Source organism: Podarcis liolepis (genome assembly GCF_965112155.1).
Source record: "Podarcis liolepis genome assembly, chromosome: 7".
Classification (NCBI taxonomy): Eukaryota; Metazoa; Chordata; class Lepidosauria; order Squamata; family Lacertidae; genus Podarcis; species Podarcis liolepis.
Window position 1 is genome coordinate 81,385,374 of NC_139561.1, and position 64,783 is coordinate 81,450,156.

Genomic DNA, 64,783 nt, shown 5'->3' on the forward strand with positions numbered 1-64,783 from the left:
AAGGAGCAGCTTCATAGCTTGGGGTACTCCTGGTTCCTTTGCTGTCCTGGTTCCTTTGCTGTTCCTTTGCTCAGTTGGCCTCAGCGGCACGGAGTGCTTTCCATCAGCATTGGGTGGTGGCCCAGCTACACCCCTATCTGGACAAGGATAGCCTTACTACTGTCATCTACGCTCTTGTAACCTCAAGGTTAGATTGCTGCAATGCAGTATATGTAGGGCAGCCTCTGAAGACGGTTCAGAAACTTCAGCTAGTGCAGAATTCAGCAGCCAGGTTGCTCACCTGAGCAAGATGGTTTCAGCTCATTACACTGATATAAATATTAGAGACCCCCAGGTGTATATTCTTATTATTTTAATAATGTTTCAATGTTTCACTTCAATTGCATTTAACTTTTTAGAATGTATTAGGGTTGATTTTCATGTGTTCTGCATTTGTGAGTCTCTCCCTCCTACGCTGCATTCCATGTCTCCTTATCTAACCCTGAAAATGGTACAAATGGCAGGATGTTTTAGCACAAGAATATAAATCATTAATCTTTGAAGCTATCTGAGCCCCAGGAAGAGGATTTTATGTTGCTCTTCGCTCACTGGAGGCAAGGTTGCCAAGGTAACGCCAGACATCCAAGACCTAAAATGGTCAAATGGTCTGGACACATTGGGGCCACTCCAAGGTGATACCAGTATGGAGCCATAAATGTGTTATTTCTCCAGACCTGTAACCTTACCTGATGTACATGAAGATGTTTTGTAACTCTTTGTTTGTTGTGTTTGAACTACTATATAAGCTTTTGTTCTGAAGTTCCTTGGGGCAGACCTTCTCACATTGAGTTGAGTGACCTCTGTTCTGTTGCAATAGCTATAATAAATGCTGGATCCTTAAATATTGATGCTGGACTTGATAATTGTTTCCTTGGTTTTGTGGTTTATTCAAATGGTGGTGGTTCCTCACCTGGGTAACGAACAAGGTAGTGTAGGGGTGCATCATTACCACAACACTGATCCTGGCCTGACTGCACTGGCTACCAATTAGTTTCTGGGCTCAATTCAAAGTGATGGTTTTGACCTCTAAAGCTTTAAACAGCTCAGGACCGCAATACCTCAAGGATCGCCTCTTTCCATATGAACCCACCCAGATCCTGATATCATCTTCTAAGGCCCATCTTCATGTGTCTCATCCTCAAGAGGTCTGGAGCCTGGCAATACAAAGAAGGGCCTTTTCTGCAGTAATTCTCCACTTGTGGAATGCTTACAAGGGAGGTTTGCTTGCGGTCTTCATTATATGCCTTTAGGCACCAGGTAAAAACGTTCCTCTTTAACCAAGCCTTTGTTTGATTGGCATCCTATGCCCTTTTAAAATGTGTTGGGGGAGTTAGTGGGTTGTTTTTGTTTTGATTGCGTATTTTGTGGTTTTATATTCTGATTTTATTCTGTGAACCACCCTGAACCTCCGGGTATAGGGTGGTATACAAATTTTAGCGACAGCAACAACTTGGAGACTATCGGGTACCAAGCATCTAACACATCTAAATAAGAAGATGATGATGGAGGAGGAAGAGGGGCGCTATCACAATGGCACTCTCCCTGCCCCCAGATACAAATGCATTTAATGGAGGAAGTGAGGAAATCTACAAGTTAAGTCATTATTCATTTTATTATTGTATCGCAGAGGAAACTGTGGACAGACAACCTTCTCTCCTTTCATTGAATTTCATGCTGCTGATTCTCAGGGAAATCTGGCAAATTGGCCTGGGTTCCATAAACGTAATCCAATTAGTCATTAGTAATTTTATTAACTAACAATTATCCATTTGTTCCTTCTAAAGACTCTGTCCTTCACTGCCACCACTGCCAAATATTGTTAATTTGATAAATGCAGAAACACAACACAATTTTATTTGCCACACCAGTTTATTTTGATTATGAAGGAAGGAAAAATTAACCCACAAACCATATCATGAGACATAGTTCCCCACATTTCTCTATGCCCTGCATCCCATTTAGCTTCCACCAAATGCCAGATAAAAGACACAGGCGTCCCATGAATTCCAGAAACTTTGCAAATCAGAGACGCATTCTCCACCTCTACCGATGCTGCAAGTGGTGGGATCCAAAATGATGGAGACATTCTTCTCTCCTAACTACCCTTCATTGTTGAGCCGCTTTCAGTGAGGCAGAGTATCACCGCATCGTGCTTCTGTTATAGTGCCTGAAAGGTAGTCATAATACGGTGATGTCCTAGCCAACTCACAAAACGTTGGGGTGGCACAGCCATTATAAACCTTATCAGGAACCGAACTGTCATCTGGTAAAGAGAAAGAGGCATGGTCACGTGTGTATTTTTTTTGTTATTATGCAAGAGAGGCTTAATCCACATTCTGGGATGGAGAGAGAGAGAGGCTCAATTTTGCATTCTGGATCATCACTTCATAGGCTCAACTATATACTGCATAATACTGTAATATGTTCAGGGGAGAGAAACCTGCCCTTTCCCACAAAACATGAAATCTTTTTTCTGGCATGAAGCTGCAAACAGAATAAGAGAGCAACCAACCCACCCTGGCAAGCTGTGTTTCTAATCTCCCTCACATTTATTGGCAGTGATACTTACTGTGAACAAGGACAAACTCAAAGCATCGAGTCTCATCACCACGACATCTGAGATTTCTCAACTTCGGACAATCTTCTGGGTCAGAAGCATCATAGAACGGACACCTTAGCCCATTGAAACCATATGCTGGCGCTGCCAAAAGCAATCCATACAATAAACACATGGATTCAGCCCATATATCTCCATAAAAAATCCTAGGCCTCAGTTCTATAATCCTGCCAGAGGGTTGCATTAATCATGCAGACAATGCAGATCTGGTTATTACCTTGAATACCTAGACTGAGATGCCAGCAGTCAGACTGCAGGACTTCACCTGCTCTGGATGGTGTGTTTTGGAATGGGGAGAGAGAAGCCAGACAGGCTTCAGGTGGTAGGCCACCCACTTGTGAGCCAGGCTCAGCCCTAGTAGGCATATGTTCCAACATTTCTTGAGAGGATATTGGGACATCTCCCGCCCCAACCCTCCCACAAACACATGGATATGGCCGGGAAAGCCCAGACGTTTGGCAGCCCTACATTATGTTGTTTACTTTGTTACTATGTTGTAAACTATTGCTGAAGAGTGTGTGTGTGTGTATATATATATATATATATATATATATATATCTATATCTATATCTATATCTATATCTATCTATATATATATATATATATATATATCTATATCTATATATATCTATATCTATCTATCTATATATATATATCTACATATAGATATATACATTTTTAAAATAGTAAATACAGCTTGTTATTATTATTATTATTATTAATATTATTTGTATTCAATACATTTATATATGTTTTATATACCACAATACAGTCTCAAAGTGGTTTGCCAATTAAAAATGTGTGTGTGTGTGTGTGTATGAAACTGTGAAACTACAATAAAATAAAAAGCAATTTTACACATAACTACAATGCAATGCAATAAAGCAATCAAATCTCAAAAGAAATAAAAATAAGATATATTTAGATTCAGGGATCTTTTCCCTCTCTTCAGAGACCCTTTTGCCAACTCTCCCAACTCACTACACATTACACTGAATTTATGCCCTACATTTACACAAATAATAAAATACCTGCTACTCAGTCAGTATCACAGATCACATTCTGTTTCACAAATGCACACAATCTGCCCAGTCACTCCAGCATCTCTTACTCAAGTCACCATCCCCTATCGTCTGTCACTCCTTCAACACAACAAAAATGTACTTCAAAAACCAAAGAAAGAAAGAAATGGTTCACTTACTGAACCATATAAAACAATAATACAAATTGCCACCCATTAGTCACACATATATTCTTGACAACAATTTCGTTACTTCCCAGGTCACAGTCTCCCTTTCCAGACTCTAGCTGGGCTAGTAGGGAGCAAGGAAGAAATGTATTGTGTGTCCAGGCAGAGACCCCCTTCTCCCCTAGGAGACAGGCCCAGAGCAATGAATCATACATGTCAACATTTATTATGATTAAAATGGCCACAACTTTATCCACAGTTTCACATGTAGGAAACTTTGGCTTAGGCATTGGCCATGTATCCCTCTCAGCCCCCCAGCCAGGGAACTGAGGCACAGCAGAGTTACTCGGATCAGAGGGGGCATTGTAAAATGCATCTTTACATAGCCAGTCCCCACTTCTCCACACAATTTTGGGAAGTTCACCGACAACCTACCAGTGTATGGCCAGTGATCCCCTTCACACAAGTACTGAACCCTGAAAATGCCATCGCAAGGAGGGGTGAGTCACCACTTCAGTCCCCCCACCCCTAAAATGACGACTAAAGGTTTCTGTCCAAGGCCTAAAACTGCCAGTGTTGTGACAATTCCTACGGGGAAGGTGAAACCTGCGGAGCAGGGACAATTCCTTCCTGGCTCTTCAACAGCAACCATCATAAGACGGTAGCAACACCCACAAACCTGGAAGGAAAATGGTTAAACTGCCACAAAAGGAAGAGATCTAAGAGAGGATTGGGTGGGTGAAGCTCGAGAACCAACTGTGTGTCCCACGCTGGCTCCGCCCCACTTATAAAACCCCAGAGCAGACCAGAATGAAATTTTCTCACTCGCGGTCCGCTCACTTGGCCCAGCCCTTAGTGACACAACAGATTGACTGATTTAAATAGGGGTTTGGCAGGAACCCCAATGGTCCGCGAATCTTGGAAGGCAGGCCAGCTCAGGCCAACTGGCTTGTCTCTAGGGAGATCGGGAGTGCTGCACGCTGGTCTGCAAATGACACCCACTGTCAGATGTTTTAGTGGTTATTCATCTCTCTATCGCTCCCCAATTGCCCAATAAATGAAGAATCACCCAGGGGTCATTTGAAGCTCTTTGTCAATAAGTGCTTCAGGCAGGACACTGGCTTCCCCTTTGAGACACAGATGGTGATGCTGATTCTAATCATCTCCCATGTAAACTAAGAAGATGGTTATTGCACTGGAACAGTATCATATGTCTATGAGCAACCAATGGGGAAATGGGAAATCTCAATGCTATTCATGCTCAGGGATACATAGAGATATATAAATCTAAAAGAATGCAGCTACTTACAGTCAATCTGTCTTGGGATGCAAAAGTCATCTTGGCAGCAGTAGATCCTATTCTGTAATTCATCTTCTAATGTAGAGAAGCTGTAATTCGTTGAGGGACAATTTGTAGCACATCCCAATTTAAAATCGGATGGTACTGAAGACCCATCTGTGAGCAAGAATTGGAAAGACTAAATCTGCAAAAATTCAAATCACATCTCTCCTTACTGAAATCTAGATGATGTTTTTTTCAAAAAAAATTGTCAAATGGGTGACTGAAGAAAATAAAATATGTCAAGCACTGGATTTGCAAGCTAGTGATTCAAGTCATTTCATTAGTAATCAACCAATGAGTACAACATATTTTCTTATGTAAATATTCTAGGATATTTCCTTAAAAAAATGCACATAAATGGGGCAAGGCAGACTTGGTTTTGCTAAGGGCTCGTAACAGGCTAATCTACCATTCATCTCTACCTAATAATCAGTTAGTTGTTTCAGAGGCCCACTCAAGAACATGCCATATACTATATTTTTAAGAAGCAGAAGAAGAATATATTACTATGCTATGCATTTTTGTGTTTTTATACTGTAAACCTCCCTGTGATCCTCGGATGAAGGGTGGTATAGAAATTAAATAAATAAATAAATAAGATGGTAAGAAAAACTGGCAACCCTGGAAAAAGAGAAGGCTAGTATGGAGGTGGTGAATGTTCACTTCACAGTCCAAGTTTGTAGGAGAAAATAAAATACAATGAAAGAATTAAAGGCAATAAGAAAAGTACAATTAAAAATCACACAGCTTTTAGCACATCAGTTGATAACTGCTGCAACAAGCAAATGTATTGGGGGTGAGAAGTGGAGAGCTCCCAAACTCAACATCCCTACTGCCTCTTTGCTTCAATTTGCAAACTATATCAGGTTGGTTAATTCACTTAACTCATGATGCTCCAGCAACTTTACATTCCTGTTTATCATTGTGGCCTGTCACTCAGGTACAAGTCTCTATAGAGTTGAAAATCACCCACTGAAGACAACCAGAATGATTATAAAGCACTACCACCCACCCACAGCTCAGATAGCTTTTCCAGGAGGATCCAGTGGTTGATGCATGTAACCTTCTAAGAGGAAATGTTCTGTTCATGTTGGCTTTTTTTAAAAGAGAGAGATTTGTGTGAAATGTCAGAGTGTGCCTGTCAGGGTTTGAGGAAGTATGGTATTATAATATTGCAGACCTACTTGCCATGACATTGCTTGAGCCCATGGTGCCCAGCGTGTGTATCTGTGAGCACCGGAGGGCAGGGCAGACTGGGAGAGGGATGCGGAAGATGAAGGAGCCCACCACAGCACCCCAGTAGCCCCACATACTGAGGGAGAAATGAGCTCCAACAGCCATGCAAGGCACAGTGGCAGATGGAGTTCGTTCCTCCCTCGGCTGCAATATCACCACCTCTCCAACGCTTCTGCTCCCAAGGAATGGACCGGCTGCTGCTGCCACCCACACTCCAGCCCCAAAGGTGAGCCCGGTGGTGGGTTCCCTCAATGCGGGAGCTATAGTGGCAGTACATGGTGGCACCCACTTGAAAAAATGTGCCCAGGGCAATGCCCCCCCCCCCACGCTACATCACTGCCTACTTGGCAGCAGCTGCTTTGGAGACAGAGAGAAGATGACTTTGAATCTTGCTTCAAAGGGCTGGGTTCAGGTCATTTAATTCTGGTTGGTCAAGGAAACAGCAGACCCCGATAGGCTTATGTTTCTTATCAGTTGGTATTTAACTGTCAGTGAGGAATTATCATACATGGCAGTTGGGAATATCAGTTGAGGAGGGAGGCGTGAGGCAAAGGCCAGAGAATATTCACAGAAAGCATGTTAACAGTAATTGGCTGCCCTGTCTAAAGTCCATAGCTGAGATATTACACACTCTATTAAGTTACAGAGGAAGGGCCCTAACTCACTAGTAGATCATTTGAATTGGATGCCTAAGGTCCCAGATTCAATGACTAACATCTCCAGGTATGGATGGGGGAAATTACCAATAGACAGTAGACACCTCATGCCAATTGGTGTAGACAATATAAAGATGGACCAAGGGTTTGAGTCTGCAGGAGGTAGCTTCCGCTTCCTGTCTTCGTGTGAGCAGGTATTATATCACCGAAACAATGTAATGTATAAACCCTCTTTCATTTCAATGAACAACATGAATTAAATGCATTACTATTTGCATAGATTAGTGCTATCACACTCCCAGTTATGTCACTTTCTTGGCACTCTCTAAATGTTATGGAATGTGACTCAAAACAACAAAACTGCACAAAGAAAATACAGAGGTGTGTTACAGCACTATGTTATATGCAAGCAAATAATAAGGTGTCACCATGCTCTCACTCCTGCAGTCCCAGTTGGGAGAAAACTTGGAGTACACTAAAGCAATCACTTTTTCAAAGGTTTGGAGGCAGTACCACAACACTCCTCTGATTGCCCTGCATCTTTGTGGTTTGTCTCAAAGTATAGTGGCACCCCATACTCTTTCTGAGTCTCCCAGGACTCAGAAGAGTGTGCTGGTCACCTACATATCTTACCCTAAACTCACAGTAGGTTCTACGCATGTGTGGATTCTAAAACCCCGGGTGTGGCATGGACTTCCGGGGTGGCACCATCGGTAATGGCTGCTTCCCTCTAAACTGGAGGGACAGAGCTCCGCGGAAATCGGGTCTTTACCACAACGGCGCAGCGGGGACCCTTTAAAAATCACAGGCGGGAGAAGCCTGTGAACATGGGACTCGGCGGGCACCATTAGCGCGCCCCCCCAACTCGCAAAGGAATCCACAATCGGGCTCCGAAGCGACGAGGGGGAAGCGATGCGGTGCTGAGAGTCAAACTGCTCTTTCCGTGGAGCGAAGCCGCATAGCTGTTACCGGAGAGCGCTGCCTTCTTCCTGGGAAAATTCGGCATCTAAAAGCATCATTCGTGAGTACATGAAACTGGAAACAATTGGATTTTAAACAAGGACTGGCTGGTAGAGAAGAATTGGACTTAAATTTTTAACTTAATTTGATACTGAAACGGAAAGGTCCAAACAGGAAGTCAGCCTTCCGTTCCTTTGTAGACCGTACAAAGCAAAGACAGAACAAGCTAGAGTCTTGAAAATTACTACCAAAAGACTGGACTTCATCATCTAAAAGGTTAGACCCCCCCTTCTTTTGGCAGGAGAAGGGGGAGCTTTTTCTTTTTGCAACGTTTAAACCTGCCGAAGTAAGCTTAAAGTAAAGTAAGCTTCCACTGTCCTAACCCTGGAGCGGGTGTCAGGACCGACATTTAAAGCTCATTGACCAGAGACAGAAGTTTTGACAGCTAGCTAAATGAAAAGAAACATCGTGATTCCATTGTGTCCTTTCGCATCGTAAAGGAACAAATTTGGACAAAAGTAACAAAACAAAAAAGTAACTTTGTGGCTGGATCTGCAATAGAAGTTTACCCCCTAGAGGGAGAACGTGAAATTGTAGCTGTTTACAGGGAACTTCCAGCTGCTGTAGACTATCTCGTGGGAATTTGACTGGTGTCCTTGAAGCACAATGTATTCAGAAGCACTATTGTGTGTTTTATTTAAAACAAACGCCCAACTGGAAGAATTGCATGAGGAAGTGAATTTGACGACTGACTTGGTTGGGAAATTTAAGCAGACAGTGGAAAATTTGGACCAGGCAATGGGAAAAAGAATGGAGCTTATCCAGGAATCAAGTAAGGAGTCTGCCGAAATAGAACAGACGAAAGAAGAGGAGGATGTGGAATTTTGGGAGCCAGAGATGGAGTCAGAGAAGGAGGAAGTCGCGGCCCAGCAGGAACATGAGCTTTTGGATTTACCAATTGATTGCCGGAAAAATCAGACTTGGAAAGATAAAGTTTGGTTTGGTCTGGAAATGGGGGGTTGGATTGACCCCCCTCCCCCGAGCAGGAATTTATGGACTTTCCGAGTCTGGGAATGGGCCGTGAGAGGTTTGGAGATATGGGGACTCCCAATTTTGGAAAGACTGAGAAATGTGACCTTAAATCTTATATGGAGTTCAATATGGACTATGGGAAAAGGGTTGATTTGTTGAAAAGGGTCAATAACACTACCAAGTTGGAGTTCACACGAGGGAAAGGAGATCCAGAAGAAAAACTGTGGAAGGGACAGGGAAGAGACTCAAGGGCCTTGGATATAAGGTTACCAGGTTAATGTGTTAGCTCTATGAGATAAAATGGACTGACAAACCCGGAACCAGGAGGAGGGGACGCTGGATGAAGATTGGATTGTTTCATTCTCTTTATTGGACTACTAGGACTGTTTTATATATTTGATGAACGATAGAAGGATGTTTGAAAGGAAATGGTTTGGCTTTAGTATATGCTGAATAATTTTTTAAGAGACATGAAAAAAGGACTATAAATGGGTAAAAGTCTAATGGTAAGGATTTGCTGAATTAACAATTTGAACTGGAATACAAAGAAGGGAGGTATGAGGAGGTCTGAGGAAATAAGGGTATGGAAGTTATGTTATTGAAAATTAATGTGTGTTTTTATAAGTGTTTGTTATTTTGTATGTTTGTTTTTTGTCTTTATTTGTATCTTTAAAATCTTCAATAAATATCTTTTTAAAAAAACAACAACCCTGAAATTGGAAGACATGTACAATTCAGCAGTCAATTTAAGAAACCTACTAGGAATTAAGGTAACAGGGAAACATGCAAAAAGTCAAAGCAGAGTACAAAATAAACCCAAGCACTGGGCTCTAAACTAAACCAATCTTGGGGGGGGCACTAGGTGGCGCATCGGAAGATGGCTGACAATAACATCTCTCCGACCCACACGAGGTAATTTGGAGGCTATGATGGGGGTAATTAGCCTCCTTAACCCCCCCAGGATTGTGGGGGGGACGGCCCTTGCCTGCTGTGCCCTATACCACCCCCGAATTTGTGGGGGTGGGGGCACTAGGCACAAACCCCTCCTGTGGGATTCCGGCTCTCCTGGACGCCGTCCCTGATTCACGCCGCTGGTTGCATTGATCTTTAAAAGAAACAATTTGGACGAGACTAATTGCACATGCTTCAAGGAAAAAGGGGAGTAAAGACTGCTGACCGAAGAGATCTCTGATAACAAGACAAGAATAAAATATGAGAAGATACGTCAAGATACGGTAATGACAAATGGGGGAGGGGGGAGAAAACCTGCCTTCCTTTTTTTCATGTGATTTAACAAGAATCCCCTCCCCTAATGAGTCAGAAATTAAGGACTTAAGCTGTGGATTTAAGGCTGTGTGGAGATAAACTTTCGATCCAAAGCAATGTTTCAAGATGAAGCTGGAAAGCTAAGAGTTTTGGAATGACGCAGTTAAAAATGCCGTCGCCATTTTGGGAGGCATTGTTGGAGCTCTTGGGTCTGGGAGGAGAAAGAGAGAAATAGAGTTGTTTACATATCGTGGATCAACTCCTCGGTGGGGCTTAAGAGCGACAAATGCCAAAATTTACGATGGAAAGAGCGATGTTATCTACGAAGGAGATATATGGAAACCATCTGGACTTAGTGGAGGAACGGGAAATTCACACAGGATTATTATACTTGTTATCAGCTTAAGGAAACCAACAGAAGAGATCGTAAAGGAAAAAGAGAAATTATATGAATAAGATATGATGTGGAAACACCAAGATAAGACTGGATAGAATTATAAACTTTGTTTGGATTGATTGGGACTGATTGGGACATTAACGCAGTAATAAGAAGATGATCTGAATCCCCCTTTGGATCTTGAAGTATGGGTTCCCCCAACAAAATTTAAAAATTTGGCTTTGTAATTTGGAATTTATACGATGTGATTGAATTTGATGTGATTGGCCAGTTAATAAAAATTATTTTTTTAAAAAAACCTAAACCAATCTTAACCAAAACACATCACTTGTTGTTCAGGTTTACTCACAAAGAATCATCATTTTTTAGAAGATTCCATCTTGGAACCACAGTGCTGGAAAGGCAACTGGATCCCCTGCTATTGGAAGGGGAACAAACTGCAAGAAGCAGCTCAGTTTTTTAAAGACCCACTCCTCTCTTATGGGAACGGAGAAGCCTTGGCTATTTCTGATCAAGTTTCTCTGGTCCCTCAAATAGGCCCTTTAACTATCCTCTTTGCTAAGAAGAGGCTTGACTCAGAATTGATGTGCAGCTCAGGCTCTTTCTTCACAGCATGTTTCCTGGCAGAATTTCTTGGGCCCCAGAAAGAGAAATCTTCCAGATGTACTCAAATCCCTTGAAGAAAGCAAGCCCATTATATGTCAACAGACTCCACAGGGTCTTCTGGGGAGAATCACAGGCCTGGTTCACGTATACACTCACCTCAATTCATCTCCAGTTCTTTGGTTGTCCAGCACTTAATGATTCACCTGAATGCATGAAAGGTCATCCCTAGATACTCCAGGGACCAAATGGTGGACCTACACACCCAATTTTAATTAAACAGAAAAGACATACTCACTTAAAGAGCCCTTGACATAATGTTGAATGCAAAAGCCGTTGTCAATTTTGCAATAACTCATGTAACCGGTGGAACAGAATAGATTTGCCACTTCTGTGAGGAAAGATGAAGAAACATTCAGTGGCACCACAAAGTTGCTCATTCCATGAGAAACGGCATCTACATTCACGGTTAGAAATATGACCATGAGCTAAACCTTTGCTGGATATAATCCAACAAACGAAATAGGAGCAGCTTTCATCAACTCAGGATCCACTTGCAATTGTGGGTCATGTGGGATGAAAGCATCCAAAACGCTAAATAATGCTCACAAGGTCTGTACAACTCTGTAATGTCATATGTTTGAGACAGTTATGTCAGGTGGTACAGCAGCGGCCCTTATTAACCATCTTCTGTATGAGAGCAGCCTCAGTTTGTCTCTAACAGTATTTATGTTAGAAACAAATCTATATAAAATGTATTATCAACATTTTCCTGCATTGTACATATTAATCTGTACGTGCAAGCACACAAAGTAAAAGTTATTTCTTATTTAAAGTGTCTTGTTCAGCTTTTAGAGGAGGGAAAAGGGAACTCCTTAAAGGGTCAAATGACCCTTTATCATACAGCAATGTTATTGGTTTTCAGGATCCACAAGCAGTGGTGGGTTGGAAGATGCATGTATACATATACACACCTTCCCCCCATTTCTCACACCCAAAAATACCCACTCACAGTGATAGACAAAGAAATAGCTTTATGGTGATTCATGCATCCCCACACCAAAGCAATGGCATCTCCTTCCCCCATTGCAGCACATTCCACCTTACCTCTCCCTGTTGCCCAGATAATTGACTGTGTGGTTCCCCCTTCTTCCCTGCACCAGTCAGATGGGCATTAAGTTGTACAATGCAATTTCAAAAGTCCCATCACACACTGCTGCACACAGCCCACATTATTGGTGCTGGGAAGTGTGCTACCACCAGCCCAGAGCATGAGCAGAGCATGAGGGCAATGGGGAGAAAGGTGCACCAGGAAAGGCTTCCCCATCCACCTTCATCACAATCAAATGTGTGCTCATCTGCCCTGCTAAATACCTGCTTGGCCAACTGAGCGAAGCACAGTTACTGAAACAGGACAAGGGGTCAATCCGCAGGTATGTGACATAGACAACCGATTGCAGCTGACATGAGGTCCATAAGCCATGAATTGCTCACTTGTGCTGGAAGTAATGGGCAGGTGGCCCAGTCTCATGAGAAGTGTAACAAGCCCAAACAGAGCAACCACATCAGCACAGGAAGCACTAACAGGCAGTGCCATTGCTGGGAGGGAAGACTAGCCAAGTTCTTTGCCCTTGGTGAAGCCTCCAGAGGCTCCATTGCGGCTCGCAGCCTCTGTGTGCATGTGTGTGCAAATGCATGTGGGGTGTGTGTGCCAAACTGGGTGTTTGACCTGGGTGAAATAAAGCCTAGTTTCGCCCCTGCTACCAGAGATTCCTTTCTATTTTGATTCCCAGATGCTCTTGGTCTTATCCAATCTTTCAGCATATTTTCCCCCTTCAATGAACCTATCTCAGTCTCTCTAGCTTAGTCCACCCCACATCCCCTCCCAGGTAGTGAAAAGAAGAATCCAGGATTTCAGCTTCTGACTCACCTGGGAGAAACAGGGCCAGGAGAAGGCAGATACTGAGGAAAGCCTTCATAGCGCTGAAGAGATCAAAAGCTTAGGAAGACGCAGAACAAGCCAGCAGGTGACTTGTGGAGGAAGAGGCTGATGTGGGGGAATTTATAGGCCAAAGCGGGGAGGCCTGGGAGTAGAGGTGGGAAGAACTGGTCCAGTGAGGGGCGGGAAATGATGAAATTAGAAATTGCATAGAGTGTTTTCTTGGAACACAAATTTCAGTGATGAAATTAATAAAATGTGGGTTTTTTTAGAATGACATGATCTTCTGCCAACTGCCTCTTCAATTAAGAAACAACTCTTCAATTAAGAAACAATGATAGATCTCCTTTGGATGTAATATCACCAAATGACCTTCCAGTCCTTCTCCACCCCAATTTCCCCACAAAGTATGAGGAAAGTCTCTAGAGTCAGCCAACTTGGCACGTTCAGTTTTGTAATATACAATCCTTTTACAGAATGTATCCTGCAAAACAAAACAGCTGAAATTTTAAACCCCACAAATTAAAAGCTGCTTGAGAATATTCTAAACTAATTAGAAACTTGGAGCAGGGAAACAATAGCAGAACCCCCCCCCCTCCCCAGCCGCCGCAGCCAAGCCCTGCCTAAAGAGTTCATTCACATGAGTCTGGTCCCACCTCATAGGTCAGCTGGTAATGGCCTTACAAAGGGAACAGACCCTGCAGTCCTCACCACAGTCAATGGTCCAGTCCTCACTGCAGCAGGAGTCTTTATAGCTGGAGTGCAAGGGCCTGGGCCCTGCCCTGTAGGCCAGATGGTGAAGGCCTTGTGAGGGGGCAGGCCCTTCAGTCCTCACCACAGCTGATGGTAAGTGACCAGTCAAGTGACAGTCAAGTGAGATGCAGAAGGCTTTACACAGTCAACCATTTTGTTCCAGACATAGCATGAAGAGAACAACCAATATGGTTTTGTAGTAAATTCGCTCCATTTTGGTCTGGAACTGAACAGATGGTACACAGCTTGAATTGTTCCAAGAGAGGCTAGTGCTTCAGGCATGCATTCAGCGGCATCATTTGCACATCACTTGAGTGTTTGACAACCGCAAGCTGAAGCACTGTTTCTGTATTTTTGCTTGTGCGCTGCTGTATTTTCCAGCCATATTTGCCCATTATCATAGGCTTGAGTTCTATTCCTCACAGAAAGCAATAGTATCTTTCAGTGGGACTTCATTGCTGCCTCTCTGGATTGGCTGGGAGAAGTAGGCAGGAGCATATTGGCAGAAGAGGAAGCAGACGGAAGAAGAAGTGCCATGGTATTTTATGTAGTATTACACAAAAATGTAAATTCTCATCTTCACACAATATATGCAAACATTTTCCGATGTCCAGGTAAATTTCTTTGGCTCCCTGTTTCCTGTTTGACCCCAAGCACAGCTATAATGTACCACCTGCTATCCCTTCCCCTGGGCCCTTTGGAGAGGCTTGCAGGGTCTGCTTTTGGCCCCCAAGCCAAATGTCCTCCACCCTTGGTGGTCATAGTCCTCCAATCTTCTCTGGCTTTTGGCTTCCCTTTTTCAGCCAAAAGAGCAGTTTGGTAATTTTAGACCAAACTATGAAACCACATTTCTTCAACAAGTGCACTATGAATCCACTCTTATTCAGAAGGTAAATTGGCTGAGCAGCATTTTGAGAAAATATTGACTGATGTTAGATTTCCCATGAACCTCAACTGGCAGAGTTTAAATGGACCGGCTAAACCCGACCCTGTTCTCACAATGGCCAAGCAGATGCCTGTGCAAAGCCTCAAAGCAGGACTTGACATCAAACCATTCTCCCCACTTGTGATTGTTTTGTATATTGTTTAATTCTATCGATATTTAATTGTTGTTCATACTTCTCCTCCTTTTCCTTTTTTTAAAATGGTTATTATTCTTACCTGTAAACCATCTTGAGGCCCATCAGGGGAAAAGACAGAATAAAATAAATAAATTGTTATGAGTTGGGGGTTTTTTTTGGGGGGGGGGGGTTGGAGGGGGCGGACAAAAGGGGTCCTAAGGTGTATGCCAGACCCATCTATTCCCTGGATCCAGTAAGTGTTAAAAGTTAGTCAGTTGGCAGAATAGTCAAACCATGTTCCTGGTGAGCTGATGGGGGTAAGTTTTGCAGTGATGTGAGACAGATGTTAAGGCAGCAAGCTGGAAGAAGACAGAGAGATAAAGCAACTTTGGTGTCTGTCACGGTGTCCTATTGTGCCAGCAGCGTTTAGTCATGCTGGCCACATGACCTGGAAAGCTGTCTGAAGACAAATGCTGGATCCTGCGGCCTGATGAGCGCTGCACCCCACAGTCACTGTTGACTGGCCTTAACTATCCAGGGGTCCTTTCCCTCTTACCTTTTACCTGTGTCAGAGACAAAGGCATGATGGTTATGGACTACATGTTTTCCTAGGATTCCTAGGATTTTAAGGCACGAGGTTGAAATCCCTTGTTGGAACACTTGTGTCCCCCTCGCAGTCAGTTTCATACCACTGACGGTGAAATCTGGCAAAATGCTTGAGGTTCCAGAAACCTAATCCAGTTTTGCTGCTGAGCTATGAAATCTAGTGTAACCTGTGAGGCCTCATTTCCACAGGGTGGTGAAACTGAGGCTGGCACAGATTAGGAGGGACGTGTCCTTGGATTTCTTGGGAGGGGAAAGAGATTTAATTTGCTTTCAACACTGCTTTAAATTCTGGAATGGTGCTATTAGAATTCTAACAATTTGTGACACTGTTTTGAACCTGTTGTTCCCGGGTGCTGGCAAAGTGCCCCTTGTCATGGCCTATACTTTCCTCCAACTAAGCCTCTTCGTGCTTCCTTGTATGGCCCACTGCTCTTCCTGACTCTTCAGCTTTCTGAAATGATTAATACACTCCTGATCACCTGCCTCCTCTTGGTCCAGCTTCCTCCAGGAAACAACCTTGGAAGAATAGACATGTTATGTGTATCAAAGTCCATAGTATCTGGTTTTAAGAACACTGAAATACAACTGAGAACTTTATCAGATCAAAATTTGATATTTAGTATTATTAAAGGCCAACAAAATACCACTTTTAGATGGAAGCTGAATGACAGCTTGTTAGAAAGACTGGAATAATGCAAAAGGGATTTAATGTTTGACTGACTTCTTTGAGTTAAATACAGGGAAATGTACAGATTTAAATACAGTATGGCATACTGGGAAGGTGATTATTAAAGGCTCCTTCAAACAGCAAAATGCTTATCAAAAGAGGTGAAAGATCAAAAGACATATTAAAAGAAATAGCAAACTGTGAAAAGTCTTTAATTGACAAGCCTGGTGATAATAAAATGTTACAAACTATTAGACTGTCATTGTTGCGTGTTGAGGCCCCCCAAAGGAAAACACAATTGACACTTAATTTTTGTTTAAATTTTTTGGCATAATTTTGGCCACAACTTTATTCAAATACAGCAATGTGAGTGGTTGCTTAGGCATTGGTAGCACTAACTGCCCCCGCACGGGGACAGCTCTGACATTTGCACCCCCCCGTGAAGTCAGGAAGGGTAAGTCACCTGGGGAGAGAGACGGGACTGGGAACCATGCCTCACCTCTCCCCAGCATGCTCCCAGGGGCTTGCGTGGCCCTAGCCCCTTGCCAGGGGGTTTCGGACAAAAGCATGGGGGAGCCCCTGGGTTCCTTTAACGGTAAAACCCTTCAGCAGCAGCAGCAGCATTTTGGAGGGGCAGGCACAGCCGAATTCATACCCCTCCACCAGCAGCAGCATTTTGGGGGGCAGGCACAGCCGAATCTATACCCCTCCAGCAACCAATTCCAGACCAATGCCTAACCGCAAACCTTACAAGTTGTGACGATTTGCTACGCGGTAGGCGAAAACCAAGTGGCACACACTAATCAGCCAAATGGCAAAATTCCTACCGGGCCCCTGCCCCAAAGCAGACGACCCCATGACAGGCAATAGCAAGGTCAAGCAAACAGCCTAACATTAGGGAAGGGAGGGCGGCTGATCCGAAGCACGCAGCGAAAGAGGATGTCCGTTGCTGCGTGCCTTGTATTTAACAAATAGGGCTGTCAATCACTAAATGGCAACATCTAATTTTCCCCAGTAACAGCCCGCCCCTGCTTACGAGTTGGCCAAACCATCTGCCCAGAAACAGCAAGGTGTCTTGGAATCCCCAACCGCAACACGTGCTCTCCGTGATGGAGAACATGCTTTATTAAACCCATAGCTGTCAACTTTTCCCTTTTCTTGAGAGGAATCCTATTCAGAATAAGGGAATCTCCCTTTAAAAAAGGGAAAATTTGACAGCCATGGTTAAACAAACAGATGGAACAAAAGTTAAAATGTTTGAAGCAGAAGCACTTCAAATTTGACAGGTTTCCGGCGATCGCGGGAGTGAAAGCAAGCACGATTCCTCAGTGCTGAGAGAATCCAGCTTTTGAGGGGGAAAGGGAGGGTTGCAAGAGCGCTGCAACCCGCCAAACACCCTTGAAAGGATATTCAAGGGGCAGGGTCCTGGCACGGTCCAACGGCTTATCCTCCGGCTGCCAAGTAACCTCTTTTTTGGAGGCGACGAGAGCAGCGGGGTAGATAAGCGGACAGCGGGAAGCCATTTCTATCCCTCAAGAGCGAAGCTCTGAGCTTGCACACAGAAGCGATCAGTTCTCAAACATTAAGAAACTGAATTGGGACTTTTTAAAATACAAATTTATGGATTAGAGCTAATTCGAGGTGGGTAAGGTGGAAAAGGGAGGTCAGCCTTGCCTGGAATTTAAACTACACACAAGAACAATCTTCAGAGTGGAACAAAACTGTAAGTCAATGCAAACGGATTAAACTGAGAATTTATTTGACTGCCTTTTAAAGGACTTATAAGGAGCATAAGGATTATAAAGATAGAGAAAAGGGCGAGAGTCGTTTGGAAAGTAAATCAACAGTCTTATCAGTGAGTCGGTGGGAAACGTCGGGGGGGAGAAGAGTCCGAGAGCTCTTTACTTTCGTTTTTAAAAAGATCTGCGCAATTGGCAGTGACTGACTTTAAAACTACTGACTTGTCAATTATAGCCTGCGAAGAGAGACAGAAGATACTAAGAGGGAAAATACTGTTTCTTTACTTTAATTTGGAGGAAGTTTAAAAGGAGTTTGGGAGGAATTAGGTGTGCTTTTGTTCTTTGAAGCTCATAACCCCCCCTCCCTACTTCTCTGTGGAGTATTGGAACGGGATACAAAGAAGTGAACTGCACCATTTTTGTATTTCTGATGGGGGAGGCTTTTGTCCTTCCCCTTTTCTTTCTCTCTCTTTGAGATTCAACAAACAGACTTTTTTTTCTTTTTGTGGCATCTCATGGATTTTTCCTTGTGGGTAAAGAAGGAACTTAGGAAGACTCAGAACAAGCCAGCAGGTGACTTGTGGAAGATGAGGCTGATGTGGGGGAACTTATAGGCCAAAGCGGGGAGGCCTGGGAGTAGAGTTGGGGAGAACTGGTCCAGTGAGGGGTGGGCAATGATGAAATTAGAAATTGTATAGAATGTTTCATTGGAACACAAAGCTCAGTGTTGAAATTAATGAAATGTGTTTTTGGATTGACATGATCTTCTACCAACTGAATCTTCCATTCCATGTCATAAGCAGGGTTAAGAAACAACTGGTATTGTTCTCCTTTTGATATAATTTCACCAAGTGACCTTCCACGTTCATTTTTGTAATATTCAATCATTCGAAGAATGTATCCTGCAAAACATATTTGGGAGGCTAATTCAGTGAGGATGAATCATATTTTTGTTTTGTTATCCTCATGGCACTCACATATGCTTGCCATTATAAAAGATTTTTTCTACCTGGGTTTCACTATATTCAGCAAGCTCTCCATCAGCGCTGAACTGGACAAACATGTTGGCAAGGCAGCTACAACAATTGCTCACCTCTCCAACAGGATGTGGGAAAATATGATACTTATGACCAATATCAAGTTGAAGGTCTGCTATGCTCGCATGTTGAGCCCATTGCTATATGAAAGTAAGTTACGAGCAACTTACAGCTACCAGGAGACACACCTCCAGCTACCAGGTGGAGAGGCAGGGCCTCTGAGATTATTATTTTCAGGGGTACACAATTTATTTTGGGCTCTCTCCCTTCTCCAGTAGTCGTTATGTTTTTATCCACTATGGTTCTATGCCACAAACTGTCGGCTTTAAGGTAGAAAGGTTGTGAAAGATAGGAGAGGGATAGCGTGGAAGGCTCTGCTAATTTTCTGCATTTATGGATTTCTGCTCATACTATAATATATATACCCTAATAAAGATAAATAAATTTAAATAAATTGGCAACTGTCTGTCTCAGGAGACAATGAAAGAGAGTGCCTTCAGGGGTGAAGTCAAGCCACTGGAGAGTTACAGCCCTTGCTGTGGATGTAGAGACTGATAAGGGAGAGAAATGTTTTGTTGCTGCTGGGTCAGTTCAAGGTGTCTGGTTGTGGTGATGCAGGTATGCCATGGTGTTCCTTCTTTCTGTGGTCATCCCAGTGGTCATTCCTCCTCTGGTCACTGCTGTGGATACATGTCCTGACTGATCATCTCCAGGCACAGAGATCAGAGATAAGAAAGCCCATTTGATTTGAACATCTACAATACAGATAAGGAGAAAGAATTCACGCTGAAACCTCTTTTTATATTGCAGAGTTTGGATTTGATATCCCGCTTTATCACTACCCGAAAGAGTCTCAAAGCGGCTAACATTCTCCTTTCCCTTCCTCCCCCAAAACAAACACTCTGTGAGGTGAGTGGGGCTGAGAGACTTCAAAGAAGTGTGACTGGCTCAAGGTCACCCAGCAGCTGCATGTGGAGTAGTGGGGACGCGAACCCGGTTCCCCAGATTAGGAGGCTACCGCTCTTAACCACTGCATAATCATATAACAGTAGTATTAGTAAGATGATGATAGATAGATAGATAGATAGATAGATAGATAGATGATAGATAGATAAATGATAGATAGATGATAGATAGATGATAGATATAGATGATAGATAGATAGATAGATAGATAGATAGAGATAGATGATAGATGATAGATGATAGATAGATAGATAGATAGATAGATAGATAGATAGATAGAGATAGATGATAGATAGATAGATAGATAGATAGATAGATAGATAGATGATAGATAGATGATAGATAGATGATAGAGATAGATAGATAGATAGATGGATAGATAGATAGATAGATAGATAGATAGATAGATAGATAGATAGATATAGATGATAGATGATAGATGATAGATGATAGATGATAGATAGATAGATAGATAGATAGATAGATAGATAGATGATAGATAGATAGATAGATAGATGATAGATAGATGATAGATACATAGATAGATGATAGATAGATAGAGAGATAGAGAGATAGATAGATAGATAGATGATAGATAGATAGATAGATAGATAGATAGATAGATATAGATAGATAGATGATAGATGATAGATAGATGATAGATAGATAGATAGATGATAGATAGATAGATAGATAGATAGATAGATAGATAGATAGATGATAGATAGATGATAGATACATAGATAGATGATAGATAGATAGATAGATAGAGAGAGAGAGAGAGAGAGAGAGAGAGAGAGAGATAGATAGATAGATAGATAGATAGATGATAGATAGATGATAGATAGATGATAGATAGACAGATAGATATACTGTAGACATCCAATTTACTTTAGAAAAACAACATTTCTGGCCTTTTTTGTGAAAACATTTAAATCATGGCATGAAAACTAATTGTTCTGGCAATGGTGGATGAAATACCTAGCCTGGCCAAATCCACAAGATGTTTCTGAGACATTAAGACCATAAATAATTCTTAATTAGCTGAAGTTTGCTAAATGACCTGTCTACAGAAGCTAATGTTCTTGCAATGGTTATTAGTAGTCTTTATCTAACACAAATGTTTGGAAACAGGTCACAAAGTCTGCACACTGTTGCCAAGTTCAACAATTCTAATGGCTTTAGCTGAGCGCTTACAAAATTTGCTTGATGTGCAGAGGATATCTGTTTGAATCCAAGACTGTGACTAAGGGAGAAAGAAGACCCTTTTGGGGTGCTAATGCTGTGAACCTCTCTGTCGTAGGCTCAGTATAGATTGTATACTGGCCCCTGATGGAAGAACTTACATTTTTGGGTGAAATGGAAATGAGGGAGTACCTGACCTACAGCATGGGGTAATACTCCCATTGGATTGCACCTGGGAAATGCTGTGGCCCCTTGCCCCCACATGGGCGTATGCAAAGAAGCATCTCCTCTGGATCCACAGTCTCCAAGTGATTTACAAATTAAAACTATATGACTGTGTATTGTATGTGTGTAAGATATGTATTATACGTTATAGTCACAACAGAAATGAATAGACAAGGAGGTGTGCATAGTAATGGGTGAGTTGTGTAGTGTAGTACTGCGTTGTCAGTGTTTGTCACTGCTGCTTCTCCTGCATTGCTTATCATTTATTATCTTCCATTATGCATCATGTATTGCTTATTCTATGAACTATATTTATGTATATAGCGTTATGCATGTATATTATGTTATTGTTGTTTTTTACTATTTTCTAAACTATGCTTTGACCTATTGATGAAGGATATAGATAAAACAGTAAATAAAGCCTTGGGGGTCTTTTTATTTTATTTATACATAAAGCAGACTCCAAGTCTCTAAGTAGTTTATAAATGAAAACCATCTGTAGGTACAGTATATATGATGGTTGTTGCCTTTCAAATGGTATATGTGTGCCATATCTTGTGATCAATTATGTGGGGTGGAGCTTACCTGGGCCTCCTTAATATTTTATTCAAGTTGACACCCCTGTGCCTGTACACCCACCCACCCAAAAACTGAGAAACTACAATAAACTAAAAAGCAATTTTATACATATCTACAATGCATTGCAATAAATCAATAAAATGCCACACAACCAATTTTAATTAAACCTTATACTGACCTAAAAGGACATTGGTGTAACAAATAAAGCAAATGCCTTTGGCAATGCTGTAACCCATCTCAACAGGGTTTCCAGGGTCAAAAGCGCTGTGACAGAAGAGAGTTGCCACTGCTGTGAGGAGAGAGGAGGAAACAGTGCCGCTCCATTGAGCAGCTCATTCTTTGAGAAATGGCATCAACATTCACAGTAGAAATATGGCCATGATCTCAGCCTTTGTTGGATGCTATCCCCCAATCTAGACATGTCATACATGTGAGGCAGTTATATGAGGCAGTTATGGTACAGCAGTGGCACTTATTAACCGTCTTTTGTGTGAGAGCAGCTGAACTGTTTGCCTCAGAGGTAGTCAGTCTGTAACAATATTTATCTTAGATACAAAGGTATGCAAAATGTACTTGCAAATTAAGTAGCATGTAAAAGGTAAAGGGACCCCTGACCATTAGGTCCAGTCGTGGCCGACTGGGGTTGTGCCACTCATCTCACTTTATTGGCCGAGGGAGCCGGCGTACAGCTTCCGGGTCATGTGGCCAGCATGACTAAGCCGCTTCTGGTGAACCAGAGCAGCACATGGAAACGCCGTTTACCTTCCCGCTGGAGCGGTACCTATTTATCTACTTGCACTTTAACATGCTTTCGAACTGCTAGGTTGACAGGAGCAGGGACCGAGCAACGGGAGCTCATCCTGTCGCAGGGATTCGAACCACCGACCTTCTGATCGGCAAGTCATAGGCTCTGTGGTTTAACCCACAGCGCCACCTGCGTCCCTAAGTAGCATGTACCTCAATGGTATATTTTAATCTGCAAGTGCAGGCCAACTAAGTAAACATTATTTGTTATTTAACGTTTAAAAGAGAGTGCCTTGTACAGTTTTTGCAGAAGTGAAAGAGGATCTGATTAAAGGGTCAAACAACCTGGGTTCACTTCCGCATAACTCTGTAAGTTCTAATTCCCACAGGTCGGGGGCTGCACGCACACCCACACAAACCTCTCCCATCTCTCTCACACAAATAAACTCAGAAATTGACAGATACACAGCCTTATTCCTATTCATACTCACATATGCACTCTCTCACACTTCTTCCACCTCAACATACTGAGATTGGAAGTAACCTGACATCCCATCATATTTCCCCCTTCCCCACCAATCAGTTGGGCAGCGAAGTGCAGAATGGGATTTTGGAAGTCCCATCATAAAGCAGTCTTGTTGGTTTTCAAGATCCACAAACATTGATGGATTGAAAGATGCATGCAAATATATACACCTCCCTCTTCTATCTCCCCCATCCCTGTTGCCCAGATATCTGGCTGTGTGGTTCTTAATTCTTCCCAGTCAGATGGGAATTGAACTACACAGTGCAATTTCAGAAGTGCGTCACATACTTCCACCCAAAGCCCACATTATTGGTGATGGTAAGTGTGCTCCCATCAGCCCTACAAATAGCTGTTGGGTTGATCAGGAGAGCATGAGGGCTATGGGAAGAAAGGTGCACCAGGAAAGGCTTCCACCTTGCTTACAATGAAAATTGTGCTCATCAGCCCTGGGAAACAGCTCCTTGGCCAGCTGAGGGAAGCACAATTACCAACACAGGACAAAGAGTGAATCCACAGGTATGGGACATAGGCAACCTGTTGTGGCTGGCATGAGGCCCATAGGCCACATGTTGCTCAACTGTGGTGAAAGTTTCATTTCTTCTCTTAATATTCATACTGGTACTGTTTTAAAATATGTCCTTGTATAAGGATAAAATATATCCTTGTATCGCTAGAGTCAGCCAAGTTCACATGTTCAATTCTGTAGTGTTCAATCATTTTACAAAATGTATCCTTCAAAACATATATGGAGGCTAATTAAGTGAAGATGAATCTATTTTTTTGTTTCATTGTTTTCACAGCACTCAGACATGCTTGGGGTGACAGATTTTTTTTTCTACCTGGGTTTTACCATAACCACCAAGTTCTCCATTAATGGGCAAGTGTCTTGGCAGGCCAGCAGCAGCAATGACTCACCTCTCCAAAAGGGTGTGGGAGAATGTGATACTTATGACCAATACCAAATTGAAGGTCTACTAGCCTTGCACGTTGAGCATGCTGCTTTATTAATGTGTGTTGTGGGCAATTTACAACCACTAAGAGCCACACCTTAATGCCTTCCACAAGTGCTGTGTCAGGGAGATTTTTGGGCATCACATGACAGGACAGAATCACAAATATTCTCTTTTATTGTCCATTCTGGGTTGCCCAACCACTGCCACAGTGTCCTTTCTCTTGGCAGATCAAGATGAGCAGATGACAGCAAAGGTTGCTAGGTTTTTAGCTGGGGCAATCAGAATTAGGTCCACTATTTGGCTGCTGACTCAGGACCCTAAAGTGTGTTTTATATAATCGACTTTTTATTTCTATTCCTTGTATGTCACATTGTTGTTTTGTTGCTATGGCCAATGGCTAACACAAATACAGATTATTTCATTCAAAGATCCTGCACTGGCTTGGTCATTCCCAGAGAATGGAAGATGGTAGGATGGCCCTAAAGATATGCTCTACAGGTAGCTGGCTTCAGGCACCAGACCCATTGGCAGACGAACTCTGGGTTACAAATATGTCTACAAACATGACATGATGACTAGCAACATCCACCCAGCTATTTGGGAGTCCATTGCAGACCACCACAGTGCCTGGAGGCAGGCAGTTAGGTCATGCATTCATAGCAGTCACCAGAGGAGGAATGACAGCTGGGAGGAGCGCAGAGCAAAGATTTCTCTCTATAAGTTATGTAGCTAATAATTACCTTGACATCTGATGGGAGAGTGTCCCACAAGAAGGGCACTACTGCCAAGAAGGCCTGGTACCCTGTAACTACGCTTCTTGCAGTGAGGGAACCACCAGAAGGCCCTCAGAGCTGGACCTTAGCATCATGAACAATGGGGGTGAAGATGCTCCTTCAGGTATGCAGGACTGAAGCTGTGTAGGGCTTTAAAAGTCAGCAACAACACTTTGAATTGTGCTCAGAAATGTACCAGGAGCCAGTGTAGATCCTTTAGAACTGGTGACATATGGTCCTAGTGGCCACTACCATTAACCAGTATGGCAACTGCATTCTGGATTAGTGATGGTTTCAAAGTCACCTTCAAGGGTAGTTCCAAGTAGAGCACATTGTAATAATACAAGCAAGAGACTGCCAGAGCATGTACTACTCTGGCAATACAGCATGCAGGCAGTAGGGTCTCAGACGGTGTACCAGATGGAGTTGGTAGACACCTTTCCTAGAAACAGAATTGACCTGTGTCTCCATGGACAGCTTCTGTCTTGTCAGCATTCAACCTCAACCCGTGAATCACCATCCATCCTCCAACTGCCTCCAGCCACTCACATAGGATGTGCATTGCCTGTCCCCATGGACAGCTTCTGTGTGTGTCTCCATGGACAGCTTCTGTCTTGTCAGCATTCAACCTCAACCCGTGAATCACCATCCATCCTCCAACTGCCTCCAGCCACTCACATAGGATGTGCATTGCCTTAACTGGTTCTGATTTAAAGGAAGAGTAGAGGTGGGTATCATCTTCATATTGATGAACACCCAGCCCCAACCACCTGATGATCTCTCCCAGTGACTTCATATAGATGTTAAAAAGCATGGGAGGGGGACAGAGTCCTGAGCGGTAAGGAGTTTGAACACTCCTCCCCAACACCATTTTCTGGGCACCACAGTGCCCCCAACTCCTCCAGACAATCCAGAAGGTTACCATGGTGAATGGTATCAAAAGCCACTGAGAGATCCAGCAGAACTAGGAACCAGCTTTCACCTTTGTCCCTAGCCTGCCAGAGATCATTGACTAGTATACTAGTATATTGACTAGTATACTAGTATACAATGCGTTCTTGCATTGGACCACACCACAAGAGAGTCAATGTAGCCTGAGACTACCATATGGCGCTGTTCTTGAAGCAATCATGGCTCCTCCCTTATCTGCTATAGCAAGATAGGCCTCATAACAACAGATGGAATCAGGGCCTTCCTAGTAGGGCTGAATATTGCACAGCCCAAGCAGTCACCCCCCCCCCCTTTCTAAAGACACCGTGGGGACTCATTTCAACCAACCAATCATCTCTCTAATTGGCACAGATGTATAGAGACACATTTGCCATAGCTATATTTTGGACGAGTGGTGCAAAGATATTGTTCCTATCTCCTGAGTCTCTCAATGGCTCTCCAGAGTTCTGCCAGATAGCGGTAATCTCCTCTGGCTGCCTAGTGCTGCATGGCAAATTGCCAGAAAGCAGCTATGACAGCCCAGAATCAGCTGCATTTTGATAGATAGCTGTCCTTTTGATAGTGTTAGCCACTATTTGGTTACTTCTAAAGACACTGTTCTTTGCTGTTGCCACTGCAAAATATTCTTAATTTGATAAATGCTCACACACAAGGATTCATTTGCCACACCAATTTATTTCGTTTATGAACAAATGAAATTTTAACCCATATACCATATTATCATGAGTCAGAGGCCCCAAACCCCACACTCCTACTTTAGCTTTTCTATTCTGTGCATTCCATTCACCCTCCACAAAATGCCAAAGAGAAGACTCAGGAGTCCTGTGAATCCCAGTCGCTCTGCACTCCCACCACCAGCCAAGCAACCTCCACCTCCACTACTGCAGCAAATGGAATCCGAAAGGAAGAAGACATCTCCTAACTACCCTTCAAAGTTGAGCTGTTCTGAGGAAGGCAGTGTATCATAGCATCGTGCTTCAGTCATAGTGCCCGAAAAGTATTCATTATACAGGGATTTCCTGGCCATGTCACAAAGAGATGGGCTGGCACAGCCTTTATAAATCTCATCAGGAGCTGAACTGTAATCCAGACTTCCGGAGGCGGCGCGCTCAGCAATGGCGGTCCTCTTCAGCTGCTGAAGAGGGGCTCCGCGGAAAAGGGTCGTGCGCTGCGGCACAGCGACGACCCATCCAGATAAACCACGGGTAGAGTGAGCTCGTGGCCGTGGGGTTCGGCGGGCACCAGAAGCGACCTCGGATACGCAGAAGAGACCCCGTAAGGGGTATCGGAACGTGGAGGGGGTAGCGGTGCTGTGAATCCATCGCTCTTTCCGCGGAAGCGAAGCCGCGCGGCTGCTGCTGACTAGCGCTGACCTTTCTTCCTTCAACAATTGGATCGAAACAACTTACTCGTGAGTAAGAAATTTAAAGCTTTAAATCAGAACTAAATTGGTGAAATTCGGCTGAAAGCGGGAGACGTTAAAAAGGAAGTCAGTCTTCCGGCTCTGCCTAAAGTATCAAGCAAAGACTCTTTTAAAACGGAAGCATTGAAAGGAGTTCAAAAGAAATTGGAATCTACTTGGCAAACTTGATTTAGACTGCTTTGACTTTAAAAGAAGTTATAACAGCTTCGTATCTGGACTAAAACTGTGGTCTCTCCTCTTCCCTTTCTGTGGATTACAAAGTTTCGAAACCCGGCTCCCGACCTGCCTGGATATAAGTTGTATCGGACTGCGGTAACTGTATACAAATTACAAAACTAGATCGGGCTATTTTGTATCTGGAAAAGAAAAGGGAACTGTTGCATGCACCTTTGCTAAGAACTATTTTTCTCTGCAGTTAAAATTGAATGCAAGATCCCCCTGTTTTGGATGCTATTTGATCCTTATTTTTTCTCTTTCTCCTCCTTTGTGGGAATTTAATGGCGGAATCTTTCTATTCCTCTCCTCCAAGTTTGCTTTTGGGAGCTCCCTCTACTGGATTATAGAACTAACAGTCTCAGAACTGCCGATTTCCCTTGCTCTTTGTTTTTTTTCTGGATGTTTACTCTCTCAGGACTGTTTCCCATGGGATTTACAGTTTGACCTTGAATCCGGGACAGCTGTGGAATGAGTGGCGCATCAAAAACAAGGGCTGGAAGGAAAGCAAAACATTCCGAACTTGTGCAAACAACTCTGCCTGGACAGTTACGCAGATCGTCTGTCCCAATCGTGACAGGTCTGCAAGAAGGACAATTTACACAACCATCTTTTGGGGAGATGGCTGCTGGAGGGATAGATCCTGTCTCTAAAGAAATATTGGATCAACTGGCAGCATTGAATAAGAAAGCTGACGAACAGGCAGCTAGACTTGATGAACAATCTGCTAAATTTGACCAGGTGACAGCTTCCATTAATAAATTGACAGACCAGGTTACTAAAAACACACAGGCAATAAGTGGTATTGAAAAAGTCACAACAGAAAACCGGAAATTAGTTGAAGAAGTTAATACTAAAGCAGAGGAAAATAAAAAGAGGATAGAGGAATTAAGAGGGGAGGTGAGGCCACTCAGTAGACAGGTAACGGAACAGCAAGCGTACCTGTCCCTGGCTGAATTGAAAAATAGGGAAAATAATCTTAGATTGAGAAATATCCCAGAATCTGAGAAGGAGGACTTGATTGGCTTTTTGACAACAGAAATCTCCAAATTTTGGGGATTGACAGAAGAAAAGGACTTTAAAATAGTCACCGCTTTCAGACTAGGAAGAGTGGTTAAGAAGGATAAATCAAGAGACTGCTTGATCATTTTGAGATCTAAGCAAGAAAAAGACAACATACTCGGCCTACATTTCAAAAACCCATTGGTGATTCAGGGGAAGACGGCAGAAATCTTCAGAGATATACCAAAACAGCTTTTGGATTTAAGAATTACATATAAGGATTTAGCAAGCCTACTGAGAAACAACAAAATCCCTTATAGGTGGGAATTCCCTCAAGGACTATCTTTTACCCTGAAAGAGAGGAAGATAAGAATCAGAACAGCAGAGGAGCAAGAAAAGTTTCTAAACGACCACGGGGAGGATCTTCGGAAAGGAGTAGCAGGACCCTGGCCACCTCCTTCGTTTGGCTTCAATCCGGTTCCACCTCCAGGTGAAGAAGATAAAAAAGAGCCCCCTGCTGACAAATAAATTGACCCAGGATGTCTCTGCAGCTTCTTAGTTGGAATATTAATGGTGCAAATTCTCCTGAAAGGAGGAAGAAGATTTTTCATATATTAAGAAAAGAACAATTGGATGTTATCTGCCTTCAAGAAACACATGTGACCAGGCTCCACAGGAGAGTACTAATTAACAAGAGATTAGGCCAAGAGTTTATTTCATCAGACAAGGTGAAAAAAAGAGGAGTAGTGATCTATGCAAAGGAGAGCCTGTCACCAAAACTGGTTTTTAAAGATGAACAAGGAAGAATTTTGGCGATCGAAATACAATCACAAGGAGAAAAATTTCTGATAGTTGGAATATATGCACCAAATGATGGGAAGTCGGAATTTTTCAAGAGGCTGCATGAGACAATGCTGGACTATATTGACTATACAAATATCATTTTGATGGGAGACATGAACGGGGTAGTCTCTACCCATATGGATAAGTCACAAAACCAAAATCTGAACAAGGATGGCAGACTGCCAAAGACTTTTTTTGAACTCACAGACAACATGGACTTGATAGACATCTGGAGAACAAAGAACCCTCTAGGCATGGAGGGAACCTTCTTTTCTGAGGCCCACCTATCATGGACAAGAATAGACCAAATTTGGATATCAAGAGGACTGGCACCCAAGACAAAAAAGGCTGAGATCTGCCCTAAAACCTGCTCCGACCATAATGCTTTAAAAATGGACTTGAGACTTACACCAGCTGGATCCTTCAGATGGAGAATGAATGACCATCTGCTCAGAGATCAGGAGATTGTGAAGAAGGCCCAAAAAACGTTGAAGGACTATTTTGAAATAAACTTGAACACCTCAGTGGAAAAGAAAACAGTCTGGGACGCGAGCAAAGCCGTCATGAGAGGGTTTCTGATACAACAGAACACTATTAAGAAGAAACTCTGGAATGGTAAAAAGGACAAGATTTTGGATAAAATAAGAGATGGAGAAAAAAGACTGAGACTAAACCCAAAATCAAAAGAAGTCTTAAGAGAAATAAAATTCTACCAAGTACAATATACAAAATTGATAAATCAAGAAATTGAATGGAAAATTAAACAGATGAAGCAAAGATCATTTGAATCGGCAAATAAATGTGGGAAGCTGCTGGCATGGCAGCTGAAGAAGAGGCAAAAATTGAACTTTGTTACCAATCTGGAGGTTGAAGGAGAATGTATTCAGAAACCAGAAGAAATCAGAAAGTGTTTCCAGAGATATTTCAAAAAGCTATATACTCAAGGACCACAAGCAGAGATGGAAATAAATAACTTTTTAAAGAGCTATGGCCTGCAAAAGTTAACACAAGACACACGAACAGCCCTGAACTGTAGAATAACACAACAGGAAATTGAAAGAGCCATTCAGAACATGCAGATAGGCAAATCCCCAGGCCCAGACGGGCTTACCTCCAAATACTATAAGACACTGATGGATTATTTGATACAGCCATTAATGGAGGTCTGCAACCAGATTATGGAAGGGAAGGGGGCACCAGAATCGTGGAAAGAAGCATTCATCACCCTGATACCAAAATTGGAATCTGAAAAGACCCAACTTAAAAATTATCGTCCCATCTCACTCTTAAACGTGGATTATAAAATTTTTGCTGACATTTTAGCAAATAGACTGAAAAAAGTTTTGAATGAAGTAATTCATAAGGACCAAGCAGGCTTTCTCCCTGGTAGGCATTTGTCTGATAACACCAGGAACATTATAGATGTTTTGGAGTTACTACAGACAAATATGAATACGAAAGCAGTTTTGATCTTTATAGATGCGGAGAAGGCCTTTGATAATATATCTTGGAAATTTATGAAGAAAAACCTGGAAGGGATGGGAGTGGGAGGGGCGTTCCAAAACGGTATTGAAGCAATTTATTCAGAACAGAAGGCCAAATTGATAGTAAACAGCGTGGTGACAGAGGAGTTCAAAATTGAAAAAGGGACACGACAGGGGTGTCCCTTATCACCCTTGTTATTTATCTCTGTCCTGGAGGTGTTGCTGAACTTGATTAGGAGGGATCAGCTGGTGGAAGGAATACAGGTCGGAGAAAAGCAATACAAACTTAAGGCTTTTGCAGACGATTTGGTTTTGACATTACAGGAGCCAGAAACCAGTACAAAAAGAGTTCTAGAATTAATTTCTGAGTTTGGTCGGGTGGCGGGATTCAAGTTGAACAAACAAAAAACTAAGGTTTTAGCAAAGAACCTGACATCGTCAGAAATAGATGGGTTTCAGAAGGAAACAGAATTAAATGTGGTTACAAAAGTGAAATACCTGGGGGTTAACTTGACTGGGAGAAATCTGAATTTGTTTAAGGATAATTATGAAAAATGCTGGTCAGAAATTAAAAAGGATTTGGAAGTTTGGTCAAGATTGAAACTTACCTTGTCAGGAAGAATTGCTGCAGTTAAAATGAATGTTTTGCCAAGAATGCTGTTTTTGTTTCAAACCCTTCAGATTGTGGACAGGGTGGAATGTTTTGGAAAGTGGCAGAGAGACATTACGAAGTTTGTCTGGCAGGGCAAAAAGCCCCGAATAAAATTTAAGATTTTAACAGATGCAAAAGAAAGAGGGGGGTTTGCCCTGCCGGATCTAAGACTGTATTATGAAGCTGCGTCTCTCTGCTGGATGAAAGATTGGTTCCTGTTAGAAAACACTGATGTCCTAGATCTGGAAGGGTTTAGTAATGCTTTTGGGTGGCACGCATATCTTTGGTATGACAAGGCAAAGTCTCATAAACTGTTTAAAAACCATATTGTCAGGAAAGCTCTACTTATTGTCTGGACTAAATACAAGGACTTATTTGAAAGTAAGACCCCGAGGTGGTTATCACCGGTTGAGGCTAAGGCTATAAAACTACGTAACATGGAGAGTGGCTGGTTGAAATATTGCGAGATAATTGAAAGAGATGGTGATAACTGGAGGTTGCAGAGTTTTGAAAAATTGAAAGGAAAGGTGCGAGACTGGTTTCACTATGCCCAAATCTTAGAGACTTTTAAAAAAGATAAAAGAATTGGTTTCCAGGTGGAAAAATCAAAATTAGAAACAGAATTACTTGAACCTAAGACGAAAGTGCTTTCAAGAATGTATAATCTGCTGCTTAAGTGGAATACCCAAGATGAGATAGTCAAATCAGCAATGATAAAATGGGCACAGGACATAGGGTACAACATTATGTCTGAAGACTGGGAAAGGTTGTGGACCACCAGTATGAAATTTACGGCATGTAGTGCCTTAAAGGAAAACATTATGAAAATGGTATACAGGTGGTACATGACCCCAGTCAAACTTGCAAAGATATATCATCTGTCTGACAATAAATGTTGGAAATGTAAGGAGGTTGAAGGAACTTTCTTTCACCTCTGGTGGACATGCCCGAGGGTGAAGGCTTTTTGGGAAATGATTTATAACGAATTGAAAAAGGTGTTGAAATACACCTTTCACAAGAAACCAGAGGCCTTCCTCCTGGGCATTGTGGGCCAGAGAGTGCCAAAGAAAGATAGAACTTTCTTTTTATATGCAACCACAGCAGCAAGAATCCTTATAGCTAAATACTGGAAGGCACAGGAGTTTCCCACGCTGGAAGAATGGCATTCGCAGCTGATTGACTACATGGAACTGGCTGAAATGACGGGCAGAATTCGAGATCTGGGAGAAGAGGCAGTGGAAGAGGACTGGAAAAAATTTAAGGACTATTTACAAAAACACTATAAGTTATATGAATGTTGACAATTTGCTAAGTACTTTGGAAAAATATGCCTCAGTATTGAAATTGGTAAATGAGAGAATTTAAGTTTAAGATTTAGAAACGTATAAATTATGGATAATATAACTAAATGAAAACACAAAAACAACTGAAATAAGGTATTAATTTGCTGTTTATTTTATTGTAAAGAAAGCAGGGGATGGGGGATGTGGGGAAGTCTGGTTGATTATGAAAATGGATTTGGAAAAGTGAATCTTTTTTCTCTCTCTTTTTCTTCTTTCTTTTTTCTTTTTATAATTCTTTTTCTTTTCTGTAAAAACTGCTTTTGTAGTGTCAATGATGTTGTATTTTTACCCTGGAAAAAAGCAAATAAAAAAACTATTATAAAAAAAAAAGGAGCTGAACTGTAATCTAGTAAAAAGAAAGAGACATTGTCAAATGAACACCTGCGTTGTAAGGGATGAGTTTGTGTGCGCAGAAGATACAGAATAGGAACATTTTAATTGCTATGCTCAAGTATAAAAAGCATACCAGAATCACATCATGAGATTGTTGTTGTAGCTGCTATTTAAACTGAATTAATATAAGACAAAACTATTAGTTAAAAATCTGTCGCCAGATGAAAAAGCAGAACTAGAAAATATAATACAAATTAAAGTTGACCCCAAAATTAAGTATTTAGGAGTATAGTTAACACCAAAGAATATTAACTTATATGAAGATAATTATACCAATTGTTGGAAAGATATCAAAAGACAGTTGGAGACATGGACTAAGTTAAATTTATCATTCTTGGGCCTTATTTCGGTAATTAAAATGATAGCTTTACTGAAGCTACTCTTTCTATTCCAAACGATTCCAATTATAGGAAAGACCAGCAGTATTGACAAGTGGCAAAAATAAATTTCTAATTTTTTGTAGAAGGGTAAAAGACCAAGAGTAAAGCATAAAATATTAATAGATACTGTAGAAAGAGGTGGCTACGGGTTACCGGATTTGAAGTTATATTACGAAGCCTCATGTCTTCTCTGGTTGAAAGATGGGTGTACATTAAAAAATTGGGATATTTTAGAACTAGAAGGTCATGATACCTGTTTTGGGTGGCATGGCTATCTTAATTACAGGAAAATAAAGGCACATAGGAGCTTTTCAAATCATATAATACTAAATGCCATATAGATGGTATTGGAAAAATACAAAAGATATTTGGAACAGAAAACCCCAAGATGGACCTCTCCACTAGAAGCAATCGCTGTTAAAAAAAAAAAATCAAAGAGAACTGGATAACGTATAAAACAATATTAAGGGAAGAGGAGGGTCAATAAATACTGATAAGTTACGAGAAAATAAAAGATCACTTTTCTAGTTGGCTAGATTATTTCCAGGTGAATGAAGTGTTCAGACAGGACAAGCAGATAGGTTTTGAAAAGGAGCCTTCAAGATTTGAAAAAGAACTACTGAATAGTAAAGCCAAAATAATTGCAAAAATGTATAGACTTCTTTTAGACTACAAAGTAATGGATGAGGAGGTTAAGGCTTCAATGATAAAGTGGGCCCAAGATGTGGGCCATTAAATTATGCTAAAAGATTGGGAAAACTTATGGAATGTAAATTTGAAATTTACAGCCAGCTATAACATAAGAGAGAACATGATGAAAATGGCCCACAGGTGGTACCTCACTCCTTCCAGATTATAAAGAATGTATAAAAATTTGGCGAATGCTTGTTGGAGATGTGAAGGAAATAACAGTGACATGATCCACATGTGGTGGATGTGTGAAAAGATTAAGACTTTTTTGGGGAAAATATATGATGAATTAAAAAAGATGATGGGGATAACTTTTACTAAAAAACTGGAGGCATTTCTATTAAGTATTTTAGATAAAGAGATCCCAAAAAATTCAAGAGAGATACTCTTGTATGCAGCTGCAGTGGCTTGAATACTCGTAGCCAATGGATGGAAAGATCAGGAGGCTCCAAAAATAATAGACTGGCAAATTAAATTACAGGAATTTGAGGAGATGGTTCAATTGACTAGCAAACTAAGAGAAAACTCAAAGCAAAAATTTGCGGAAAAATGGGATGGTTATAGAAGATATGTTCAAAAATACAATAATAGTTTTGACTCCGTGCTAGCATTTGAGTGACAAAGAAAGTAAAAGTAGGTGGACAACAATTAAGGATTTATTATGTTTTCTGAATGTATTGGAAAATCTATATAGAAAGGTTTACTGCTTTGTGTATATTCAATTGTAAGATAACATATATGTGAAGGGACTTGACAGGAAGTCAAGATTGAAGAAAAGATTTTGTAAGACAAAAGAGGGGGGAAATGATTTTCATTATTATCACTATTTATTATTATTATTATTATTATTATTATTATTATTATTATTATTATTATTATGTGTGTGTGTGTTTGTGCAGGTGTGTGTTTTGTATGGAATTGTTTGGGAGGAAATAAGATGGTAAATAACAAATAACAAACAAAATATTGATGTATGTAATTTTTCTTTCTCAATTATACTTTGTGGTAGTATGGTTATAATGTTTTCTGTAACATAAAATCATTCAATAAAAATTATTGTCAAAAATTAGAAAGAGATTGTTGTTGTAGCTGCTGCTACTGTTAGGAGGAGGAGGAAGAGGAGTAAAAACTACTACTACTACTACTACTACTACTACTACTACTACTACTTTATTATTTGTATCTGGCCCATCTACCTGGGTAGCCCCATCCACTGTGGGCAGCTTCCAACAAAATATAAAAGACAGTAAAGCATCAAATATTAAATACTTCTCTATACAGAGCTGCCATCAGAAGTCTTCTAAAAGTCATATAGTTGAATATCATACAGATGTTTAACATTTAGAAATAATAAAAGTCTCTTATAGAGAAGAGACTATTATGGCAAATTGCATTCCAGATCAGAGCTCAATGTCTGCTTTTACTTTTTCAAAAAAAGACTAGTTGAAACACTCTTTTTAAAAAGAAGATACAGGCTCATCTAAAGAAATATGAATCAAAAGTGACATTTACACTGTGATATTTTCGGGGGGGGCACCTCCCCCCCCAACACACATGCAATCTGTTTTCTGGCATTAAGCCACAAATAGAATGAGAAAGCAACCCACCCACCCCTAGCAGGCTGAGTTTCTCCTCTCCCATTCATTGGCAGGCAGTGCTTACTTACTGTGAACAATAACAAATGAAATGCATTGAGTCTCAGCATCACGACAACCAACAGTTTTCAAATCTGAACAGCCTTCTGAGACAGAAGCATGACAGGCCTCACACTTTCGCCCATTGAAGACATGAAGTGGCCCTGCCAAAAGCAATGACTGCTGTTGACACATGGATCCAACACATATATCTCCATAAAAACCCTAGGCCTCAATTCTATAATCCTCCAAGATGGATGTCATATTCTCCACTGCACTCTGCTTCTGGAATTAATCAAGGAGATGATGCAGATCTGGTTACTACCTTGAAAAACTAGATTGAAATGCCATATAATGTTATGCATGAATATTATGTTGCTTGTTTTGTTGCTATGTTGTAAACTGTGTTGTGACCTAAAGATATAGCTATAGCTATGGCTATAGCTATAGCTATAATAGTAAAGAAAACTTGGGGTTCTTTTTATTTTTTATTCTTTTTATTATTTTATATCTGATACATTCATATACCACTTAATACATAAAACAGTCTCAAAGCCTCTAAGTCAGGAGTGTCCAAACCTTTTTGTTGTTGACCTTCTTTTGGGATTTTAGCCCTGGAAATTAACTGCCGCAGGGGCCAGATTAAACCGACTGGCAGGCCGGATTAGGCCCCCGGGCTGGACTTTGCACATGCCTGCTCTAAATTAAAAGCATATGTATGTATATACATAATATTGTAGTAGCCAACTCCTAGGGGTCGGGGTCCCATTGCCCCCACATAAAATGTCTGAGGTGGCTGGGCACCCCCACAGTGAATGAACATTGCATTTCAAATGGTGTGAATTCAATAAAACAATAATATCTATTTAAAAGCAAGGTATCATCAAAGCACATTCTTCTCCCTCACAAATTCACGCAAACACATCATCCATCTAGTTGTTTAAAAATCTCTTACTCAGCCACCAACCCCTACCAGCAGTCACTCCTACCACATTGGTTCAAGTACATTATGTTGGTATGGGAAACTGTCGTGTGACGGGCCAATGGCCGTAATAAAGATCAATCCAAACCTACCACATACACACACACAAAATGTACTACAAAAACTAAGAAAAGAAAGAAACTTTTCACTGGCTGAACCATATAAAATATTAGTGCAAATTTCCCCCTACTAGTCACACAGATATTCCTGACAATTTCATTCCTTCCAAGGTCACTGCCTCCCATTCCAGACTCTTACCTGAGGATGGGCGGAAGTGCACACCCCAATTCCCTGATACTCCTTCCTGCTACCAAGGAGTGTCCCCAAACAATCCAAACCATGTAGGAGACCGTATTAAAACTTTCACTGAGGGTACCCTCATCACAGTCCCAACACCTTTTGCCTCAGTGGTGCTGCTTTTGTAGTTCTCTGGCTGGAGAGCCATCATCGGCAACTAAGGGTCAACTCACTTCCTCCACAGTTCTCCCCTGCAAGAGGATCTAGGATCTAGTTGAGTTAGTAGGGAGTAAGGAGGAAATGTATTCTTCTCTCTATCTCCTCCCAATCCTGCAATAAATAAAGAATCACCCAGGGGTCATTTGAAGCTCTTTGTCAATAAGTGATTCAGGCAGAACACTTGCTTCCCCCTTGAGACACAGATGGTGATGCTGATTCTAATCATCTTCCATGTAAACTAGGAAGATGGCTATTGCACTGGAACAGTATCATTTGTCTATGAGCAACCAATGAGAAAATGGGAAACATCAATGCTGTTCATGCTCAGGAATACATAGATATGTATAATTCTAAAAGAATGCAGCTACTTACCGTAAATATATTTGTAGTTGCAAAAGTCATCTTGGCAGCAGTTGATTTCACTTTCTAAGTAACCTTGTAATGTAGTGAAACTGTAGTTCTCTGAGGAACAAGTTGTAACACATCCCATGTCAGCAATGCCATAAAATATAGACCCATCTGTGAGACAGAATTGGAAAGAAATAACTACATCTGCAAAAAAACTGAAAAAAGATTAGGCTAGGATGGAGGTAGTGAATGTTCACTTCACAGGCCAAGTTTGTAGGAGAAAATAAAATACAATGGAAGAATTAAAGGCAATAAGAAAAGCACAATTAAAAATCACACAACATTTAGCACATCACATGATAACTGCTGCAACAAGCAAATGTCTTTGGGGGAGGGGGAATTGGGGACCACTTCTGCAGTGCTCCCAAACTCAACATCCTTTAGGAATAAGAACCTGTGGCTACTGCCTCTTTGCCTCAATTTACAACTATTATTCTTATTCTTATAATATAATCATATTAGCAGTCCCCCGCTGCTTTAACAAACCATAGATTATTCAATGGCCAAAGGTCTGGAATGATAAAGAATAATGCTTTTGCCTGGTGCTGAAACACATGCAATGATTACACCTAGTGAGCCTCCCTGGGGAGAGCATTCCACAGGCAGGAAGCTGCCACAGAAAAAGCCTGTTCTCAGGTATGTCATTTTCTGAACCTAGAGAAGGGCCTTGGATGACAGGTGCAAGGTCAGCGTCAGTTCATATGGGGAGAGGCAGTCTTTACGGTCCTCAGTTGTGCAAGACATTATAGGTCAACACCAGCTTTTGAATTTGGCCCAGAAATTAATTGGCAACCAGTGCAGTCAGGCCAGGATCAACATTATATGGTCAGAATGTCTTGTTCTTATGAGCAATTTGGACATTCAATTTTGCACCAGCTCAAGTTTTTGAACCATCTTCAGAGGCAGCCCCACATATTGTAATCTAGATGTTACCAGAGCGTGGGCAATGAAGTAAGGCTAGTCCTGTCCAGAAATTAGCAAAGCTGGGATATCAACTGAAGGTGACACATGGCACTCCATGCCACTAAGGCCACCTGGCCCTCAAGCTACCGTATGGCACTAGAAACACCCCAAGCTACTGTTAGCTTCTGTTTTGCCACTGAGCAGCTGCTTGGAGTCACAAGACTCTGTTTACATTCCAGGGATTCCAGGCTATTGGAAGTCTCATGGGAGTGAGGAGGCGGGATGTGACGTTAGTGGTTTCCTGTTTCCTTTGTTCCTTTGTTCCTTTGTTCCTTTGTTCCTTTGTTCCTTTGTTCCTTTGTTCCTTTGTTCCTTTGTTCCTTTGTTCAGCTGCTCTCTGCTTTCATAGAAAGAGGATGTATTTTTCTTTGCTCTCTGCGTAGCTTAGAAATAAAGCATAGCATGTAGCCAGAACTCTCATCTCTTCCCTGTACTGGGAACTCTGCTGAATGGATGGAAACGTGCCTTGCAGCCTCATCAAAGGTTCGAGGTCATTAATTATTTGTCGGAGGCGATTCCGGAGGCTCAGCCAGAAAATGGAGCTTTATCAGCTTGGCCGAGCGGAGAGGCCGACATTTTTGGTCATGGGCCCAGATGAATGGCAGAAGAACGGAATGCAGCTTATCTTCTCTGCGTGTCAAGAAGATTGATGAGAGGTATGTGCTCTTGCCCTGGGAAGCCTGCCGGTCCCTAATTGATGGTAGTAAGGGGTGGACTTTGAACTTTTATCCAGAGCACTGACTGGTTGCGGCAGAAGTTCAGCATAACGCAAAGGCCTCACGTAGTGTGCTTTTGGAATGCAGCTGGTAAATAGACGCAGCTTGCTTTAAAGACACAGACATGGCCTGTGATAGAGTAACAGAGGCTCTTGAGAATGCGTTTGGAATTCCAAAGCTTAAAAAAAAAATTTATCAAAACTGGGTGCAGTATGCAGAGGCTCTGCTATGAAAAGAGGGTCTGTTTAATGTGATAACAGATGCCCCCCCAGCTCCTGTAACTGATGAATGGAAAGCTAAGGATTCCAAAGCAAGGGGAACTCTGACGCTGATTGTGTCTCCTGAAGAGTTATATCTCTTGCATGACAAGGCCTCAGCCAGGCAGATGTGGGAGAGTCTGTGAGAGTCACATTTGAGAACGGAGGCTGGTGCTTCTTTGTTCTTTTATGCCAAGTTGCAAGATATGGCACTTGCTGAAGCAGCAGTCGTACGTGCTCACCTCATGGAAATGCAGAATCTAAGGCATGAGTTGCAACAGCGTGGAATCACCTTTCCAGAGGCTGTGTATTCCTTCATGATTCTACATTCTTTAGGTTCAAGTTGGGAAGCGATTGCCAGCCAGCTTGCTGTTTTGCCTACTGCTCAGCTAACGGTAGCACATGTTACTGCTGTGGTGTTAAATGAAGCGGATTGCCGTAGTGCTGCAGGTACCACATGAAGCGTAAAGCATGCACAGCAAACAAGGTCAAAATGGCTGCAAAAGGTAAGGTGTCTAGTAGGCAAGCTACAGAACCATACCAGGTAGTGCATGCTGATCTCATTGGTCCACTAGCACCCTCTTTGGGTGGAGCCAGGTACTTCATGGTTCTCATTGATTCATTTTCCAGGTATATTCATGTGTTCAATCTCAAGCAGAAATCAGAAGCGTTTCCTAGGTTCAAGGAATTTTGTGCTTGGTTGAAAAATGTGTATGGTAAGCAGGTGAAATATTTATTTACAGATCAAGGGGGAGAATTCACTTCTCAGCAGTTTGAAGCTTTTCTGACTGAGAAAGGAATTCAGCATGACCTGTCAAGTCCACGGTCTCTTTGGATGAATGGACTTTATGAAAGGGCAAGCCAGACATTGCTTCAAGGCTTGAAAACCTTGCTGCATGATGCAAATCTTCCAGAGAATTATTGAGCAGAATCGCTCAGCTGTTTGGTTTACACTTATAATCACAGATTATCATCACCGATTGGTTGTACCCCTATGAAAAGATGTTTGGCAAGAAACCATTCATCAAGCTCATGAGAATTTTTGGTTCTGACATGTGGGTTCACACACCACAAAGCTCCAAGTTAGGCTAACGTGGTTTGCATGGTATCTTTCTAGGGTATCAGAAAGGTTCTTACAGAGTAATGATGACTGACTCTAAGACAATTAGACTCACTAGAAGTGTTAAGTACAATGCCAAGTGGGGGGAGAATGTGGAAATTTACCAGTGTTATCCTAATGACAGTGAAGAGTCTGAGGATAAGCAGCAGCAAAGCCCCACACCCACTGATGAAGGTTCTGATCCTGAATCTGAAACTGAATCAGATGGTTCAGAGGATTTCAAGAGTGCTAAAGCCTCTCTGCGACCCTCTGAAGGCTCTGATCGAGAATTGGAGGAACCACTGTTCACTATAGGCAACTTTTCTCCTAAGAAAGAAGAGGAGAGCATTGAAGACTTACATCTAATTCACAGGTCTGAAAGAGCCACAAAAAGTAGGCCTCCAAAGAGATTTGCTGATGAATTTGCTAAAGCAGCTAAAGCTGTAACTGCTGTTAATAGCTCCAAGAAGGTATTTGAACCTTCAAGCTTCCAAGAGATCCAGGCTTTGGCCTTGAAGGATGCTGAGCCATGGTTAACTGCCATGAAGGCTGAGCTTGATTCCTTAGAGAGGAACAAAACATGGGAGCTAGTTCCGACAGTTCCAGGGATGAAACTGCTTGACAGCAAATGGGTATTCAAAGCAAAGACAGATCAAAATGGCATGGTAGTCAGACACAAAGCCAGATTGGCAGTCAGAGGTTTTTCACAGGTACCAGGAGAAGACTATCACAAGACCTACTCACCCACGGTGAGATATGAGAGCATTAGGCTTATGCTCCAACTTGCTGCAGAAGAGATGTGAATACAGCATTTTTGTAAGGAACCTTAGGTGAATCACTTTATATGCTTCCACCTGATGGTGTACAGGTAAAACAGGGATTTATGCGTTCTCTGAAGAAGTCCCTATATGGTCTCAAACAAAGTGCCCAATGCTGGCACTCTAAACTCACTGAAGTGTTGTTTTCTCTAGGTTTTCAGCAAGGTAAAGCTGATCCGTGTGTATTTGTCAAAGAGGAAGGGCCAAAAAAGCTGTATTGCTTGTTTTATGTTGATGATATACTTTTCTTTTGGAAGGATGTCAAAATGCACAATAGCACCCTAGCTCAACTGAAGGAGCACTTTGACATGAAAGATCTTGGTGAGGTAACCAACTACCTATCTCTGGAAATAGAGAGAGACCAAGATGGTAATATTTTAGTACACCAGTCACAGAAAATTGCTGATGTGTTAACCAAACTAAACCTGATGGATGCTAACCCTGTAGACAAACCAATGACAAGAGGTTATCAGGTAGATGATACTGAAGAAGCATTTTCTGAAACTGTACAGAAGTGTGCTATGCAAACTAAACTTCGTTGCCAGATGTTCAAGACCTGACATTGCAGTTAGCTGTAATTTGCTAAGCAGACAAGTCAACAATCCTACTGTTAAGGATTGGAAAGCTCTGAAACGCATAGCACACTATTTGAAAGGCACTATGCATTACAGACTGAGATTTAACAATCAGAAGTCTGGAGGTCTTGAGATATTTCCTAATGCGAGTTTTGGAAGTGACACTACAGACAGGAAAAGTATGTCTTGAGTTTGCTACATGTACAACCATGGTCTATTTGATTGGTTGTGCAAGAAGCAAACAACAGTAAACTTAAATTCTTGTGAAGCTGAACTGAATGCACTGTCTTATTCATTTGTGGATTGTGAATGGTTGTTACAATTGTGTAAAGACATGAGAATTCCTGTAAAGTGTCCAATCCAGGTTTATCAGGAGAACAAAGCATGTTTGACTTTGCTGACTTCTGAAAGTTGTAAGCAAAGCACGAAGCACTTGCAATTGAAGCTGCAACATGCTAGAGAATGTGTTCAGAAAGGAAACGCAACAGTGTCCTACATGCCAGGTAATGAAATTCCTGCTGAATTATTGTCCAAGGTTGTTCCAAGGGATCAACACTGTACCTATGTACAGAAATTGGGTTTGTACTGAGATTGTACTGATACACTGCCCAGTGGTGTTCACAGAAAGGGGGAGGATGTTAGTTTCTGTTTTGCCACTGAGCAGCTGCTTGGAGTCACAGGACTCTGTTTACATTCCAGGGATTCCAGGCTATTGGAAGTCTCACGGGAGTGAGGAGGCGGGATGTGACGTTAGTGGTTTCCTGTTTCCTTTGTTCCTTTGTTCAGTTGCTCTCTGTTTTCATAGAGAGAGGATGTATTATTCTTTGGTCTCTGCGTAGCTTAGAAATAAAGCATAGCATGTAGCCAAACCTCTTGTCTCTTCCCTGTGCTGGGAACTCTGCTGAATGGATGGAAACATGCCTTGGAGCCTCATGAAAGGCTTGAGGTCATTAATTATTCGTCGGAGGCGATTCTGGAGACTCAACCGGAAAATGGAGTTTATCAGCTTGGCCGAGTGGAGATGCCGACAGTTACTGCCCCTCAAGAGCAGGAAGTTTTCTATTGTCATGCCCTCAGCTCAGGAGATGACTCAACCCTTTGTGGAGCATGTGTTTAAGCTGCATGGATTGCCTCTAAGGGTTATCTCCAATAGAGGGACACAGTTTACCTCCCAGTTTTGGATAAAACTAATGCAGCTACTGAAGATGGAAGTCTGCCTCAAGTCATCAAGGCACTCACAGACCAATGGAGAGTTGGAAAGGACAAATGCAACCTTGCAACAGTATCTGAGGTGTTATGTGAACTATCAACAGGATGATTGGTTTGGCAAGCTGGCTCTAGCAGAGTTTGCATATGACAGTCTACACAACAGTCTCCCTTCTTTGACTGCCTGGGAAGACACCCTTGTGCCTTTCCAGGACAGGAAGACAACATGGCAGTACCAGTCGCAGAATATCTGGCAAAGGAATTGGCTGCTCTGCACAGCTTACTACGAGAGCAGTTGGAACAGGTGAAAGACACATTTTGTTCCCTGTAAGAAGTTGCCCTCAGCGCAGGAGACGACTAATGCAGCTGCTGAATGAAGGTGGAAGTCTGCCTCAAGTCAGCGAGGCACCCACAGACCAATGGAGAGTTGGAAAGGACAAATGCAGCCTTGCAACAGTATCTGAGGTGACAACATGGCAGTACCAGTCGCAGAACAAAAGAATTGGCGACTCTGCACAGCTTACTACAAGAGCAGCTGGAACAGGTGAAAGCAGTGGCGTAGCGTGGGTTGTCAGCACCCAGAGCAAGGCAAGTAATTTGTGCCCCCTAACCCGTGGATTTGCGCCCCCTAACCTGTGGATTTGCCCTAACCCCAAATGTTGCGCCCGGTGCGGCCGGGCCCCCCTGCACCCCCCACGCTACGCCACTGGGTGAAAGACACATATAAGAGGCAGGCAGATTAGCATAGACAACAAGGATAAGGGTGGGTGACCAAGTGTGGCTGCCTACAAAAGATTTGCCTACAAAGGGGAGCTGCCAGAAGTTGAACCCTCAGAGGGTGGGGCCATTTGAAGTAGTGCAACAAATGAGCCCTGTGTCATTCAGGCTTCATTTGCCCATCTCCATGAAGATACACCCTGTATTCCACAGGTCCTTGTTGTCATCCGTGAACCCTGCACACCCGTATCAAGTGCCCAAGGAGGCACCCCACCACCACCACAAATCATTGTGGAAGGTGAAGAGGAATATGAAGCGGCACAGTTACGGGACTCTCACAGGAGGGGAAGGAGATTGCAATATTTAGTATCTTGGAAAGGTTATGGGAATGAAGAAATTTTTTGTGAGGATTCAAAAAATGTGTATGCCCCTAGGTTTCAGATATAATTCCACCACAGGTACCCCAGCAAGCCCAAACCAAGAGAGTGGAGGGAGGATGTTAGGTTTAGCACATCTCTCACACACGACACAGCAAGCTGGCAGTGTAACTCCTTTAGCCTTATTTGGCAATTATAGGCTTACAGCAAACAGAACCTCCCACAGCTCACTCTTCAATATCAGAGTCAGTTGACTCGACTAGTGTAATGGCTTGGCTCTCCCACAGAAGTGAGACACTGGTAGTATGCTCAAACACATAAATCACTCCAGAGCTCCTTCACTCCGTTTCTGACTCCAAGTCCGCAGTTGCCAAGTCTAAACTCCGCCCCTTCCTCTTCCTCCAACAGGGGGAAAGGCCCTTTCACTTTCCTTCTTTTCCCCTCCTCTCACTGACCTTTTCGTGCCTTGAGTTTTTGGGCTGGCAATTCCTGGCCTCCCTCCCTCTGTTTCTGAGCTAAGACTGCTATTTTGTGGATCTCTGCTCTGGCTCCCCTTTCTGTACTCACTATGCTCAGGGATCAGATTACCATTGCTATCTGCTGCCTGCTCTCTGTTCTCTGAAGCCATGCCGCTAGGCTGTCCCTCCTCCCTCTCACATTCCAGTTCACATTCCAGTGTCCTTATCTCTCTTTGTCTGTTCTCATTCCCAGCCTCTGTCAGCTCCAGAACGAAGCTGACAACTAGCCACAGGCCCCTTCCAAGGCCAGATATATGCCGAGCCCACCCCCACTTCGTCTTCCTTTGCTGTAATCACTTGCTCCGTCTCCTACTTCTGGGAGACTCAGGTTCAGCCAATTCCTCCTCCTCTGGAGTTGAGTCCAACCCCTACTACCACCTGCCTCCTGCTCCTGCATCTCAGTGTTGCATTGAGAAGTGACAGACAGCCTTCTGTTTTCCTCTGCCTCTTCCTCCCCCTCTGCCAATTCCTCTCTGTGGGCCATGTCTCTGACAGAGGAGGAGGTGGTGGTAGAACATGACAAAAGTGAGGCTGAAGGGGGGCGGCATAACAGGTAACTCTCAAGAGGAGGAAGAAGAAGAGGAAGAAGAGGAAGAAGAGGAGGAGGAGGAAGAAGAAGAAGAACGGACTTCCGGGTTAGCGCCATCGTCTAATGGCGGATTCCCTCCGAGCTCCGGAGGGAATCGGCTCAGTAGGGGACGGGTCCAGCCGGGTCCAGATGGACATTGGGGATTGAAACCGGGAAAGGGGGGTGGAGTTTGGGGATCCAAAGGGTGTATAATTATATTCTGATTTTTTTAATTTTGTTTTGTTATGAGTATAAAAATGGGGAAGTCGTGGAAGGGAATTGGGGTCGACCTTAGAAAAAGATTCTAAGAATGGGAATTTATGTATAAAGATTGATGTTTATAAGTTAAAATTGGTTATATAAAATGAACTAAATATAACAATGAACTAAATACAATAAGGTCAAAAACCGGGGACAAGAACTTGTTGAATAATAATAATAATAATAATAAATTTTATTTATATCCCGCCCTCCCCAGCCGAAGCCGGGCTCAGGGCGGCTAACAACAATAAAACAGTATAAAAGTATAACATAAACAACACTCTAAAATCATTCATTGTAAAATTAATTAATTCAGGCCACTGGCAACCATTGGGCCAGAGCTCCGCGAAGATTGCCGAGGGAGGGAGTCAGGCTGTGCCCTGGCCAAAGGCCTGGCGGAACAACTCTGTCTTGCAGGCCCTGCGGAAAGATGTCAAGTCCCGCAGGGCCCTGGTCTCTTGTGACAGAGTGTTCCACCAGATCGGAGCCACAGCCGAAAAAGCCCTGGCTCTAGTTGAGGCCAGCCAAATAAATGGAATTGGAATACAAGAAGGGGAGGTGTGGGGAAGTCTTGGAAATATGTTATTGAAAATAAGGTTTAAACGGTGAATGTTTTTAATTTTTTTCTCTGTTTTTTCTTTTTCTTTCTTTTTTCTGGATTTTTTGAAAATTTCAATAAATATGTTGAAGAAGAAGAAGAAGAAGAGAGTGAGGATGACTGATGGGAATGCATAGACAGGAACCCTCAGCAGGAGGGGGAGCAGGAGGGGGAGGGGGACAATTATAGGGGAGGGGGTGGTGCAAAGCCAAGATGTACTGCCTGAAATAGAAAGCAGGCAGATTCAGAGACAGCAGAGAGCCTTGCATATTTCTCAGAGAGTTGAAACAGGGGGGTTGTCAACCCCTCCTCTTACAGGAGCTGGCAGGAATGAATCTTATCTGCTTTAGCAAAGCGGGCTGGAGAGCAGTGAGCTCTCGCAAGCACAGTCATGCCCGGCACAAAGGAGAGAGAGCAGTTCCTCACAGGAAGAGAAGACAACTAACGCCATTTGTACCAAAACTAGGTGAATCGGGAAAGTCCTAGAAAGAAAACAAGCCCCAAAAAGTAAGGGTCGGAAGTTCAGGATATTCGGCAGAAACCGGACGGGCTCTTCAGAAGGGTCAACCTGACTGTGATGAATGGATGCTCTGATAGAGCGGTCGGAGTCTAATTGCTGCTTGCAATAAATCTACCAGTTAATTACATCTTGTGTGCTGTTTTCAAACCCAAGCACTGTGGCTCTAAACTAAACTAATCCTAGCTAAAACACACTTGTTGTTCAAGTTTACTAACAAAGAATCATGAATTTTTAGAAGATTCCATCTTGGAACCACAGTGCTGGAAAGGCAACTGGATCACTTGCTGTTGGAAGAGGTAGCAAACTGCAAGAAGCAGCTCAGATTTTTAAAGGCTCACCTGCTCATTGGAATGGAGAAACCTTGGCTATTTTCTGCTCAAGTTTCTCTGGTCCCTCAAATAGGCCCTTTAAGTATCCTCTTTGAAAAGGAGAGGCTTGACTCAGAGAATTGATGTGCAGCTCAGGCTCTTTCTTCACAGCATGTTTCCTGGCAGCATTTCTTGGTCCCGGGCAAGAGTAATCTTCCATATGCATGCTAGATCCCTTGAAGAGAGTCTTTCTGGCAAAATCACAGGCTTGATTCACATATACCATGTATCATCTATAGGTCTTTGGTTGTTCAGCACTTAATAACTCAGCTGAATGCATGAAAGGTCATCACTACATACTCCAGGGATCAAATGAGGGGCCCACACACCCAGTTTTAATTAGACAGAAAAGACTTATACTCACTTAAATAGCCAGAGACATCACGATTAAAGCAAAAGCCATCGTCAATCACACAAAATATCTCGTAATTGTCAAGATTGCTACAGATTAGATTTGCCACTTCTGTGAGGAGAGATGAGGAAACATTCAGTGGCACCACAAAGTTGCTCATCCCATGAAAAATGGCATCTACATTCACGGTTAGAAATATGACCATGATCTCAGCCTTTGTTGGAAATAATCCACCAAACTAAAGATGATCAGCTTTCATCATCTCAGGATCCACTTGCAATAGTGGGTCGTGTGGGATGAAAGCATCCGAATACTCTAAATAATGCTCACCAGGTCTATAGAAATTTGTGATGTCATACGTTTGAGACAGTTATGTCAGTTGATACAGCAGTAGCCCTTATGAACCGTCTTCTGTGTGAGAGCAACAGAAGTGGTGTGCTGCTACCTGCCTCAGTTAGTCTGTCTGTAAGAGTATTTATGTTAGACACAAATCTATTTAAGATGTATTAGCAACATGTACCTGCATTCTACGTTTTAATTTGCAAGTGCAAGCTCACCAAGTAAAAGTTATTTCTTGTTTAATGTGTCTTGTGCAGTTTTTATATGAGGAAAAAAGGAACTAATTAAAGGGTCAGAAGACCTGGGCTCCCTTCTGCATAATTCTGTAAGGTCTAATTCCCACAGGTCAGGAGCTGCATGCACACACACAAGCACACAAACTTCTACAACTCACATAAACAAATAAACTCAGAAACTAACAGTTGCACAGCCTTCTTCTCATTTGCGATTGCATATGCACACACTTCTCCCCTCTTGGACACACCGAGATGGGAAGCACCCTGAGATCCCATCATAACTTCCTCCTCCCCACCAATCAGATAGGCAGTGAGGGGCGGAATGGAACTTTGGAAGTCCTGTCATATAGCACAGGAGCCCAGAGCATGAGCCCAGAGCATGAGCAGAGCATGACAGCAATGGGGAGAAAGGTGACCTTCCTCACAATGGAAATTGTGCTCGTCAGCCCTGCCAAACCTGCTTGGCCCGGTGAGGGGTTAATACGCAGGTAAGGGACATAGGCAACCTGTTGCAGCTGCCATGAGACCCATGGATCACAGATTGCTCACTTGTACTGGAAGGAATGGGCAGATGGCCCACTCTCATGAGAAGTGTATCAAGCCCAGACAGCGTAACCACATCTGCACATGAAGCACTATAAAATCAAGCACTACCAGGCAGTGTCATTGCTTGAGGGGGGAGGGACTAGCCAGCTTCTTTGCCCTGGGTAAAGTCTCCAAGGGGGTCACCATTGTGGGTCTCAGCCTCTGTGTGTGTATGCAAATGCCTGTGGGGTTTGTGTGCCAAACAGCGTCTTTGACCTGGGTAGAATAAAGCCTAATTTTGCCCTGCTACCAGTGATTCCTTTCTATTTTATTCTATCCACTGCAGGTTTCCCATTTGATGTGACCAATCCTGGACTCAGGACGCCAAAGTCTGACAGAACCCAGGGACCTCTTTGTGAAGACTTATCTAAAGCCAACTTCATGAAACAGAAGTACACTCTAAACGACCCTCAAAATTAGCTATCCAAAATTTAGAGTCTTGAATCCCAGATCCTCTTGGTCTCATCCACACTTTTCAGCTTCTTTTCTCTTCAATGAACCCATCTCAGTCTCTCTAGCTTAGTCCACCCCACATCCTCTCCCAGGTAGCGAAAAAAAGAGTCCAGGATTTCAGCTTCCAACTCACCTGGGAGAAACAGGGCCAGGAGAAGGCAGGTACTGAGGAAAGCCATCATAGCGCTGAAGAAATCAAAAGCTTAGGAAGACTCAGAACAAGCCAGCAGGTGACTTGTGGAGGAAGAGGCTGATGTGGGGGAATTTATAGGCCAAAGCGGGGAGGCCTGGGAGTAGAGGTGGGAAGAACTGGTCCAGTGAGGGGCAGGAAATGAAGAAATTAGAAATTGCATAGAATGTTTTCTTGGAACACAAAGTTTAGTGTCGAAATTAATAAAATGTGTTTTTTCGAACAGCATGATCTATCAGCTGCCTCTTCCATTCTGTTTCATTAGTTCTCCTTTGGATGTAATTTCACCAAATGACCTTCCAGTCCTTCTCCACCCCAATTTCCCCACAATGTATGAGGAAAGTCTCTAGAGTCAGCCAACTTGGCACGTTCAATTTTGTAATATACAATCATTTTCCAGAATGTATCCTGCAAAACAAAACAGCTGAAATTTTAAACCCCACAAATTAAAAGCTGCTTGAGAATATTTTAAACAAATTAGAAACTTGGAGCAGGGAAACAATAGCAGAACCCCCCCCCTCCCCAGCCGCCGCAGCCAAGCCCTGCCTAAAGAGTTCATTCACATGAGTCTGGTCCCACCTCATAGGTCAGCTGGTAATGGCCTTACAAAGGGAACAGACCCTGCAGTCCTCACCACAGTCAATGGTCCAGTCCTCACTGCAGCAGGAGTCTTTATAGCTGGAGTGCAAGGGCCTGGGCCCTGCCCTGTAGGCCAGATGGTGAAGGCCTTGTGAGGGGGCAGGCCCTTCAGTCCTCACCACAGCCGATGGTAAGTGACCAGTCAAGTGACAATCAAGTGAGATGCAGAAGGCTTTACACAGTCAACCATTTTGTTCCAGACATAACATGAGGAGAACAACCAATATGGTTTTGTAGTAAATTCCCTCCACTTAGGTCTGGAACTGAACCAGTGGTACACAGCTTGAATTGTTCCAAGAAAGGCTAGTGCTTCAGGCATGCATTCAGCGGCATCATTTGCACATCACTTGAGTGTTTGACAACCGCAAGCTGAAGCACTGTTTCTGTATTTTTGCTTGTGCGCTTCTGTATTTTCCAGCCATATTTGCCCATTATCATAGGCTTGAGTTCTCTTCCTCACAGAAAGGAATAGTATCTTTCAGCGGGACTTCATTGCTGCCTCTCTGGATTGGCTGGGAGAAGTAGGCAGGAGCATATTGGCAGAAGAGGAAGCAGACGGAAGAAGAAGTTCCATGGTATTTTATGTAGTATTACACAAAAATTATGTAGTATTACATCTGCAAGCCTTCTGAGCCCGCGGGAACTCCCGCCGAGGGGGAAAAGTGTGTCTTACAGAGCGAAAAATACAGTAATTGTTCATGCTTTTCATCTTTGATTTTTATGATTAATATTTTTTCTGTAAACCATCTTGAGGCCCATCAGGGGGAAAGACAATATATAAATATACTGTTATGAGTTTTCTTTGGGGGGGGGAGGAAGGGGGGGTTCTAAGATGTATGCCAGACCCATCTATTCCCTGGATCCAGTAAGTGTTAAAAGTTAGTCAATTGGCAGAATAGTCAAACCATGTTCCTGGAGAGCTGATGGGGTATTAAGGGGCTCTGTGCAAGACAGAAAATGGGTGGGGGGCCCTCCTTCAAGAAACAAAGCCAGAGATGAGAGCAGAGTTTTGTGGTGATGTGAGACAGATGTTAAAGCAGCAAGGTGGGAGAAGCCAGAGAGATAAAGCAATTTTGATGTCTCTCACAGTGTCCCTTTGTGCCAGGTGGGGAAAGCTGTCTGCAGACAAATGCCGGCTTCCTTGTCCTGAAGCAAAATGAGCGCTGCACCCCATAGTCACCTTGGTTCTGTGGTTTATTCAAAAGTTGGTTGTTCCTCACCTGGGTAACGAACAAGGTGGTTGAAATATACTCAAGAGTCAAGAGTGGATTTCATGCTCTTTATTCAGCTCATAGTGGTGAGGAGGGAATGAAAGTCCCCTCAAAGTATCTGCTTTATATACAGTATTTACACAATGGGCTGCACGTGATTGGCTAATTCCGGAATTCTCCTGTAGGCCAATCAGGTTGTAGATTCACTTCTATCTGGAGCTGGATTGGGTGGCTCCTGCCAACCAATCATACTGCTGCATTGTTCTAAGACCAATCAGACTGCTGCATTCTGAATCCTATTGTTCTAGACTGCTGCAGTTTGGATCCTATTCAATTCAGTACATAACAGTGGTGTAGAGGTGAATTCTTACCACAACACCAATCCTAGTCCGAATACTTAACCTGAATGCTTTCAGGTTAAGTACGGACCTCCGGAACGAATTAAGTACTTAACCCGAGGCACCACTGTATACTCTTTTTATAGTAATGGTTGTGAAATGCAAATCACTTGCTCCAGATCCAGGCGCTTTTGGAAGAAACTGTTTTTCTAGATACAGTGGTACCTCAGGTTAAGTACTTAATTCGTTCTGGAGGTCCGTACTTAACCTGAAACTGTTCTTAACCTGAAGCACCACTTTAGCTAATGGGGCCTCCCGCTGCTGCCGCGCCGCTGGAGCCCAATTTCCTGAAGCAAAGTTCTTAACCTGAAGCACTATTTCTGGGTTAGCGTAGTCTTTAACCTGAAGCGTATGTAACCTGAAGTGTTGCGGTTGTTCCAGTCCTACTTGGATGGTCATTTCCAGACGGTGTTTCTTGAGGAGTGTTTTTCAGACCCATGGAGCCTTCAACGTGGGGTTCTGCAGTGCTTAATCCTATCCCTTATGCTTTTCAATATCTACCTGAAACCACTAGGTGGGATTATCTGGAAATTTGGAGCATGTCAACAATATGCTGGTGACACTCAATTCTATTTCTCCTTTGCTTCTGCAGGTGAGGCAGTGGAAGTGCTGGACTGGTGCCTTGCCTCAATAATGGACTGAATCAGAGCCAAAAAAACTGAAGCCAAGTAAGAATCTAGGTAGGAATGAGGCACTGTGGCCTAGACCGGAAGGATGGGAGATTGCCTGCTCTTGATGGGGTTACACTTCCTTTGAAGGAGCAGCTTCATAGCTTGGGGTACTCCTGGTTCCTTTGCTGTCCTGGTTCCTTTGTTGTTCCTTTGCTCAGTTGGCCTCAGCGGCACGGAGTGCTTTCCATCAGCATTGGGTGGTGGCCCAGCTACACCCCTATCTAGACAAGGATAGCCTTACTACTGTCATCTACGCTCTTGGTAACCTCAAGGTTAGATTGCTGCAATGCAGTATATGTGGGGCTGCCTCTGAAGACGGTTCAGAAACTTCAGCTAGTGCAGAATTCAGCAGCCAGGTTGCTCACCTGAGCAAGATGGTTTGAGCTCATTACACTGATATAAAAATTAGAGACCCCTGGTGTATATTCTTATTATTTTAATAATGTTTCACTTCAATTGCATTTAACTTTTTAGAATGTATTAGGGTTGATTTTCATGTGTTCTGCATTTGTGAGTCTCTCCCTCCTATGCTGCATTCCATTTCTCCCTATCTAACCCTGAAAGTGGTACAAATGGCAGGATGTTTTAGCACAAGAGGATAAATCAGCTATCTTTGAAGCTATCTGAGCCCCAGGAAGAGGATTTTATGTTGCTCTTCGCTCACTGGAGGCAAGGTTGCCAAGGTAACGCCAGACATCCAAGACCTAAAATGGTCAAATGGTCTGGACACATTGGGGCCACTCCAAGGTGATACCAGTATGGAGCCATAAATGTGTTATTTCTCCAGACCTGTAACCTTACCTGATGTACATGAAGATGTTTTGTAACTCTTTGTTTGCTGTGTTTGAACTACTATATAAGCTTTTGTTCTGAAGTTCCTTCTCACATTGAGTTGAGTGAGCTCTGTCCTGTTGCAATAGCTATAATAAATGCTGGGTCCTTAAATATAGATGCTGGACTTGAAAATTGTTTCCTTGGTTCTGTGGTTTATTGAAAAGGTGGTGGTTCCTCACCTGGATAACGAACAAGGTAGTGTAGGGGTGCATCATTACCACAACACTGATCTTGGCCTGACTGCACTGGCTACCAATTAGTTTCTGGGCTCAATTCAAATTGATGGTTTTGACTTCTAAAGCTTTAAACAGCTTAGGACTGCAATACCTCAAGGATCGCCTCTTTCCATATGAAACCACCCATTTCCTGATATCATCTTCTAAGGTCCTTCTTCATGTGTCTCATCCTCAAGAGGTCTGGAGCCTGGCAATACAAAGAAGGGCCTTTTCTGCAGTAATTCTCCACTTGTGGAATGCTTGCAAGGGAGGTTTGCTTGCGGTCTTCATTATATGCCTTTAGGCACCAGGTAAAAACGTTCCTCTTTAACCAAGCCTTTGTTTGATTGACACCCTATGCCCTTTAAAAATGTGTTGGGGGAGTTAGTGGGTTGTTTTTGTTTTGATTGCGTATTTTGTGGTTTTATATTCTGATTTTATTCTGTTAACCACCCTGAACCTCCGGGTATAGGGTGGTATACAAATTTTAGCAACAGCAACAACTTCGAGACTATCGGATACCAAGCATCTAACACATCTAAATAAGAAGATGATGATGGAGGAGGAGGAAGAGGGACACTATCACAATGGCACTCTCCCTGCCCCCAGATACAAATGCATTTAATGGAGAAAGTGAGGAAATCTACAAGTTAAGTCATTATTCATTTTATTATTGTATTGCAGAGGAAACTGTGGACAGACAACCTTCTCTCCTTTCATTCAATTTCATGCTGCTGATTCTCAGGGAAATCTGGCAAATTGGCCTGGGTTCCATAAACTTAATCCACTTAGTTATTAGTAATTTTATTAACTAACAATTATCCATTTGTTCCTTCTAAAGACTCTGTCCTTCACTGCCACCACTGCCAAATATTGTTAATTTGATAAATGCAGAAACACAACACAATTTTATTTGCCACACCAGTTTATTTTGATTATGAAGGAAGGAAAAATTAACCCATAAACCATATCATGAGACATAGCTCCCAAGCCCCACATTTCTCTATGCCCTGCATCCCATTCAGCCTCCACCAAATGCCAGATAAAAGACACAGGATCCTGTGAATTCCAGAAACTCTGCAAAGCCACCATCAGAGATGCAATCTCCACCTCTACCGATGCTGCAAGTGGTGGGATCCAAAATGATGGAGACATTCTTCTCTCCTAACTACCCTTCATTGTTGAGCTGCTTTCAGTGAGGCAGAGTATCACCGCATCGTGCTTCTGTTATAGTGCCTGAAAGGTAGTCATAATACGGTGATGTCCTAGCCAACTCACAAAACGTTGCGGTGGCACAGCCGTTATAAACCTTATCAGGAACCGAACTGTCATCTGGTAAAGAGAAAGAGGCATGGTCACATGTGTATTTTTTTGTTATTATGCAAGAGAGGCTTAATCTGAAGGAGTGAAGACCAGGGGCCTACCTTGGAATATGGTAAGAGCCAGGCTAAAGCCATTTTATAGAGCAAGCTAAAAGCTAAAAAACTATTTCTCTTTCTCCTGTTTGCAACAGCAATTGCGGTTAGGGTATTTTGCAGCTGCAGCAAGTTTGCAAGGTTGCGGTTAGGGTATTTTGCAAGATTTAGGCGATTTCTGAGGAACGAACCCCTGACACTGCCCCAAATTCCGATAAACACAGATAAGAGAGCAAACAACAGGATATGCGTCAACCACAAGACTCCAGATGCGAGACATAGTTAGAAGCTGTTAAACCATAGACTCGCTTTGGTACATTTCCAGGAAGCAGGTTAGTTTCTCTTTCAATAATAAGCCATCAGCACCATCTAGTGGATAAGGCAGCTTGGAACCAAACAAGGCCACCACCAATTCTCATTGGTAGAGCTTTAATGAATATGCATTAGAAACCATAGGAAGTTGTTAGTCATTGGCTAAGGGGAATGCCAAGGGGATGGGCAAAAGGCTGAACTGTAGCTTTGCCTGAGAGTATAAAAAATGTCTGTATCTGGTTTACGGGGGGGCATTTTTCTCATTTCTTCCTAAATGCACCCATTTGCTTTTTGTCTGACAAAAACCAAATTGAATATAAAAAAATTTTCTTAAAAATATTGCGGCCTGGTTTTTTTTTCCATTTCTGGTCTGTATTCTGAAGTCCTTACATTTCCACATTCTGGGATGGGGAGAGAGAGAGGCTCAATGTTGCATTCTGGATCATCACTTCATAGGCTCAACTATATACTGCATAATACTGTAATATGTTCAGGGGAGAGAAACCTGCCCTTTCCCACAAAACATGAAATCTTTTTTCTGGCATGAAGCTGCAAACAGAATAAGAGAGCAACCAACCCACCCTGGCAAACTGTGTTTCTAATCTCCCTCACATTTATTGGCAGTGATACTTACTGTGAACAAGGACAAACTCAAAGCATCGAGTCTCATCACCACGACATCTGAGGTTTCTCAACTTCGGACAATCTTCTGGGTCAGAAGCATCATAGAACGAACACCTTAGCCCATTGAAACCATATGCTGGCCCTGCCAAAAGCAATCCATACAATAAACACATGGATTCAGCCCATATATCTCCATAAAAAATCCTAGGCCTCAGTTCTATAATCCTGCCAGATGGTTGCATTAATCATGCAGACAATGCAGATCTGGTTATTACCTTGAATACCTAGACTGAGATGCCAGCAGTCGGATTGCAGGACTTCACCTGCTCTGGATGGTGTGTTTTGGAATGGGGAGAGAGAAGCCAGACAGGCTTCAGGTGGTAGGCCACCCACTTGTGAGCCAGGCTCAGCCTTGGTAGGCATATGTTCCAACATTTCTTGAGAGGATACTGGGACATCTCCTGCCCCCACCCTCCCACAAACACATGGATATGGCCGGGAAAACCCAGACATTTGGCAGCCCTACATTATGTTGTTTGCTTTGTTACTATGTTGTAAACTATGGTGTCACCTATTGCTGAAGGTTATATACATATATATCTACATATAGATATATACATTTTTAAAATAGTAAATACAGCTTGTTGTTGTTGTTGTTGTTGTTTGTATTCAATATATTTATATATATTTTATATACCACAATACAGTCTCAAAGTGGTTTGCCAATTAAAAATGTGTGTGTGTGTGTGTGTGTATGAAACTGTGAAACTACAATAAAATAAAAAGCAATTTTACACATAGCTACAATGCAATGCAATAAAGCAATCAAATCTCAAAAGAAATAAAATTAAGATATATTTAGATTCAGGGATCATTTCCCTCTCTTCAGAGACCCGTTTGCCAAGACATCTCCCAACTCACTACAGATCCCATTCTGTTTCACAAATGCACACAATCTGCCCAGTCACTCCAGCATCTCTTACTCAAGTCACCATCCCCTATCGCCTGTCACTCCTTCCACACAACAAAAATGTACTTCAAAAACCAAATAAAGAAAGAAATGGTTCACTTACTGAACCGTATAAAATAATAATACAAAATATCTTTACATAGCCAGCCCCCACTTCTCCACACAATTTTGGGAAGTTCACCGACAACCTACCAGTGTATGGCCAGTGATCCCCTTCACACAAGTCCTGAACCCTGAAAACGCCATCGCAAGGAGGGGTGAGTCACCACTTCAGTCCCCCCACCCCTAGAATGACGACTAAAGGTTTCTGTCCAAGGCCTAAAACCGCCAGTGTTGTGACACTTCCTACGGGGAAGGTGAAACCTGCGGAGCAGGGACAATTCCTTCCTGGCTCTTCAACAGCAACCATCATAAGACGGTAGCAACACCCACAAACCTGGAAGGAAAATGGTTAAACTGCCACAAAAGGAAGAGATCTAAGAGAGGATTGGGTGGGTGAAGCTCCAGAACCGACTGTGTGTCCCACGCTGGCTCCGCCCCACTTATAAAACTCCAGAGCAGACCGGAATGAAATTTTCTCACTTGCGGTCTGCTCACTTGGCCCGGCCCTAAGTGACACCACAGATTGGCTGGTTTAAATAGGGGTTTGGCAGGAACCCCAATGGTCCGCGAATCTTGGAAGGCAGGCCAGCTCAGGCCAACTGGCTTGTCTCTAGGGAGATCGGGAGTGCTGCGTGCTGGTCAGCAAATGGCACGCACTGTCAGATGTTTTAGTGGTTATTCATCTCTCTATCGCTCCCCAATCGCCCAATAAATGAAGAATCACCCAGGGGTCATTTGAAGCTCTTTGTCAATAAGTGCTTCAGACAGGACACTTGCTTCCCCTTTGAGACACAGATGGTGATGCTGATTCTAATCATCTCCCATGTAAACTAGGAAGATGGCTATTGCATTGGAACAGTATCATTTGTCTATCAGCAACCAATGGGGAAATGGGAAACCTCAATGCTATTCATGCTCAGGGATACATAGAGATATATAAATGTAAAAGAATGCAGCTACTTACAGTCAGCCTGTCTTTTGTTGCAGAAGCGAGTTTGGCAGCAGTAGATCCTATTATTTAAGTTATCTTCTAATGTAGAGAAGCTGTAATTCGTTGAGGGACAATTTGTAGCACATCCAAATTCAAATTTGGAATCTACTGAAGACCCATCTGTGAGCAAGAATTGGAAAGACTAAATCTGCAAAAATTCAAATCACATCTCTCCTTACTGAAATCTAGATGATTTTTTTAATTATTATTTTTTTGTCAAATGGGTTACTGAAGAAAATAAAATATGTCAAGCACTGGATTTGCAAGCTAGTGATTCAAGTCATTTCATTAGTAATCAACCAATGAGTACAACATATTTTCTTCTCCAAATCCGTGTAAATATTCTAGGATATTTCCTTAAAAAATTGCACATAAATGGGTCAAGGCAGACTTATTCTTGCTAAGGGCTCAAAACAGGCTAATCTACCATCCATCTCTACCTAATAATCAGTTAGTTGTTTCAGAGGCCCACTCAAGAATATGCCATATACTATATTCTTAAGAGGCAGAAGAAGAATATATTACTATGCTATGCATTTTTGTGTTTTTATATTGTAAACTGCCCTGTGATCCTCGGATGAAGGGTGGTATAGAAATTTAATAAATAAATAAGATGGTAAGAAAAACTGGCAACCCTGGAAAAAGAGAAGGCTAGTATTGAGGTGGTGAATGTTCACTTCACAGGCCAAGTTTGTAGGAGAAAATAAAATACAATGAAAGAATTAAAGGCAATAAGAAAAGTACAATTAAAAATCACACAGCATTTAGCACATCAGTTGATAACTGCTGCAACAAGCAAATGCCTTGGGGGGGGGGATTGGGGACCGCAGAGCTCCCAAACTCAACATACCTACTGCCTCTTTGCCTCAATTTGCAAACTTTATCAGGTTGGTTAATTCACTTAACTCATGATGCTCCAGCAACTTTACATTCCTGTTTATCATTATGGCCTGTCACTCAGGTACAAGTCTCTATAGAGTTGAAAATCACCCACAGAAGACAACCAGAATGATTACAAAGCACTACCACCCACCCACAGCTCAGATAGCTTTTCCAGGAGGATCCAGTGGTTGATGCATGTAACCTTCTAAGAGGAAATGTATATATGTCTGTTCATATTGGCTTTGTTTTTTAAGAGAGATATTTGTGTGAAATGTCAGAGTGTGCCTGTCAGGGATTGAGGAAGTATGGTATTATAATATTGCAGACCTACTTGCTGCAGCATTGCATGAGCCCATGGTGCTCAGCATGTGTATCTGTGGGCACCGGAGGGCAGGGCAGACTGGGAGAGGGACGTGGAAGATGAAGGAGCCCACCACAGCACCCCAGTAGCCCCACGTACTGAGCGAGAAATGAGCTCCAACAGCCATGCAAGGCATAGTGGCAGATGGACTTCGTTACTCCCTCGGCTGCAGTATCACCACCTCTCCAACGCTTCTGCTCCCAAGTCACGCCTGATCCAGGAATCGACCGGTTGCTGCTGACACCCACACTCCAGCCCCAAAGGCCAGCCCAGTTGTGGGTTCCTTCAATGAGGGAGCTATAGTGGCAGTACATGGTGGCACCCACTTGAAAAAATGTGCCCAGGGCAATGCCCCTCCCATGCTACATCACTGCCTACTTGGCAGCAGCTGCTTTGCAGATAGTGAGAAGATGACTTTGAATCTAGCTTCAAAGGGCTGGGTTCAGGTCATTTAATTCTGGTTAGTCAAGGAAACAGCAGACCCCGATAGGCTCATGTTTCTTATCAGTTGGTAGTTAACTGTCAGTGAGGAATTAACATACAGGGCAGTTGGGAAAATCAGTTGAGGGAGGTGTGAGGCAAAGGCCAGAGAATATTCACAGAGAGAATGTTAACAGTAATTGGCTGCCCTTTCTAAAGTCCATAGCTGAGATATTACACACTCTATCAAGTTACAGAGGAAGGGCCCTAACTCACTAGTAGATCATTGGCATTGGATGCATAAGGTCCAAGATTCAATGACTAACATCTCCAGATATGGATGGGGGAAATTACCAATAGACAGTAGACACCTCATGCCAATTGGTTTAGACAATATAAAGATGGACCAAGGGTTTGAGTCTGCAGGAGGTAGCTTCCACTTCCTGTCTTCATGTGAGCAGGTATTATATCACCGAAACAATGTAATGTATAAACCCTCTTTCATTTCAATGAAGAACATATGTGAGGCTTGAATTAAATGCATTACTATTTGCATAGATTAGTGCTATCGCACTCCCAGTTATGTCACTTTCTTGGCATTCTCTAAATGTTATGGAATGTGACTCAAAACAACAAAACTGCACACAAAGAAAATACAGAGGTGTGTTACAGCACGATGTTGTATGCAAGCAAATAACAAGGTGTGTTGTCGTGGTATGTGTGGCAGTGGAGGGGTTCCCAAGAAAGGCTCTAATACGTTTTGTTTTGGCCAACAGCAACACAACAGCCCTGCAGCACAGCCAGTAGATCCTTACTCTCCTTCAGACTTGGCCTCCGCTAATAGATCTTAGTTCAGTGAAACTTTTGAACTACCACCATCGGTTCCAAAAAGTACTGCTCTCCTTCCAGTCACCAAAAATTCCTTCCATACTGGTTAGGCGTAAAGCATTTTTGGCCACCTGGGGCATCTTCCCAACGAGAGTCTTTCATGACACCAGGATTAAACCTCTTTTCCGTAACATCATACAAAAAGGTATCCGCTCACCAGACTGGCGCGACATAGTCTTGAAACTCAAGCTGTCCACCCGGGAACCTCACTCTCCCTCTCAGCCCAACCTTCTTGGTTTATCTACTCCAGCAACAGAGAAGCATGTCCAAAGCCATCTGGCTGCTTCAGAGGAGAGGGACCTTATCTCATCCTATGGCGAGTTGCCATTAGTAGAACAGCAGGAAGTTATAAACAGGCTTGATATACTCAAGCAGCAACTTACACATGTACTTCAAGAAAAAAATTCCTCAAAATCCGGTCATAGTAACCTACTAAATCAAAGGAACACAGTCATGAAGGGGCTAACACCCCAGAAATCCCTGCCAAATACTGGGACTCCAATAACGGATGATATGGCAGTCTGCCTGGCGGAAGCTCCTCATACACCGTCGCAACGCAGTCCCCCTTCACCTCTACTAATAGATCTGCAATCAACTACCTCGCCCTCCGTCTTAAAGAGCAATGCGCCAAACACCCCGCATCTTGGAAATCTGTCAATGTCCTATTCTTCTATGCCTGACCTGGAGTCTTCAATCAGTGCGGCCCAGTCAGATGACTGTACATCCTCGTCCCTTGCCAGTCAACCTCTTTTGGTAGAACCTTATTTTCCCGCAACCTCTTCTAGCCAATACATAAACGGTAAGGAAGCCACTGCGCAAAGAGACAGCTCAGGTCTTATTGATGACCCTGCTGGCCACATCAATCAAATTAACACCCCTTCGATACCTTCGGCAATATCACGCCTGGCGCCGTCTCAGCCCCTTGGCAATGCCTCTCCCACCAGCAACCAGAGTAACTGACTAGGACATAGTCCCTCTTCAAACTGCTTTAATGTGCGATCCTGGAATGTGGCGGGATGGACGTCCAAACAGGATGGCAGGGATATGAAATAGTTTTTAGCGAAATTCCAGATTATGGGTATACAAGAGACCTGGTGCCTAGAATCGTCACCCCCCCCCATCCCTACTGGGTTATGACGCCTTTGTGATTCCTGCAACCAAAACACATTTGTATGGGCGCCCTAGTGGTGGCCTGGTAACATTTGTTTCGCAGGAGCTTCAACTTAATATCTCTCCTCTCTTTTGGTTAGAGAGTAATTCCATTCAAACTTTACACATCACTAACAGCCCGGTTGGGGACTTCATTTGTGTAAACTTATACAATCCATCTACCTCCTCCCCTTCTCATTCAAATCAGCTTTGGGAGGATTTAAGATTTATCCTCGATAAATCTGTGGCTGAATTTCCAAAGTCAGAGATCCTTATAATGGGGGACTTCAATGCCAGAATCGGAGCAGATATAAGCTCATTCACCCATAAGTCGCAATTATTCATAGAAGAGGAGTGGCTTCCTACGTGGAATTCACATGATAAGACCATCAATAGGGCTGGCTTCATACTACTGGAGTTTACCATAAACTGCGGGCTGCACAGCTTGCATGGCACACCCAAAGACTGGTCCGGGGGATTCTATACTTTTCTAGGATCGAGAGGGGCAAGCGTGATAGACTACATCTGGTCCTCCTCGGCATTTAATGATAAGGCATATTGTTTCAATGTGTTCAACAGAACTGAAAGTGACCACCTTCCAATCGCCATCTCCTTCCTCCACACACAGCTGGGGCTTCCCAGCTCACTCCACCTCCAGGACCCACTGATCTTAGCCCCCGGACGTTAGAAGTGGGATACCTATCTGGAGCAAGACATTAAAGTCCTCCTAAATTCCCCTGAGATCCTAGCCTTGAAAGCTCAGCTGTTAACAATGAATGTGAATCATTTCTCAACTTTCCAGCAAATTCTAGCCTACTTGCTTCCTTCACTCACGAAACCTCCCCGTGCGATTCTAACCTGGAAGAATCAAACTTGGTTCGACCAAGAATGCAAACAGTGCAGAAGTTGGCTTAGATCTCTTCAGTCTGATATGAAATCAGACAGCACCCAGAGCAAAATCAGGGAGTTAGCCCAATTCCGTTCATACTACAAGAAGCTGCTTCAACATAAGAAATTGCTCTTTGCGAAAGAACGCTGGACGGCGTTGTCAGTGGCCATTAAAACCCGTGACGACAAGAAATTCTGGAATTTAATTAATGCAGGTTTAAGACCCCACTCATTCTTCGTTAATAACATCACAGCAGCCAGTTGGCACTCTCACTTTGCTCAGCTGTATTCCGCCCCAGATCCCGAAGTAAACGTAGTCTCTACTCTTCCAGCATCTGCCCTGCCCACCTGGGAACCAGTTTCCCCAAAGAGATGTTTACAACTAATCAGCATGCTATCAGGGGATAAATCCCCGGGGAGGATATGATACCACCTGAGGTATTTTTATCGAACCAGACGTGGTGGGCCCCTATCTTAGCATCTCTCTTTACCACTATTAATGCTACTCTCAAGATTCCACCTAACTGGAAACAGAGCATAGTCATCCCAATACATAAAAAGGGGGACCCACAAGATCCGCGTAACTATCGACCTATCAGCCTGCTGGACATATCATACAAGGTTTACTCTAGATTCTTGCTAGAGAAATTAATCGAGTGGGCAGAAGAAACAAAGCTATTCCACCCGGAACAGGCTGGCTTCCGTAAAGGTCATAGTACATCTGGCCAATGTCTTGTTCTATTTACCCTGATTGATAAATACCTAAACAGGTTCAACTGCAAACTACAAGCGGCTTTTGTGGACCTGTCCTCCGCTTTTCATCTCCGCCAAGCTAAGCAGTTGGCTCCTTATCTCTCTCGCCCTGACCTAGCCACTGTGATCCACGCGACGGTCACCTCCAGACTGGATTATTGTAACTCGCTCTACGTGGGGCTGCCCTTGAGACTGACCCAGAAACTCCAGCGGGTGCAGAATGCCGCGGCGAGACTCCTTAGGGGGTCTTCGCTGCGAGATCATATCCATCCGGTGCTATACCAGCTGCACTGGCTCCCGGTGGAGTACAGGATCAGGTTTAAGGTGCTGGTTTTAACCTTTAAAGCCCTATACGGCCTAGGACCCTCGTACCTACGGGACCGCCTCTCCTGGTATGTCCCACAGAGAAATTTACGGTCTGCAAATAAAAACATCTTGAAGATCCCAGGCCATAGAGAGGTTAGGCTGGCCTCAACTAGAGCCTGGGCCTTCTCGGCCGCGGCTCCAATCTGGTGGAATGCTCTGTCACAAGAGACTAGGGCTCTGCAGGACCTGACATCCTTCCGCAGGGCCTGCAAGACAGAGCTGTTCCACCAGGCCTTTGGTCAGGGCGCAGCCTGACCCCCTCCTCTGGCAATCGGCATTCTGCACAGAATTTTGTTTGATGGTTGCCATTAATTTGATTTTAATTTGATTTAATTAATTTTATAATGAATGTTTTTAGAATGTCGGATTATTTTGATTGTTGTTAGCCACCCTGAGCCCAGCTTCGGCTGGGGAGGGCGGGATATAAAAAAATTATTATTATTATTATTATTATTATTATTATTATTATTATTATTATTATTATTTTGACTCCATCCCTAGAGATAGGCTATGGCAGAAGCTTAGTCACACCAACATAGATAAGAGACTCCTCCACCTTCTTATGGAAATTCATAATGACATATCGGCCAGAGTAAAATTTGGTCCTCTGGGAGCACTTTCTGATTCTTTCCCTCTGAATAAAGGGGTCAAACAGGGCTGCCTCCTGGCCCCTTTTCTATTTAATTTCTACATCAATGACATCGTTACAACCATGAAGGCCCTAAACCAATCTGCCCCCGCTTTACAACAGCTCAAGATCCCCATATTACTCTATGCGGACGACATGGTGATACTGTCCTTAACCAAGCAGGGCTTAAACAACTTGCTCAGAGGGCTCATGACATATTGTGATACCAACTCCCTCAAAATCAATTTCGCCAAAACCAAAATTCTTACTTTTGGCACGAAAACTCGGAAGCCATTCTGGAATTTTGAGGGCCACTCTATTGAATATTGTTCAGCATTCAAGTATCTGGGTATCACTTTTCAGCATGGGCTTAGCTGGTCAGCTCACCTAAACATGACCATCCTGGC

The 64,783-nt window shown here is 42.8% G+C and overlaps 5 long non-coding RNA genes across 12 annotated transcripts; 1 reads left to right on the forward strand and 4 right to left on the reverse strand.

Annotated features, from left to right (window-relative positions):
* Positions 1–1,889: 1,889 nt before the first annotated feature.
* LOC310712538 lies at positions 1,890–59,808 on the reverse strand. Of its 8 annotated transcripts, none has more exons than XR_014528905.1 (4): positions 59,663–59,808; positions 58,015–58,161; positions 2,609–2,740; positions 1,890–2,302 (listed from the first exon to the last, which is right to left on the reverse strand). It is a non-coding gene; the product is annotated as an uncharacterized lncRNA (long non-coding RNA). The 8 variants fall into 8 exon arrangements; XR_014528906.1 differs by lacking the exon at positions 58,015–58,161 and adding an exon at positions 5,155–5,301 and having other exon boundaries at positions 59,611–59,808; XR_014528907.1 differs by having other exon boundaries at positions 59,611–59,808.
* On the forward strand, positions 17,693–21,931 carry LOC310712564. Its single transcript, XR_014528944.1, has 3 exons — positions 17,693–18,086; positions 19,950–20,048; positions 21,239–21,931. It is a non-coding gene; the product is annotated as an uncharacterized lncRNA (long non-coding RNA).
* Positions 18,683–22,504, reverse strand: LOC310712553. Its single transcript, XR_014528933.1, has 3 exons — positions 22,272–22,504; positions 19,764–19,894; positions 18,683–19,004 (listed from the first exon to the last, which is right to left on the reverse strand). It is a non-coding gene; the product is annotated as an uncharacterized lncRNA (long non-coding RNA).
* On the reverse strand, positions 36,134–48,117 carry LOC310712561. Its single transcript, XR_014528941.1, has 3 exons — positions 47,869–48,117; positions 37,908–38,054; positions 36,134–36,261 (listed from the first exon to the last, which is right to left on the reverse strand). It is a non-coding gene; the product is annotated as an uncharacterized lncRNA (long non-coding RNA).
* On the reverse strand, positions 54,535–57,354 carry LOC310712546. The gene is made up of 3 exons (XR_014528922.1): positions 57,141–57,354; positions 55,989–56,120; positions 54,535–54,959 (listed from the first exon to the last, which is right to left on the reverse strand). It is a non-coding gene; the product is annotated as an uncharacterized lncRNA (long non-coding RNA).
* Positions 59,809–64,783: the final 4,975 nt, after the last annotated feature.